Below are 72,089 nucleotides of genomic sequence, written 5' to 3'. Positions count from 1 at the left end.
TTTTTCACAGTTGTCAAGTTACTTTATCTAGCACTGAATCTTAAAGCAGTATTAATTGATTTTTGGCCATCTGGAGGAATGACATATTATGGTCTTATAATTGTATAATTAGTGAACATGTTAGCAAACAATTGACTGTTTACACATAGCACAGACACAGAGCAACATTAGCATTAATTTGGAGTTGACTGAATTTCTGTCTACTTTGAGCTGTAGTCTCCACCAACTCCTGAGGAAAATATCTGGCACTTTACCTGCTCACCGCTAATCTTTGTCCACCAGCAAGTCGCTATCTTTGTCTGTCAGCTGTTTGCTACTGGGCAGGTAGAGTGCAGAGAGTTTAGCAGAGTTTTTTTGCTGAAAACAGCTGCCTGCGGTGACTAGAAACAGAGCTGATGAGAGCGGCGAGAGTGAACCAAACTAGTCAAGTAGCAGGCCGTAAAACCATGAAAGATGCTAAAATTCTGTGTAGAGCGGAGAAGAACTGCAGAGTCGGGTGTGCTCGTCACTATTAGCAACCTCTTTCACATTACAAATTTGATCCAGTGTTAATATAAAAATATTTATAAAGGGCAGCTTTAAAATCTCAGCCTTCAACATACAAGTCAGAGTTAAGTTTGAGTTAATTTGCTTCAAGTGACACTATGGTGATTGATTTTCAGTTCCGATACCAAACAATAGTAGTAGTAATAGTAGTAGTACTACATCTACGGACACATTTTGTTCAATACCAAAAAAGCATTGAGCTTTGTCACTCAACCTTGGACCGGATTCTAGCGTAATTATAAGCTTTATTTCAAGAGAGTGTTATTTGAAAAATCCTCTTAACAGGTGAATTTGCATTTGAAAGTGGTAAAATAAAACAACAGCAAACACTCAGGTGCCTCCATTGTTTTCCAATATATCAAATCAATAGTGTCTGAGCTATTACTGTGATGGACAGACAAACAAAGGCATGAATGGCGCCCAATCGATGGCTCCCACCCGACACACACTCATACACACAATTTCATTATGGAGAAGGCATTTATCACACCACATTAGTAGATTTTCTATACCTGTTTCAAGGAATACAGCAGTTGAAGAGCCAATGCTTAAATAAACAAATGAATCAGATGCTATCTTGCTGTTTCATGTATTGTACCTTTTGCTTTTTGTTTTTTTGCAGCGGAGTCACCTAGAGCAGCATAAAGCTCATGAGCATTGGGAAACAAAAGCTCCTGTCAGTGAGGATCTGGTTGTGTGTCCTGAACGGGCTGTACCCTCTTATCTGAGCTCAGCAAAAGTTCCCATCGATTGGTCCGCTGATTGTGCGTCTGTCAGCCTACCTGTCCAGCCCTGCCTCTCTCCCTCCCTGCCTCCCCTCCCTTCTCTCCCTCCATCCATCCTCCCTCCGCCCTCCCCTCTGCCCAAGGCCTCATTGATCAGCCGTGCCCTGGCTCCTGCCCGCTGATCAGTCAGCTTGATGTCTTTTGTGTCTGGGTGAAGTGAATAAACTATTGGGCCAATCGAACGGGAAGCGTGGGGCCAGGAGAGCCGGTGCTTGGCCCTTGAATGCAAGACAGAGAAGGACAGAGGGATGGGAGAGAAAAAGATGAAGGGATGGAGGTGTGAGAGAAGAGAGGAGAGATGAAACAGAGAGTTAGGGAGGCAAAGAGAAGGAGGATAAGGGCGGCCCGACTGGCTCTGTTCTCAGCAAGATCAGAGAAACGGCACACAAAAGGGTGGAAAATGAGGAAATGGTAGGATAAGAGATGATGGGATGGAAGGTGGCACCTCCCACAGGGCCCAAGTTCACAAAGCTCAGCAGGCCTCTCCCGCCAAGGCGAGAGCAAAACATCCATCTCCGATCCACACACTGATGACAAGCTCCTCAGATAAACACTAGAAGCGCCATCCAATCCGTCTTGAGACTGTCAGCATCCCAGCGCTTCTTCACAACCGTGGACATAGGGAATAATTGCGTCCATGAGGCTGCATAAATTAGCTGGCAGTTGTGGCAAATCCATAGGCAAGTGGATGAGGCCTGGGCACGAGGATCAGCGCCTCTTAAATTTCTGAGCAGAGCTTCCAAGTCTCAGATGGGCCAGATTGATGGGAAGAGGCCAGGATAAACCATCATTTCCATTTTATCCCTGTCAATACGCATTTGATAACAGGGGATAGCATGGGAGGAGGGAATTTGTTATTATAATAAGTGAGGTTTTTATGATCATATTTTGTAGCAAGGTGACAGAAAATTGCACTGATGGATGATGCGCTTGTGGAATAATATGGACATTTGAAGGAGGAAAATATGGGAGGATATCAAAATAGATGCAAACCCCAAGTATCACTGCATGAATGCATTTATTCACATCCAGACAGTTCCGAGAACATATGATGGCAAAAAGATGTAACGCAACAATTGTTTTTGTTTTGATATTCCCCAAAGAAAAAGTATTCTGGAGAAAATATTCAGGGCTCACAAATAACTGGCCTGCAACGACAGCGGATGCATTTCTATATACGCTTATAAAAACTGAAGACATAAACAAACATTTACCCTGTTTGGAAGCCCCTGGTTTGCTTAGGGATTGGTGCAATTTCTTTCTGTCCTCCATGTTTTCAGTCAATCGGTCCTTAGATAAAAAGAGCTTAGAAAGATTATCCCCCTGGCTTGCATGCCATTATCATTAATCAGTGTGTTATTGACTGCTCTGTCCTTTCCTGTTTCAAGTTCAGGCCTCCCTTAATCCACAGATTTTGCCCAGAAGACACACACTCGACTCCGGGAGGCTCAGTGCAGCTTGAACCATGCCCACCCTTGCAGGCACCAATCGATTTGCAGCGAGCCCTCTCCCGCCTACCAATCAAAATACCCAAACATTTTGACTGTTGATGTAAATTCCCCCTTACAGTACCTAGAGACTCATTTTAGAAATCTATTACTAAGGCCAAAAGACTTTAAGCTCATGATCTTTCATTTTTTAAATGTAATATTGAATATGACGTGAAAAAAAAGTGGATCTTAACCTATATATTACACATTATATTACATTATTGTTATTTGGGAATTTATCTGTGTTTATTTCACACATTAAAATCTGGTAATAATCGGATAAAAAAAAAACGATAATGCAAAAAAACATACATTTTAAAAATATAATTTGGAGCAACACTTTTCTTACTGACTTGGAGGGACTCTGGTGGATAATTAGCAGCTCATTTGCATTCCCTTCACATTTCCCTCTTTACTTCAACCAGAAGATTTTCTGAGCTGTGTTCATTGCAAGAGGGCCTTATAAACCAGTGGTTCCCAACCAGGGATACGTGTACCCCAGGGGCTACTTCTGCAGTTGACAAGTTGTACGTGGAAAGATTGTGGAGTAGCTCAGGTAATTTGAAAAAATAGAAATTGGGATTTGATTGAAAAATATGTCCATATAATCTTATATTTTTGTATACTTACTGCCACAATAACCAGAACGCTATCAGCTATGAGAGTTGGACTGCAAAGGACATGCCTCCCACGAGTCAGTTGTAACACCTGAACATGATGTGATTGAGATTTTGCAAGGAGTAGTTAGCAAGGGACTTATTCAATGGATAAATGGTTGAAATTATGAGCTTAAAGTTAATGGGTAACAAGTGTTGTCAAATAAGGGGTATTTGAGTTCATCCGATAGGGTTGTGAGAGTACGTCAGACAAAAAAGGTCAGGAAACACTGCTGTAAACTACTGTGGTCGGTGTCTTCTTGTAGTAGGTTATTTTTCAGTAACAACTGGTAAGAATCTAAAACAATACTTAAACATTATGACGATGCACACTTCTCAAAATTCTCTCAAAACTGATCATCTGCATACAAAAATGGTACTCAAGTACCAGGGGCCTATCTCATTCAAGAGCACTTTGTGTAGTGTTGTGTGTGTATAAAATGACAATCATCATCAGCACGAAACAAAGTGCTCTTGAGTGAGACGTTGAACTCGTCACCCGCCGCGCGCCGCTCCGCAGTTCGACTTAAAAGTGCAAAACACACAGTCACAGGCATTCCCAGGCGTTTCCCCAGCCATACCATGGGAATTGATGTTGCCAGGCATGTTTGTGCTGGAGTACAAATCATGCTGTCAGTTTCAGTGCTCCTGTCAAAGAAGCAAGACATCAACACAGCCAGACGGGGACGACAGGAAGCACAATGACATAGCATGAGTTGATGGAGAGGGAAGTAGCCTTGAGCGGTGATTGGAGAAGCATGTGCGTGTGTGTATGTATGCATTTGTGTGGCTTCAACTGTGCGTACATGTGCGCCTGACTGATTGTGGTGTGTGTGTGTGTGTATCTCTGTGTGAGTGTTCACATCACAGGATCGCGCATCCGTCGGTAAATATGAGTTGAGCTTGATCAATAATCTCAAGCGAAGAGAAGCTTAAGGGTTTTCCACATTAACTCTACACTGTCAAAATCTGTTGTCCCCACACCTCACCCACGTTCCAGCATGTGTGCTCGCATGCTTTATGTGCACAAGCATGTCTGTGTGAGCATGCATGCAGGTATGTTTGTTTACAGGCAAGGCATGTTAGCTTAACTGTGTTTGGGGGGGGGGGTGCTGTTTACGTTGTTTAACATACATTGGGTGAAGTCGTGTACGGTCCAAACCTCCGCTCACTTCTCGCTGTTGACTGCTGCTATTTACTGACTCTGCTTTACTGACACATACAGCCTGGTCAAACAGATAGAGATAATCTATGCAAATGTAACACAGTGTTTTCTCAATCAAAAGCTATTTAGCTGCCTGTGTATCTTCCTGCATGTGTTCATTGAGACAGTTCCCAGAGGGCTCCAGTGGTGCTGGTTTGTTGATATGAGACTGATTAAAAACATTACAGGGTAGTTTGTTTAGCTGCGAGAGCGCCAGACAAATTTGTGTTCTTTTAATGTGAATGCAATATCACAAGGATGTCAGACGCTTGTTTCTTCGTTTTATGTGTTGTTACACACAGAACACACACCTGCAAAATAAAGGCTTTCAGGAAGAGAAGACGTTAGCTCAGATGACTACATGTAATATGAAAAGTGTCACTTGTAGAGATGAACCCACAGAGAATTACCACCCGACTTCACCTCAGCTTTATGGAGCTGCATATCTATTTTGTCTAACCTTTAAGGTGGCTGAGCATACCTGCTCTTTTACAGCAACGCCCGGTTAGCAGTTTAGTAGAAAAATATCAGCAAAATAACAGGAACAGACAGAGTCAATAAATAAAACAGAAAAACTGACAGTGAACAAGGTACAGGCTCAGTGAAAGAAATCGCATGCAGGCACAGGATGGTCTTAAAGTTACAGAAAGACATAAGTGTTTTGAAGAGGCAGCTGTTTTCAGTAAAAAAAATATAAAAAAAGCTCTGATAAACCCACCGCACTTCACTACCTGCCCACCACAAAAAGGCAGCCAGACAAAGTTAGCGACTAGCTGATGAGCACAGTGGAGCATTTAGCAGCTAAAGAGCCAGGCATTGCCCTTTAAGGGTTAGTGGAGACCAAAATGGACTTCAGTTTGTTAGACCACCTGAAACACGACTACAAATGTCTGCTTGGCGTGTTAGTGGGCAACTGTTTGCTTACACATTCGCCATATCAGCTTTAAAAAGGTTGTAGCAGCAGCTTTATAGCTTGTTGCACTGCCCCCAAGTGGCCAAAAAATCAATTCATGCAGATTTAAAGGACAGCTTTGGATTTTTTTTTTCAATCTATCTTAATGCCATATAATATGCATGTTGAAAGAGTTACTGGTTGTTGTAATCGTTCCTCTTGTCCATACTGGCCATGAATCGACCCCTGCCTAGTACGTCTGTAAAAGGTGGGGGAAATCGTTGTAATTAGAGATCACTTCATAGTCAGTGACAATCAGGAATAATTACAGTGACCAATAGCTCTTTCAATGCACGTGTGGTGAGTATTGTATTAAGGTAGTCAAACCTATCCTTTAAAGCTCTCTCACTACATATTTATGATTTTTTTACTACAGCATGTGGTGTAATCAGCTCAATGAGCAGACAAGTTAAGCTGCTTTTATGCTGATTAATGTGTTGCTCAATGTCACTGTGGATTTTGGTGCTTTTTACTCAATAGAACTTCCACCATGAACGACACTCTTTACTAAAAAGTAGTCCTCTTGTAGAGCTGCTTTCAAAAACAGCGTCTAAATGACTGGTGTAATTCAGTTCAGCTTGCATTGCCATTTTAGCCATCATTTACACTTATGGCATTTAGCTGTCTAGTCATCCTGAGGGACCATCGGTGATTTTATAGGAGGTTCAGCGTCTTGCTCAGGAGCACTTCGACAACATTTGTGGACACATGCTGTCTGCGAGGGCTTCATAGCGTTCTCAAACGTGTCTTAAACTGCTAGGACACCCTGCTACATGTCCATGTCTCCTCACACCTCTTCATAGTCTCCTCTCTGCCTGAAACCCATCAACACCATTCCTGTGTGCACGCCAAAAATCATTTGTGCCCATCCCACTTTCTATGCACGTCCCCTCTGCTCAGCACAAGGCTGAGCTCAGAGCCAAAAACCTGCCTCTCCCAACCACTCACACCTCCCCTCCTCCCTCTCTTCTCTCTCCTGTCCCTCACCTCTTCTATCTCTCCGTGTCCTAGCCCTCCTCTCCTCTCTCCCTCTCTCCCTCTCCTCCTCTCCTGCTACCAACTCCAAAGTCTCCTAATTCCTGTCATGCTAATTGGAGCTGACAGACACAGCTAATTATGCGCAGATAATCTGCTGCATCTGACTAATTATAATTCCCATTAGCTGCCGATAATGCTCATTAGATTAACTTTCTCCAGGAGAAATTGGAAATAATAGGCCGGGCTCGACGCTGCATCTTTTTGGTAATCATGGATAGGGGGTGCGTTTGGCAGGGAGGACCAGTGTTTGTTTGGTGTCAGGGAGGCAGGCTGGTTGCTTTCGATGGCTGCGATGGAAATAGATACACTGTGTGATCCAAATGATATCTGATACAGAGAGACAAGGAAGCCGCCGAGAGGGGGAATTACGACATGTGGGTATATGTCAGGGCAGAAATGAAAACATGCTGAAAAACAAAATAAATGCACTTGCAAAACACAGTTTTGGACGTAGACCTGGTGAAAGACCTTTCTTGGTGCTTAAATTAAGCAGCTTCGAGTGAAGGAAGACACTGTTGGAGCTGGAATACACACACACGTAAACCTCTTGTAATGGCGCTGCTCATGGTTATCACACATAATAGCACATATCTATAATGAGCCACAAAGGTTCAGGCAGGAAACCGTGGCTGGCTGCAGTCCATTAGCCCACTCTGCCGTCACTATAAACCACCAATCACACACACTCTCACCAAACAGAGCAAAGTATTTATTTGTTGCCCACTCAGTCCACCGCTCTGCGATCTGCTCTCGCTTTTGCTGCATGATACGACAATTCTGCTGCTTTGGCTCACCCACCACCGCCAATTGCCACCTGCTTAGATGTGCTTTTATGTGCTGCGGAGAGGGATATTATTTACCGTCCGATAGGTGTGCATCGGCGTCTGCAGGGAGAACATAAAAGCAGGTCTATCCGCCGCCGTAACTTCAAAGTTGTACCGCCATGTCATCTTATTTGGTAATTTCTTTGAACTGAACACGTAAGCTGCCCTGAGTGCAGCAGAAGTGTGCTGACTGCATAAAATCTGATGCTGAAGATGATGGCTTTTGTCATGCATATGTGGTCAAATAAATGTATGTGTTTACGCATTATACAAACCCTTTTCTTCACCTTTTTTTAAAGGCTAAAATCCTCCCTTCAAGGCTAACATGAGTGCACTAAGTGAATTGGTGCATCACTAAATCGATTAAATACAATTAATCTTAAAACTGATGAAAGAAAGTGTGTTTGCATTAAATTTCAACGAGAGGAAGTCATCGAGTAAGCATCAATGCCATGTGAGTACAAGAAACAGAGAAATCTTCTGTTATGGTTGCCAAAGCTGGAGAGCAATTGGACACAGAAAGCAAATGTAATTTATTGATGCAGTGCAGGACTGAGGAGCCCAAAGCCTGGGGAACACACAGGCCCTAAAACCCACAAATGGGATATTGATCGCTTTGAGGGGGGAGAGGGGGAAAAAAAGTTATATTTAACCATGAAGTGCCTCACTTACTTTATTGAGTGGTTAACAATCTCTCTCTCTCTCTAACACAGCCACTAACACACACACACACTACATTCAACAGCGCTGTGACATTCAACAGTGTATGTTCCTATGACAACCCGTCAAATCGCCCATTGGGAGCAGGGCTGACAGTACCTCAAGGTGTTTAAATGACTTTAAAAGACTTATCTGAACTATAAAAGGACTATATAGGAGACGTGCTCTGTAGTACTGTGGTACTGTACTGTACTCTGTGATAGGACAAAAAGAAGTGCTCAGTATTCTTTGCTCCAGTTGTGTGTATTCATCTTTTTATTCAGCCCCTGGGGCCAGCCGTAATCCACTGTGTGCCTGTGTGTGCTGCACACGTGCCTGCTTGCCTCCGCACATGTATACTCCCATTTGCAATGTCCTGAATTTGATCATCTTAACCAGCACATCTTGTAAACAATAAGTACCAGACAGTGGGAAAAAAAAGAACATCCACTCCGTGCGAAATGGATCCAGCTACGAACAGGATGTGTTGGCTAATCGCGAGCAAAAGAGCTTTGCTGCAAAATTCACTGGCATGTATTTTAAAACACAAGTCAGGGCTGAAACCATAGCAACAATGCTTCAGCAAAAGAGGGAAACAAAAGCACAGTTATTGTGTGCATGAAAATGTTCAAACCCACCTAAACTCTCCCTGCACACGTCCAGAAGAATGCCTTTAAAGTGGTGTTGTCCAAAAAAATAAAATAAAATAGGGAAAACAATAGAAGTATGATTACAGGACCCCTCACTCACTGCTAAAAAATACAAAGGGAGTTTGATTTGATTCTTCATTTCATATTTGAGTAGCTTCAGGCATTCCAATTTTCTCTGGTACAAAACAAAAACAGATCGTGTGTGTCTGCAGCGAACTGGAAAAGGTTTGAGTCCCTCAACATGAGTTAGACTCTGAGCCAAAGACAAAAAAACTAAGTAAACTTAAACAATTACTCACTTTAACGTGTCATGTAGTCATGACATGACTGGTATCGATCTTCTTGTCTAACTCTCTGCAAAAAGACACATTTCCCAAAGTGTCAAACTGTTCTTTAAAGATGGGGGGGGGGGGGGGTTGCAGTACTGTTGTTTGATTTCAATATATATAAGCACCTTTATGTAATCATTTTCAATAATATTCTATATAATAACATAACAAACCAGCAGGTTGAGTGATGAATCTTAAAATAGTAATCCTTAAAAGTAAGTGCAATTTCAGTGTATCCAGCAGTAAGAGTAATTTCTGTCTGTTTAGCCATCTTTCTGTTTCAGAGTGCTAGGTAAACTTTAGATTAATCAGAGGTGAAAGAAGTCAGAATTCTCCTCTCTCATCAGAGGAGAATTCTAAACCCATGTTTAACAGAGCAAGCAGCTCATTTTCTGATGTAAGTAGCCACTAAATTAAACACACCGTCAATATCAAGTGTCTTAATACAAGCCCTCAGAAGTTTATTCTGTTGACTTGTCATTTAATCCTCTCCTTTGTAAGAAAGAAAAGTACACAAGTGGTTGGAGAGACTGTTTGATAGAAAGACTTCTAACATTCACAAATAATAACAGACCAATTTAAGTTTTGATGAACAAATACACTACTGTGATAAGAGTTTAGGATGTCTAAAATGAGTATTTGGATGTCTAAAATGGGGATTTGGACCATATCTGCTCACTTTTTGTGAGTCCCTCTTGATAAAGAGGGCGGCTAAATGCCTAAAATGTAAATCAATAGGAGAGACTAACCCTAATCCTTAATAGTGTTGGATCACTAAAGCAGCTTCAGTGTAGCTCAGTACAGATACGAAAGTCTACCTGTATTTGAGAGGCTGAGATACTGTACCACTCCTAAAAACATCTATTATTTTGTGTTTTATTTTCAGTCTCATCCACACTGATAAGAGCGCAGGAGGAGATGAGGCTTCGGTGTCTTAGTCAAGGGCAATTTGATGGGACATGTGACACATTTGGCTGCACATTTTCCAGGGAAAACTGCTAAACTCTCCCGTGAGTGTGTGTGTGAGAGACAGAAAGGATGAGATTAGGAAGAAATTCCTTTTTCTTTTTTTTTTTTTTGCTGTTGATGGAACAAAAACCACTCAAATAGAGCAACTTGTGTTCAAATGGGCGGAGGTCTGGTGAGTGAGATAACCACTGCACTGAGTTTGTTGTGGTTTCATCTTCATCAAACCAGCCGGTAATGTCCTGGGGATGGAGGTACTGAGCTCCTGCAACAGGCAAAAATAAATACGTGTGCTTCCTTCTTAAGGTCTTATTTTTCTTAGGTCTTTCCAAAGCACTTCTGATCATTCTTGGAACAAGGGCACTATGAAGCTTTCACGACATACTATTGGCTGCTTTTAATGAAGTTGATGGAGGAGGTTTATTCTATTTTCATTTCAAAAATAAAATGGACATGCATTTCTTTTATTAAATCTGCTGTCCATATTTAGATTTTCGGATGCATTTTTTCTATTGGTTGGGGCTGCCGTTGGTTTCCATTTATTTCTGTACAGTATGAAAAGTCAAGCTTGCTTATATTTTGTAATCCATCATATAGTCCATCAAGTCTGCACTTTTTTGTCACTGTTACATTATCGCTGTGTGGTAATACAGATCAACTTAACAGACATGAATTACAGAACTCAAGCAAGATTTTTTTGTACTGGATGGAGAAAAAAACAATGGATGATGTCCTTTAGACAGACAGACAGACAGACAGATAGACAGACAGATAGATGGATAGATGGATAGATGGATTAGATAGATTAGATAGATTAGATAGATTAGATAGATAGGCAATGACATTTGGTCAGAGGATCAGCAGGCACATTTACGCACTACTCATGCAGCATTTCTATTCCCATAACTGCCAAATTAGAGGCCTTTAACAACTGTGTATCTCATCGTGTCTGCCGTTACTAGCTACACAGTAACACTTTAAAGTGCAGCTGTCATTTTTATGTGCCCTTATAGAGCAGAGCATGAATACGGCTTTTATGGGCAACACCACAAGCCCTCATCATTGGTCATGGCAGGGTTGTGGTTTTGAGCTGGTGGCGGTGGCTGGTGGTGGTGGGGGGGGGGGGGGTGTTAGAGGGGTCCTTTAGTCACGAGCTGTCCGTTTATCAGACGGGAGGGCCCTGTGTAAAGATGTCAGTTCACGCTTGATACACATCTGATGATTATTGCCGTCCCTACCCGGCTTTCGTATCTGCCGTCGCTGTGCTGATGAGAGGTACAATAACCACCTTGAGAGGTGCTTAGCGGCTGTAACGATGAGGCAGAGAGAGCGGCGCAATAAGAGGATGGGGAAATAGCCGTCAGAATGAAGGTCTCTAGCCATAAAAAGTAAGTACACCCCTGACCCCTTTGTGTTGTGCAGTAGTACATTTTCAGTCAAACATGCACACACACACGGACGCAAATGCAAACAGAGCAACACTCGAACTTGTGCTTCATCATGAAGCCCATTCTGCGTCTACATCTGCTCCCTCTTGATGGCTCAGTTCTCTCCTGTCTCCACATTTCTCCCTTCTTTTCTATTTTTTCCTTATTCTCAAGTGAAATGTGACAATAACTGACCTGCACTGTCTTTTCTCCCATTCCTCTCCTATTTGCCTTTTCTCGTGCTCTGGATGCCAGCCGAATGGCGCAGAATTTCTATAAGAGGAAACAAGACATGGACATTTTCAAAGGGGAGCTCAACTGTCTAAAATGAGCTTCCAGCGGGAGAGAAAGGACTATAGCGTCCTATTTGCATGAGCAGACAGAAGGTTAATAACACAAGCCCTGCTGTGACAAAGGAGGAAAAAGAACATAAGAGTAGGTAGGAGGGATGGAAAGTGCTGATCCTCCACTTCTGACTCCTGAGAATCCATCTAAGACACAAGGGAGGAGCGCGGTAGTAATTAGAGCCCTGGATATATGATGGGTTTCATGCACAGCACCACCTCCCCCTTTTCTCTGCAGCACCTCATCTCCCAGAATGCATGTTGAGATGGGACGGCAGCAGCAACAGCCACAATCTGAAAATGTGTGTGTTTTACATCAGTGATTACCAACTACGGGTATTTGTACCCGTGGGAGTACTTCTATAATTGCCAGGGTGGGTACATGGAAAGAATGTGGAATAGCTCAAATAATTGAAAAAAATGAAATTTTGAAAAAAATGAATCCACATATTTGTGCTGAGGAGTAAATGTAACACACAAATAGGATTACAGTTTGGTGTGATGCTGATCTTTGGTATATTTACAATAACCAGTAAGCTCTCAGTTATGATAGGCTGACTGTACAGTAGATACCTCCCACCAGACTGAGTCAGCAGTACTACCTAACATGTTTTTTTGTTGCCATTGAGTTAGCATGAAAGCTAGTCAGCAAGTCAGCACAAAAGTTGAAATAGTCAACCAAAGGTAATGGATAAAGGGTTGAAATAGTTAGCTAAAACGAATGCATACATGTAAATGGTTGAAATAGTTAGCTAAAAGTGATGGCTAAACAGTTGATATAGTTAAAACTAAATAGATACATGGTTGAAGTAATGTATATGTAATGTATTGACACGTCCAGCGTTTGCCACTCCAACTGGTAGCAGTATAAATGCAAACTTGACCTAAGCAACCTAAACACTGACAGTTCAGCTGGAAGATAAAGGGTGGTGTTGATGAAGGAGTGTTGGAGCTCATCTGATGGGGCTGCTCGGCACATCAGACAAAAGACTGGGAGCCACTGTTTTACATGATGCAGGGGAAAAAATAAGGATGAAAGCTGTTTGTGGTGGCTGGAAAGGAGGTTGAGTGTGACAGGGAGACAGTTCTGTGTGGGAGGCGGCATCAAATCAAATGTCTTCCCTTTCCCTTTCGCTATTTGTTTTAGTGAGGATACCAAATTACTTCCTGACGATGAAGCATCTCGGAGTCGAACAAACACACAGGCAGTCAAGTACAGTTTAAAGAGAGGAAAACAAACTAAAACGTGTTATCAATCTGACATCTGTTTGTGCAAAGCAAACTGTGAACGTGGCTCGCATGCAGAAGTTTAGAGAGCTTCTTTTAGCTATCCTCTCTTTTCCTGCATCATGGCTGAAGAGCGCAGTTCAGAAGTCACCAGAGGGAATTGATTATCAACAGGCGGGGGCTGGATCCTTCCCTGCTCTGGCATAATGAAGCTCTCTATTTCGGGACCATCAGGTGTTTTTCAGGCTTCTTGTCGCTATTCCTGCTTCTTCTCTGCATCCTCGGATCATACCAGCCCAGATATGAGAGCACTGGGAATACGGCATGAATACATTTTTTAAGTCTAATTCAAAGTTACAAAGCTCTCTACTTTTTTTTTTTTTTTTTGGTCTGGCAACAATGGGTTGCAACTAAATCCGCATTGCGATAGTTTGGCTCTGACAGTATTTCAACTGCATGACGGAAACAAACAAGGGGAAAAAAGCTTCGACAATTAAACACATACACACACGCAGGTGCACAGGCAACACACAAAGACACAAAAACAGCCTATAAATAGCAGAGATCCATGGCAACCTGAGATTTGTTGTTTTGTCGTCACATGCTGCTGAGAGCGAGAGAAGAGCGGAGACTTAAATAACACTGGGAGATTGGTTTGTGTGAGAGGCAAAGTCAAAACAAATTACGCCTTTTCTATCACTTTGGGCCCACCGGTAAAGCATCTGAAATAGCTTTGTGCCTGGGGACATTTTACCACTGAAAGAATAGGGCAGCAATATCCTCCGAGGACCTTAAAAAACAAAGGGATGAGGGGAAGAGGAGAGGACGGGGAATGAGAGGGTTTAGTTTTACTGCGGATCACAGGTGGCGCCTTGACCACCTAACTAACTCTTTTCACTTTATTCTTTCCCGTCCCTCCTCCCTCTGCCTGTCTCTTCCTATCACACCACAGTGCACTGCTTTCACACTGAAGGGCTCCTCTATTGAAAAATGTGAAATACCATTACACTGATGCATCCTGTTCTCTTCTTTATAAATTTCTTAAACGGGGGTGGGTCTGTGGCATTCAAACATAATGAATATGGAATTCATACTCTTGAGAGGCAGCCCTGAAGGTTTCATCCAATTCCTATCAATTCCAGTGTGTTGATTTAACTTGTTTTTCTGGCAAACTAGTCAGAGAGAAATTTCTGCCTTTCTCCATTTAAACTGACCTTCAGCAGATCTTTTTACTTCCCTCTCTCCTTCTAATGCAAATAACCTCTTTGCACTTTCCCTGCGTTCTGTTTTCCTTTGCAACATGAGCGCTGCAGCACCGTGAGATATATATCAGGCTTTAATTGATTTTTGTTTTGCAAGATAAAGTAATTCGGTGCAATTGTTTCAGTTTGGCTGCGTATTTGCACTCGCTCCCATATGCTGTTCATTAATTTGCAGCTAGTTGGTGATTTATCAACGTATTACACTTGGGCTTGTGCCCTCCACACACACACACACACACACACACAAACAGAGATACCCGCCCGCAGTTTGTTCCCCCTGGTATCTTGAGGAGGCATACATGTGGCACCGCTTTGGTGGCTGGTGCTGTAATGGCTGTGCTAAAGGGCTGGGAGTGAGCCAGGCCCCGTCTGACTGCAGATGGATGGACACACACACACACACACACACACACACACACACACACACACACACACACACACACACACACACACACACACACACACACACACACACACAGGCTGCTTGCCCTGGCCCCACCCGGACTAGACTGGCCCAGACTGGCCCGGCCTACTTGGGAAAGCTAAGTGGGGCAACCAGGCCAGGACTAAATCAAAATGCTAATACAACAACATTAAATTCACTAGTAATTACTTGATTCTACCGCACAAAAATAAGTACACCTATGTTTGTGTTGCATTAATTAATAAGCCGCGAATGGGCATTAATGAATGCATGAATAAGCGTTTTAGGATGCAATGTAGAAAACTTAAAGCGCCTAAAATCTTTGGCTTCTTGAGGAATGCAAAACAAAATCAATATGGTATAAACAGAGTCGAGAATATTAAGGCCTCCTGATCTTTTCCATGAAATAAACAGACTAATAAGATCCACGTGAAAGCTGTTTTTTTTTTTCATGAAGCAGAGGAGAGGCACGTTATTTTTTAGCTCAGAAACAACTGAGACATCATTTGTTGAAATTGGATGATGCAGCTCAATAACAGGAATGTAGTCTTAACATCACAAAGCCCTCATAGTATTTCATCGCCGTTGACATGTGTGGTGTTAGCGCTGATAAGAGAGGGGAAAAAAAAAAACATTTGTTATGATTGTTTTGGAGAGCCAGCTAAATGGATTGTGTGGGGTTTTGTTTTTACAAGAGGCAGCTACAAAATTACAAACGAAATGAACAATAAAACTGTCTCTAGCTGTGGGCTTTACAGGTTTTTCACATTTCACATTGTGACGTACAGTGGATTTTAAAACGTACGACATGTTTAGATGACGACCGTCAACTGTTTGCAACAATTTTGGTCAAAATCAAAACACCAAAAATGAACATCATATGACAGAAATGACAGACAGTCCCTGTATTATTGAGATTTTAGTCTGAAGGGCCTTAAGTCTCGCTTTTTGAGTCGGCTGATCTTTCCCCAGCTGCTCCGCTCCTTTACCTCACGGCGTAAAACCACGTCAGAACAGCCACCAGAAGCCACTTTCTGTCAAAGAGAGCATTTCTGGAGGAGTCTTTCACAGCACAGAAAGTGAGCCACTGAAATGTTTTGTGGGTGGGTGTGAACTACTTGGATTATTTACATGTTTCTTAAGCAAAGAAATACACAGCAGAGACACCTAGACTTTTTTCCTTTTTTTTTTGTTTTTTCATTTAATGGAAATAATTTCCCAACTTCTAACACCTTTTTTAAGTCTGCCTGTCCCTCTTTCTAATTGACTATAAGTATTATTATTTCACTTTGCCTATTCTTAAGTAAACATTATAGCTTCTTTATAAAAGCACATCATTTCTTTCCTCTCTTCCATACTCTTTAATGATCAAATAACCGCTGGAGATGCCTGTACATTTATGAAAGCTATTTCTGATATCTCTGAAGAAATAACATATGAGGTTTTTCACAGTTTTTCATGGTTTTGGGGCTGGGCCCTTTAGTTCTTATTAATGCTACAGTATACAATATTTTAGACCAGTGATTGTCAACGACACCCACCCCCCTAGAAACTAAGGTTTCATTTAGTTACCACTATAGTTGACTTATCACCACTAGAGAATCCATCATCCATTATATTTAGTGAACTATTTCAACCATTTAGCCATTACTTTTAGTTGACTATTTCGACTCACGCACAACTCACAATATAAAGTAGAGCAAGACCCCCCTCTGTGCCACCTTAAAACCCAGCCAATCCAATTCAAACAGCCATGCAAAACGCCATAAATCCATAAGCAAAGAGACCTCCAAGCCAAGAGTGCTTTAATTCCTTTTTGTGCCAAGTAGTAGTTTAATCAACCTTAATTAATTTTATGCAAGTATTTCTACTTAATGAGCTATAACGTGCAAAACCACTACCTTTTTCCCCTCTTAAGGAATCAATATTTCCACTAAAGACTTTTCATTAGCCAACTCTCACAATAGCCTAGCCCTACTTTTTTAAAAGGATGTAATGATGGATATTGTCAGTGAAGCCTTCTTATGCCCAAATACAGATTCCCTGGCTGGATAATACTTTCTGTTTCCTGTGGGCTTAAGTGACAAGAGCCTCACTTTCAGCTACTACTGCATTATACAGAGCAGGGTTAAGCCTCCAGGCAAGCCTGCACACACACAGCCACAACACACACACACAAACACACACAAACACACACAAACACACACAAACACACACAAACACACACAAACACACAGACTCAGGACCAGTATGCAGATGAAATCATAGTCGACATTAATAGGTAAACACACCAAAGTAAATAAACTCCATTAAAAAACTGACATGTTTAATTTAGCTGAGCTTTTTTTGCCTTATTGGCTCGGCTGTGTTTTTCTTTAGAGAGAGAGAGAGTTGGTGAAGGGATGCGTGGAGAGAGCGCTGCAGGTAATTATACTCCATACACTTGTAATCTGGGGGTCAGCCCGTTTCCCTCCCCTTTGTTCTACAATCAATAGCCTTGGCGGGGGTGGTGAGAGCGAGGAAGAGAGACAGGGAGGAAGCGACGGGTAGAGACAAAGTGAGAAAGTTGGTGGGTCCTTATATTCAGCATTAATCATTTAACAGCATGAGTGTAGGCAGGTGGGAGAGCAAAAACACAGTAGAACACAAACACTTAAGTAGTCAAGTGCAACAGGGAAATATCTGGTGGCATTAAAAGGCCCCTACAGGAAAAAACAGGGACTATGCCCTGCAATTGGTTGGACGAGGAGGCACAATAAAAGAGCTGAAGAGGGCTGGAGAGAGAGAAATAATCACTTTTACTTAATCCAGCGATCTGTGGGGAAAGAAAGACCAGTGACTTTACTGTCGCCACCTAGCAAGATAACTTAGTGAGTTTATTTGACAGGAGAATGGCGCCAGACCCAGTAATAAAAAAAAGAAGCAGAGCAGGGAAAGAAAGTACAACACTATTCCTCCTCTAACCTGTTAGACAGACCATTCTTTATTTTTTAACAATCTCCAACTTGAGCGCTGCATTCCCCTGCATCTGCAGCTGCACCCAGAGCAGCAACCACCGAGGGAAGTTACATGGACTTATCCCCTTCCCAAAATAAGGGCCTCACTGTATAACCCTCTATAAAAACAATACATATCGTGTAAAGCAGTCCCTCCAGAATCTTGTATTTTTGTGATTATCGTGGCCAAAAATGACTGAATTTGCAGTGTCTTTTCTTTAAAAAAGGGCCACATTTTAGTTATTTTATGACAACTTGTGGCAATGTTTAAGGATGTTTTAGGGTCTATTTAGTTCTCATTAATGCCCTGTTTTTGGGCAGATCTGTTGGTAGCTATTAACCTGTGCTGTTGGCTATCCAAAAGTGCTTCTGTAGCTGAACTGAGTCTTTAAGGTAACCCTGGGGCTTCTTACAATGCTGTATAGCACTGTCAACAAGCTCCATAAACCACATGGTGCGTTTTAGGGCTGCTGCTAATTTTCATTATTGCCAATTATTTTCTTGATTGAGTGATTATTCCTTTCGTCTATAAAATGGTAGAAAATACTGAAAAATAATTTCCATCAGTCCAAGGTGACGTCTTGAAATTGTTTTCAACACAAATATATTCTTATAATTTACCATCATAGAAGACAAAGAAAACCTGCCAATATTCACATTTGTGAAGCTGGTTACCAGTGAATTTGTGGGACCTTAAAACAATCAAAATGTTTTTGTCAATCAATTAATCAACTAATTGTTTCAGCTCTAAGTCATTTTAATAAATTAGAAATGGTTCACTTTTGTTAAAAAATTGAGAAGCGTTGTTGGAGCTTTACACTGTCTTTGGGAAAGCACTGCCTGAGAAGACTGGTTCTGGGGAAGTCCTTCCCACTGTAGTTGAAGAAGGTTTTGTTTGTAGAGTATGAATGCTCAATAATGGATTAAATAAAGCAAAAATAAAGTTCAGAGTTGGGTTTGAGCCTTTGTAATTGTAGGTATTTAAAAAAATGGATCTTGCAAATCTTCCAGATCGGTTGAATTTGCGTTAAATCATGCAACCTGCACAACAGCAACAACAGCATTCTGGAGGGACTAATATATGGTCAAGCAATGTTACAATGTTGTATGTTATAATATACAAGTTGATAACAAAGAGCCTGCAGGACGCAAACAGATTAAATTCACGTGTGTGAATGGATAAAGGCCGCCACTTCAGCAGTGTCTCCACGTGGAACCAAGATAGAAACCCATTGTTTCCCTCTCAGCTGAAATAGGAATCTGTCTTGGTCTGCATTCTCTTCCCCAGCCTCAGAAACAGACAGAGATAAGGAGGAACGCTGTTGCAGTAATGTCAGTCTTCAGCCAAATGGATAAACCTGGATGGCAGGCTTTTCTGCGGCGATAAGGATGTTACTGCCACAGATCTGTGGGAGACAAGAGTCGGCTATCTGAAAGCCGGGGGAGAACGGGGCCCGGCTCGTATGCCCACAGCTTCACAACATGGAGCATGGTGAACTGATGCTACAGTTTTCAAAAGATCTGAATGGTATCGCAGTGACGACAAGCTTGAGGTATCTTTTCTGGCTGTCTTTGCGATTGATGGTAGCTTGGTATAAAACACAGTCTCTTTATGGAGACACTGACAGCTAATGTCACTGTGGAGACTGTTAAAATGCATCAGACTGAAGCCCGGTTTTATTTCAGGCACCATGCTGCCATTTATGGACATGATTAGGCCTTGATGCATACGAGGCGGGAAAAGTTTTGCCTGTTATGCAACCAGGAGTTGCCACGCCACCTCGCCCCAGACAGAGCCGGGTGTGGCGTGCCTGACAAGCCCGCCACAAATCATTGTTTTGTTTCATCTCATCAGTGCTTTGAAGCGTAAGGTGCCAGCGGGGGAAGTGCGATTATTCAGCTAAATTCTGCAAGGGAAATTACAGCTCTGTGGCAGCAGGTGCATCTACACCCCCTACACCCCCTACACCCCCCACCCCCCCCACTCATCCTCAGGCATAAGCAGGCCTGCTAACGTGGACACATATGCCGCAATACACACCTGTACACAAAATACATACGCACGCGTGACAACAAGCTCGTACGGTTGCACCTGCTCTTTTTCCGTTTGTGTTTGACATGCACGAATCCTCCCTCTACGTCCCCGTCATCGGCTGGAAAAACACAGGCTGCACAATCACCCAGCGACACAGATCCGCACATGATCTCGCCACAATGCAGCAAGCGGGCGGGCAGGAGCTGCTCCAGAAGAGGTAATTCTGTTTCTGTTTGTTCGACAGAGAAAAGGGAGGGGAAGACAGGAGTAAAGGGGGAGGGGGTGTAAATCTAACATAGGGGCCCCCGTGGCAGAGCCCACAGGATCAAATCCAATTCTGGCAAGATACACATTAAGCCCCGTCAATCACAACAGTGTCCTTGGAATGCGGCAGAATGGTGATGAGAACGGCGGGGGAGTCTCTTTTCCACGAGAGCCGGGATGAAGCCACTTAAACACACATCTGTGCAGGCACAAACTCACATCACCCTGAGGAGTCCCCATATTTAAACCCACCCAGACACACACACACATATGCAAGTGTAGGACATGATCCACGCGTCTACATCTCAACTCAACTTTTTACACTCAGTATGTTCGTTTTACTACCTTCAGGCCAACAAAAGAAGGGGCAAGTAAAGGATGTAGTTTTATTCCTGGCAGTGTGGAGGAGGCTTTGTAACACTTAGACTTTCATGTAGGCAAATACAAGTTACAGAAAATAGAATTGAACAGTTAAGATAATAAAATATGAATACATCAAAATAATAAGACGATTTTACAGACTTTCCTTTTGGTGTCTGGTCAAACGTTTCTAACGGGGGTGGGTGGCATTGGGGGGGACCTGGTTTTATTATCATTAGTATTTACAGTCAGAGATTCGGGTGTGTTATGCTAACACTAGTAGCAGCTAACATAGCCTTGACCCGTTAGCCTCAAGCAGAGATGAGGAGCGGGCTACAGAGGTCTGGTGAGCCCACTTCTTTCTAACGCCTTCACTTGACTGCGCACAGCTCCCTCTGAAGATACAACAGGTTTTATACTACTTGTATATATATACATTTTTTTTGTTTGTTTTTGTTTTCCACATATGCAGTTGTACTCCCCAAGACCTGTACACAGACTTTGATGTGTAAAATCAGTAGAGTTCCCCTTTGACTGTTCCAAAAAGCAAACACATTAATTCATATACCAAACCTGTGCCAAAATGCACATCCTACATCTAATTTAACTCTCAGCAGAGAGGAAAATCACACACTGTTTGGCTCGCAGCTTGAGTTCATCCAGGCTACAGTGGACGCGACAGTTAGCCTATTTACTTTTATTCTGGACTTTTGCTAATTATCTTAACTACACAAGTAATTATCTTTCACATCAAAGGGCCTCGCTCTGAGCCCTGCTGCCCCCCCCCCCAACCAACCAACCAACCAACCAACCATCCCCGACACACACACACACACACACACACACACACACACACACACACACACACACACACACACACACACACACACACACACACACACACACACACACACACACACACACACACACCATCATCCCCACGTTTCCGGAGCCAGCTGGATCATGACATTAACAGATAATTAGACGATCGCCTGGCTGCGTTTGACGGGGGGGCACGTGTGACGAGCAGCCGTCTCTGAGTCGAGTTACTGAATCCGGAGAGATATTATGCACCGATTTATCAGTAGCTATTAGATCTCAGGTGTAAAGCTGCAGACTGGGTGGAAGCCTGTATAGCTTGTTACGGATTAGCAGTAAATAAATGACACCCCAAGGGACCATTGATGAGTTATTATTTTTTCGGCTTCACCCGTGCTGGGGAGCTCTTTCATCTCATCTATTAGCTGTGCTCTTTCTGATCACAGTCCGCTCTGATCGATGAGCGATGAAGCTGCTTGGTTTGATTGCCGCCCAAAAGCCACAACCTAATGGCATGACCTCACAACTGTGTGAACATATAGCACATTTTTGTGTGCATATGCTTTAATTCAACAGTGCTTCTGGGCTCCCTCAGCAAACAGACAATAATCAGGTCATCTGGCATCAGGCGCGAATCCTTCATTACCAATCTAACAATAATCTCTGCAGAAACACACGACTGTAGCAGGAAATTTACATGAACTGCATTTAAATTCCTTTGAAGTTGTTTGTTTTGCTCACCTTGGAAACACACTATTTCTACTTCTCCTCTGTGGTAGGAAGTAAACGCACCCCATAAATATGTATCTACCTAGGGCCCGTGCTATTCTGGCCCAGTGTTTTGAACATAGCCACTGGAGATTGGGCCTATCAGGGACCCGCCGAGACAGAGACAGAGAGGGATGGGGGGAAGGAGAGAGGGGGGGGCTGGAAGCGAGCAGTGGATAATATTTTGGTGCGTGTTCAAAAATGAAAAGTGGACGTTTTGCATGATGTTTAATGCAGGAGGATCAGGGCAGGGTTCAGAGTGTGTTTCCTTTACGAGTCACCTCACACACCTCCAAACTTTCAGTCACAAATAAGACGAACCTCCGCTGCATTTTTGCAGAGTTTTTGGGCTCGGAGGGGAACTAGTTCTTAAATTCAAGGTGAGAACATGTTTAACCTCTTCAATCCCAATGATTCACAGGCAGGTTCCTAAAAACAAACTTCAAATCTTTGTTTAAAACCCACAGAACTTTATTTTCTATTCTAGTGGAGATCCCAAAGTCTCTGAAGACACCAAATCTGTCAGGCTGAATTTGGAGGCAAAGCGTTTAAAGTAATGCACAAGACATACAGCCAGAGAAAACATGGACCCTTGGGTTGGAATATATTAGATAGACAGATAGATAGAATTTTTCCAACCTTAAAGCTACTAAAATATGAGGGGAAAACTGGATTTTAACGGACAATGCAACTACTTTCAATATCGATTAATCTTTCGTTTAATCGACTGATGGTGATGCTGAAAAAATATCCACTGCAACTTCCCAAATTTCAAGGTGGCGTCTTAACAGCTCTCATTTTGTCCAAAAGCCCAAACCCCCAAGATATTCCATTTCCAATGATATATAACAAAGAAAAACAGCAAATTCTCCCATTAGAGAAGCTGAAACTAGAGATTGTGTAGGATTTTTTTTTTACTATTTTTCCATCTCTGCTTTGGGTTTGTTGTCAGAAAACCAACAACAACTCAGGTGCACAATAAAAGCAGCCTCAAAGTCAAAACGCCGAGAAAATCTAAGAAAAGGACCCATTTCTTTCCCCCTTCCTTCTTATCGCCAAAATCTTGGGAGGCGGAGGAAACGTTATCAGGAATTAGTTGCCAGGTCTGACACTAGTGTGCAACCCAGCCAATTCTTGCTGTCACCTCCTGACGTGGGAGCCAAAGAACCGCTGCTGGCACAATTTCATAATAATCAGATGCATGAATATGGAATATGCGCATTTACAGCTATGAACTTGTGCCTGCCTGCTCCTGAATGCATGCAGAGGAGCGTGTCTGTGTGGGAACGTGACATTTCCTCCCTGAACCCTGGTGACACCACTGTGCAGAGGGTTGGATAACACATCCCCTGTCACACACACACATTCACACACATGCTCACCTGTTAACTGGTGAGCTCTGCAGGCTTCCATAACTTCAGAGGCCTCCACCTGGATGTTATTGCCGCCCGCGGCCCCCTGCTCCAACACTCTAATGAGCCCGCCTCAACTCAGTCAAAGTCATCTGATGACACTGATGTGGGGAGATTGATATTCACGCTTGACTCGCCGTCCTCTCCACTTGACTGCTGTGTTTACCTCCCCACACAATTAGTATCTGGAGAAGACAGACAGACAAAGAGAGGAGAGGGGGATGGAGTCAGACTCGGCTGTGTGTGTTTGCGTGCGACTACATTAGCTCCAATTGTTTATAAAGATGGGAGATGTCTTTCAACTAGGGCTTGAAGGTGGCTCTCTATATCACAGGGGCCATTACCAGCTCATTTAATCCCCATAACTGCTACTTTACCTCTCTGAGTGTGAGTGACTTGAAATAACAGAGGCTGGATTGGCTTAAGTATAATGCATATTTCAACAGTTTCCATCCATATTTGCATGTGAGCCTCGCTTTGGCCTTTTAAGATGCACTTGTGAATGAACCCACAGAGCTAACTCCACAAGTGTGACGCAGGTTCAACTGCCAGCCCACACTGCGCTGTTTACATTTCTGCCCCTCCATCTCTGTTAGCTAACTTTCATCTCAATATTAGCATAGAAACAAATGAAACACTTAAGAGGAGAATTGTCTGCCCACTCTCTGTGGAAAAAAAGAAAATGGAGGGGGGGGGGGGGCGGTCAGTGAATGGCATTAGCAGACTTTTAGCTGAGCTGGAGGAGAAAGAAAGAGAGAGAGGCACCAAACCAGCAGCCATGTCTTCAAACTGATTTAGCATTAATTGACATTCTCTCTAATCGGTGCATTCACCATTTGAACACAGTGATGAAAACGGTTTATATGTGGAATACTGATGCCTACCTGAAGCGGGGGGGTGAGTTAGAGCTGAGCTGAGCAGGTGGACGCTCAGGTACACCGGGTTTGAAGACGACGTCGTCGGCAAAATGGAGGGAGGTTTTGAGTGGAGCCACAGCGCCTCTCTGTGGCCAGAGCGGGAATGACCGCCTCCTTCTGTTAAACTGGAACTGGTATCTCTCAGTTTGAGCAGGAGGGATTCTAGCTGTATTTCGTTACTATACACCTCTTTTCTACATTTCAGAGGGAAATATTGAAATATTCTTTACTATACACCTATTTTCTACTACATTTCAGAGGGAAATATTGCACTTTTTACTTACAAATTTATTATTGCTTTTCATTTACTTTTAAGATTTTACTTGTTTCTGGTGCCCCTTGTCATGTTTCAGATGTCTGAGTCGAATACAGAACTTTTACTTGTAATAGAGAATTTTAATGGAGTAATGTTGTCCTGGTAGTTTTACAGGTTTGTACAGTCTGTACTAAAATATCTCCTGGAAAGCACTAAAAATCTAGAGGAGAGGGGGAATTGTAATTATTTCAGCTCCGGAGGCTGTATAAACGTCCTTATATGTTTACTAGTAACCTTGGATTTTTCAGTTTGAGCCTAAGTTGGAAATTCTGATTCTGGAAATTAGAAATTATACCTAGAAGAAGCATTAAAAATGGAATGCAGAAGAAAATGCATGTGGGAGCTGGCAAGATACACGTTTTACCAAGTAAAAAAAAAAAAACAGACAAACAGATTAAAACTTTGAAAGTTAAAAGTCTTTTTAGCATTTTAAAGTTCGAGCGGATTCTGTAGCTGCACGTATGTCAGAGCAGTTTACTTTCAAAGTTGAGTAGGTCTGAATCGAGTCGAATCATTCCTCTCATAGACATTATTATAAAATGATGATCTTCAAAACTTACTATAAAATCGCTGGATATACCAAAATTAATAGCCTACATCTGCTCAGTGAGCTGCACAAAAATAACATAATAACAAAACTAAAATGGCGGGAAAGAATAACGGCCTTTCTGCCAGCTCTCCCACAATAATTTGGAAATGGTATTCAAGACTTCTGAAGTACTGCCCTGACCATTAATCAGCAAATGCAAAGTGCACGACAGCCTGACCCTTCTCTGCAGCCCACATTACACAGCTGGCAACCTATAGGACACAATTTGCAGTTTAAGTGGACAATAATCAGCTGAGGAGATGAGCAGGGTTCAGTGCCATGTGGCAAGCAGGAGGCTGAATTAGTGTCTGCTCTCTGCCAACCATGAAGGAGGTACAGTCCTTTTGAGTGACATTCAGGTAAGGCTCAAAAAAGGTAAGTTTAATAACAAATTCAGTCCGAATTTTGGCATTTTTTTCTTAACAGTTACTTTTGCAGTGAGTTTGTGAATGCTTGAAACAATTACTCAGATTTTTAACTCTGCACTATGCCACTGAAAGACACTACATAAAAAACAAAACGTCTCTGAAAGAAGCAAAGGAGAGGCATGTGTGTTCATATTTGTATATTTTATTTTTTGCTTTGCTACAAAAAAACACTCCCAGCAATATTTCGTATGACCTGATTAAAAAAACTACTTCAGTTAAGTACAAAATGAAATATACCAAAACTACCCAATGCTACCCAGAAAAAAAGGCAATAGTATAAAATGAAATGTCTTGAAGTCTACATCTACAAAAGAAGTTAGAAAAGGTTACTTAAAAAGAAGGCAAGTATCCACCACAAAATGTGCCACTTTACCACAATCAGTTTGCACGTCTTTCCTCGGATATAAAGTAATGCAAATACTTTACAATAAGTTAACGCAGGCACATCTCCCTACGACTACAGCGAAACCAAGTAACAGTCAAATGTATCACATAAAATACACTTTACTTTTTTTGTCTTTTTGTCTTTTGGCAACAATTTCCCCACACGTCACACAGAAAAGGAATCAGCGAAAAAAAACTTCTGGGTAGCAACATTTTTGGTTTCTTGAGAACAATATATACGTTCTGTGTCCACAACTATCAGACTGTCTGTATGAGCTTCAGAGACTTAACATACTGTATTACCGTGTATTCAAATCATATAAATATATGAACAAAAATATACGAAAACTTTTTTTTTTTATACAAAAGGGGATTAATGCCAAATGGAAGCTTACGATTACAAACTTCAATAACTTAAAAAAAAAATGAAAAAGGGAATACTTTCATACTCAGAAACATGACATTTTAGCCCTAATCTCCTTAATACTAAGGCTTTTGCACTTGTTTTTAATTCTTCTTGATCATACAGCACTGGCAGAATAGCACTCACTCCTTTAGTGCCAAGAATGCATCAAGTATAAATACTAAGAAAACTCCTGTACAGTACCCATTATGTCAAAACTACAAAATAAGTTAGTGTCAGGCAACTGTACAGATTATTTACAGTTTAAATACAAAGGAAGGTATTTGTAAATGGAGATGACCAGGATGTAAATGTGACCTTGACATGAATAAAAAGGCTTTGGCTACAAGGGATTCAACGCAAAGCCCTCATGTAGGCAGGAAATGTCCACTCTAGCTAATTTACCAGCTACTCGATGCTTCTTGTTTTAACATATTGTAACAGAAATGATGATTGGCTACATGCCGAGTTGAAAAGCTCATCCGCCGCAGCCAAAATGTAATGGTCATGACTGGTGGAGTGAGGGAGAGGGGGTGGACAAAAAGAGCAGTCTCTAAGCACAGTTACAAGCCTGGAGGTGGAGAGGAGAGATTCAGACACATTCATTTCAGCAGCAGCCGTATCCCATCGGCACATGGTTAGGAGTGTGTGCGAGTAGGAATGGGTGAGGAAGAGACACCACCTGTTACAGCAGGTGCCCAGTAAACATTTGAGTCTCCTGCAGAGACAGAGAGAGAGAGAGGAGAGAGGGGAGAGGAGAGGAGAGAGAGGAGGGGGGGGGGTATTTGGTACAGGAGAGGTACAAGTTTGTGTGTGTGTGTGTGTGTGTGTGTGAGGGGAGAGAGTCAGCGAGTGTCATCAGTCCACGTCACTGAGGTCGCTGACTGGCTCGTCCTGCACTATGCTCAGGTGGTTCATGGCGCGGCTGAAGGCGATCTGGACAGCCTTGCGAATGCTGGATGTGCGTCCTTCCATCATTTTGATTTTGTCTATGGTCTTGTCCATTCCCAGAGGAACCATCTTGGATCTAGGAAGCCACTGCCTGAAGGGGGGGAAGACAGCATCTACATTACAACACCTGAACAGTGGCTGGATGGATGACAGGTTTTTTTTTCATGATTCTAAAAGTAATACTTCCCAGGAGCATATCAGTCTTTTCACACAAACTACAGATAATTTGTCATAACATGGTGTTTGTTGTTATTGTTTCATTAGAGGTGAAAACGCACAACCATCCTTCATGTTTCAGCATATCTATCCTGCTGACAGATTTTTCACTCTTTGTTTTAGCCACACAACAACCATTTTTGCATGAAACTAATACCGTAACAACGGTTTTGTAAGGTCTGACTTATTTGAGTATTTTGTTGCAACAGTTGTGTGGAAGCGAGGTTTAAAAGTTCAGCCAACAGTCCAAAACCCCAATAAATTCAATTTACAACAACATAAAACGGAGAAAAGCAGTGAATCCTCATGTTTGAAATGCTGGAGTCAGCAAACGTTTGGAATTTTATCTTGATAAATGATTCTGAATCATTTTCCATCAATTACTCCATTAATTGTTCCAACAATTAGAATTGTGGCAAAATTTCCCAGTAAATGCTGCAACCCCAGCCCTAATGGAAGCAAGAATAGCAAAAGTAACATTAGACTATACTATAATATCACTATTGCTACTGTGACTGTTACACTATTATTTATTTCTGTATTCAGTTTCTATTAGTGCATTTTGTTAGTTTCAGCTGCACAGTGGTCATATTCTTTCCTTGTACTAGATAAAACGACAGTTACCAGTGTCACCATCATCACTGCTTAAGACTGTCCAGGTGAAATTTTCAAACGCCTCTTGAGGCGAGAGCCATTATTTGTCTCCTCACAATTGATGTCACGCAGCCACAAGAGAATAATGACCAGCTGACGGACAGGTTGACAGGTTTACCCTTGTAGGAACCAGCGTCAGCTTAACTCATTCCTGCACACGGCGGCACTCACCAGCTGCGTTTGTTGTCGAAGAAGAGGACGAGGTAGAGTTTCTCTTCGGCTTTGTACTGCATCTGCTCCCCAATGCGGAGCACGTCCATGGGGGGCATGGGGATGGACACCCCGTTGTGCTGGCAACCCACGCGCGGCATGTGGGGGTCGATGATCTATACACACAAGCGAGACGGGAGGGAGTTACACACACACATGCTCATGAATGCAAACATGCACCCATGGAATCACTCAAGCATATAGTAAAGATGTCTATAGACACACACACACACACACACACACACACACACACACACACACACACACACACACACACACACACACACACACACACACACACACACAGAGAGAGAGCTTGTGGCAATAAGATTCTTTTCCTCATTTGTCCTTTCATGCTAAGGTCAAATTAAAGTGGTTATTGGTGAAAGGCTGCCACCTAGAGGAAAACAGAGGACATTTTGAAAAGTCCCCCCCAACTGTCCACTGGACACCTAAAAGAACATCTGCAGTAAAACTATTGCTTCATCCTGTGGGACACGAGTCATAATTAGGTTCCAATGTGTCCCAATGTGAAGAGAGGACAAAGACACTTCAGAGTAAAAAGACTTGTCAGTGATTGTCATGCTTTCTCTCCCACAAACACTCACCAAGGCAGGGTAGGAAGGGTATCCACTACATTTGGCCCAAACTAGCTTTAGGGGTTCCAGTGCAACTGTTGCAGCACTAGCGGGCATCCAAATATTGCTGTTGCCAACCTCTATGGAAGCGGGAACAACACCAAACAGGTTACGTGTGGGTTTAAACACAGACAGAAACACATTTACAAAGCCATGCCTGTAAGTGCAGGAGCACACAGCAAGCCAGGGTGGGAAATTAACTTGTCCCTCCATGAGCCACATGTGAGCGACGGATATTCAAATGCACCAGCCACTTTTAGCATTTTATTAGCCAAATATGGATTTTAGATGAGGGAAGAGTCTCCAGGTGCTGACTGGTTACATGCCATGATGGCAGGTCACTGCCAGAAGTCACGGGAAGTTGGCTGGTAGCTGCTGTTAATTCCCCACCATGCTTTTTATGTGTGTGTGAATACCAGGTGTCTGCAAGTTCTATCAAGTTAAACTTTTAAGACCAAATTGATGCCAAAGCCAGAATGGGATGTGAGGCCAATTCTCCGGTTCAACACGAAAAGTAAAAGATCTTCAGGAATATACACAACTACTTACTGGCCACGCTGATTTATGTACAAGACTGTATGCAACAGGCTCAAAAACATGTTGTGTTTTGCTTTAAATTCATTAATAGTCGAGCCTGACATATGTATCAGCAAGCCATTATCACCTACTGACACTGGCTTAACACACGCGCATCAGTATCGGTGTATATTTTGGCTGATATGCTAGAATAAGTTGCAGCACATAACTGTTTTTAAGGTTGCATTTTAATGTATATTTTACCCTATTTGTATATTAACTGCCAGTCCAGTGATGTTTTACTGTTTTCTTTGACAAAACAGACAGATCTCCTGCCTATGTTTACTGTATGAGTTAGCATAATAATTCTGTATATTTCTTTGAAATGGTTCTCAAACTTGCCGGCAGCGATTCGTGCAGCTTTTGCAAAATTCCCGGTTTCGATGCAGGCGATTAATTCGCTCTTATCGTCCACAGTGTTTCTCCGGACCAAGGCGGGTTTCCCCTTCCCACATTTTGGAAGACTGAGGATAGTGCTAGAAACAAAAAATAGACACACCAAAGTCAACTTAAGAAACCACACTTCTGGGGCTGGTAGTGGCTTGGATGACCAGGTAATTGAACAACAGAAGAACAGACAGACCAGCTGACACTGCTTTAGGCTTCTTAGTCACATCAAAATCAAATCACAAGATTAGACATGTCTTATATCTGGTGGATTACCCGGTGCTTCCTGGCAGACTGCTACATGAGGAGATGGAGGACTCAGAGGCACAGCGTCTTCGTGGCTCCACAGGTCTACTGGCTCTACTGGAGTCTTCAAGCTGCTTCTCCTCTTCCACCTCCAGAAAACCTCTCGACAGGCCTGAGAGGAGACACAGATTTACAACCAATCACAAAAATATACATTACGAATATTGTGATCCAAAAGGCCAGAATCTGAATCTGCGCTGGCTCCAGGTTGTTCAGTTAACCTCTGGTCTAATTTAAGCAAAGTGATGTAAAAGAGTAAACAGGTGTCTGTTGTTACTTACTGCTGTGCCGTTTGGAATGCGACTGCGATTACTTGTAAGCAGTGTAAACAGCTCATTGCAATGTTTGTGCTGACAGTTTTCAGGGTTGGCAGCTGAGCTAAATACTGCTGTGCTAATTCAATCAGAGCCTTGAAGAAATGCCATTCAAATTCTAACATATGGTAACTCAAAGAAGTGTTTAGCCGTGCAGAAAACTGTGCACGCCACTGTAAGACTGTGAAAATATTGATGCCAATAAATGACAGACATAAAAAAATATATATACAGCATACATTTAAAAGCCCCTTTTTTTATTCTTCTCTGTGCACTTCTTACCAGTGTCGAGTCGTTTCACGGGGGACTCTCCCTCCTCTTCATGCTCTCCTTCTCCTCCCTCCTCCTCGCTGCCTCTGCTGCCGCTGTGCTTCCTCTTCTTGCTGTGAAGTAGCGTCTCCAGTCTGGGTATGACCACTGACAGGAAGGATTTGGAGCCCAGCTGTGCGCCGTCTTCATCTTCCTCCCCCTCCTCCTCTTCCTCGACCTCTTTAACTCCGTCGCCCCCCTCGTCCTCGCCTCTCGGCGGCTTGTGCGGACTGGCGGCCTTCGATTTGCGGAAGAGCACGGCGGTCCGGCGGTTTACCGTGCCCGTGGGCTCGGCGAGGGTCGACGTGGCCACCACGCTCACGTCTCCGTCCAGCAAAGAGTCCTGGAGGCTGTCGTGGGAGAAGCCGTTGAGGCGCGGCGTTGAGGAGAGCAGATCCGGTAATTCCCCATCGTACTTGACGCACTTGGTGTGAGTCTTGTCTTCGCAGTCTGGGGCGGCGTCGATTGGTTTGAGGGTGGGGGGCTCGGGGTCTGTGTCTGAGTGGACGAGGGGAGGGATGGAGTCTGAATGCTCCAGTTTAGGAGGAAGAGACTTATCTCCTGTTGGGGAGAAGAAGAGAAAGAGGACACACATCTGTTTATAGCTGTAATTCTGACTATACGTCCAACATTAATCACTCAAACTGCGATCACTAAGTACAACACACATTACTCATGTTATGGCACAGTTAGTGCCAAGTTGTTTTGTAGGTTTTATCACTTATATGAATGTATTTCGCCTTTCTCTTTCATCATCATTACCATTTCCACGGTGCTATACAAATTAAGCACAATACATTTTACTGTGATAAAGGATTAGAAGAACGGAATGAAATATTTGGCATGCTCTTGTGGAAGAAGCTATTCATAAAAAGTACGAACATTAACAATATAACAGTCCAGTCACGACAAAGACAAAAAATATGACCTACAGTGTAACACTATTACCGACAGTAATGCGCTGCAACACCCACACTTTGTCTTTGTGTTTGTAGAAATGCTGACACTGTATATTATCATGGCTTTCGGGTTTATCATAAAAGTAAAACAAGGCCCTGTTTAGCATAACACTGAGGCACTTTTATAAATAAAAAATGAGCAAAATTACTTTTTCCTTTCTTCCCCCCTCATTATAACACTATCTATTCAGGGATCACTTCCAGAGAGAGACATAAGAATGTTGTTAGGATTTCTCCGCTGCTACAGCACAACCATCACGGCCGTGTAATCCTGAAGTTGTTACTGTCTGCTTCTGTGATTCAGGAGTTCACAAAAAGGTTTTGTGTGTCAGTAAGACTTTTTAACAATTTTCATTTCAACAACAACCCGTTGTGTAGAGACTAGACTGTGAGAAGGATCGAGTGGGAGTTCTAAGTTTTGTTGTTGATATTATATATTTTTAACAACTCTCTCTCACAGTTAGAACCCAGTGAATCCGACTTAAATCTATGAACACAAAACCTGCAGGTGCTCCAGCAATGAACTTTTTGAACTTTTATGACCCATTCTCCGTCTGTTCATTGGTACCATAAATATTCTTAATTATGTGCCACTGAAAAATCGTATTAAACATTAACAAACAATATTAGCAACAATAATCTTATAGACATTCAATGGTTTTATCAGTTAATGACATAATTCAGATGGTTTTAGCTTTCTTGATTCTAGTTTTGGGAAATAAAAGTTAATGTTCACAGTCATAGGCTCTGCTTAAATATCAAAAACATGTGTAGTGTTTTTAGCAAATTTCAACTAAACAGCAGACAGACGCTCACCTCAACACAAACAGGGCAGGGGTTTATGATGTTATAGTAGCCTGATAATGAGACTTTTTTGCTCTCTCTGGATCGGAACATGTGAAAGGCAATTCAGAGGTCTGGAACCAGGCTGGCGTTGAATACTGAAAGCAGCAAAGACTCACTAGGTATGGGGAACAGCATGTGACTGTCTGTGAGGCTATATGTTTTGGGTTGGAGTTGGGGGCTAATCTCTGACCCCTGACCTGTGCTTCAGGATATTAAGGACATGTGATTCTCTTTAAAAATCACAGAGGCTGTTTGACGAGCACGGTGCCAACCAGAACATTCACTTTCTAAGCCAGAGCAGGTCCACACGTACCCTCATCATCTGCAAAAAGTCCATTAGGCTTCAATCTCTCTTCTTTAGGTTTACCCAGCTCTGAGTGGAAGGCAGCTGATGAAGAGGATGCTGATGTGGAGGGAGTTGTGGAGGAAGAACAGTGGTGGTGGTGGTGGTGGTGGTGGTGATGGTGGTGGTGGTGGTGTGAGGGTAGGACTCTCTTTAGGCTCATTTCATTGCGCACGTCGTTGATGGTCTTTTTGAGCAGCTTCAGACGCTTGCTGCGTGAGGGGCTGGACTTCATGGCACAGGTCAGGTCAAACTTCTCCAGAAGCTGCTGCAGCTGCTTGTCCTGAGACAGATGTTCCCGGTTGGCTGGCACTAGTAGGCGGTCCACTAAAGAAAGAATTCATTCATCAGTAAGAGATTGAAACGTGGTTTTGCTCAACACATTCACACACAGAGGCACATGTCTTTGCTACTGCCCTTACCGTCCTCCCAAGAAAAGGATGCTGGTGCTTTGATTTCAGGAGCTTCATCCAGATGCATGCCGCTTTCCGCGTCAAAGCCGATTTTCTCCACATCTCTCCGGGCCTTTCTGAGCAGGGCCCCGCCCTGGTCTCGGAGGCGAACGGCAGCCCGGTGGAAATAGGTGTCCTTTGAGTTGTATTTCATGCAGTTATCAATAATGAGGTTGAAGTCATTCTCAAACTGCTCCAAGTTGTTGTAGCCCTGTGCGTCGATGCGCTGCCGCATGGTGGAGAAGTCCATTGGATGCTTGATGTGGTCGAGGTAGTCAGGCACCTACAGGAAACAGCAGACCATTAAAAAAATGAAGCAAATATTGTATGTTGAACGTTAACCCAACATGATTATTTTAGATACAGCATCTAAAGTCATTCATGTCAGCACAGCAAAATGACTGTGAGGTAGACCATATAAAAGTCTTATAACCTTAGAAGTCTGAATGCCAACAAAAACCACTTTCCACAGCTGTTCAGCTAACCATGATCATGAATGATGATCTACAGAGTTAAAAGCCACGCCCAACGTGGGGCTCGAACCCACGACCCTGAGATTAAGAGTCTCATGCTCTACCGACTGAGCTAGCCGGGCTGGTATAAAATATGACCCTTCGCCTTTTACAGGCGTAAGTGGACCTTGATCTCAAGTTACACATTCCACTTACAAGTAAGTCGCATTGCTCAACACTGTCAGGGAGGGGTTGATCTATAACCTGTATCACTATGACCAGAACCTGTGACATGAACCAGTTGTCTTTGTGGTGTGTTCGAATGCAACTTCTAACAGAAGTGCGGTGATACAAAGGGAAAGCAAAGCCTGTGATTATTCTCCCTGTGGTTTTTGGGGTTGGGGCTCTTAAGGATTAGGGAAACTCAAATCAATGACTTGATATCTAAAAAGATCACACTCTGTGTTGTCTTCCCCAGGAGCACAAAAGGTTTACATTAAGTCAATGTTTCTATGACTTATATAGAAATACACATCACAATTCGTGCCATTATTTCAACATTTCTGAAGCAGTTATCTGGCAATCAGGCAGAAAAACAGGTAAAACAGATCCACTAAGCTGCTGTTAGTGGGCTTTCATCCTGACAATAGTGCGACAGCAAAACGCAAAGGGCTGTGTTGAAATACGAACCTGCAAGTCCAGTTTGAATCAAACAGGAAGTGTCAGGGTGGCTATGTAGGTCATTGTATTGGTTTAAAGCCAGATTGTACACCTCTTTAAAAGTTCATCATGGCTTCAGTTATTTTCTTCTCCAATGCATTGCAAGAGAGCCAAACAACAAATTGGCATAATGCTACACAATACATACAGTACTATGAGATATTTTACCCACTATGTGAACTTGCAGAATCAGCTGTTTTGCAGCACCATCTGGGTTTCCTTGGTGGGGCCCCTACAATGAGCCCCCTGCTACAACGCTACAATTTTCAACAGTACCACAGACTGAGTATTGATATTCTACCATAGGTAAATGGTCAAGGTGAATTTGTGGCATCCAAAAAGGCAAACAATAACATAGTCTGTGTGGACAATTTCACCAACAGAACTTAAAAGAGTGTTTAAGTATCTACTGAAGTTAACCTCATTGACATCAACCGGCTGGGTGAAGATCTTAGCCTGGTCTTTTGCCTGGAGCTGGTCCAGGAGGGCTCTGAGCAAAATACTGAAGGGAGTCAACTGCATCTCTAGGAGCGTTTCCTGCTGTTTAATCTGCAACACAGCACAGAAGGAGACCATTAGAAGATCAGACCGTTTAATTTATTTAGCAGAATTTCTCTAACCACAGGTGAAGTCAGAAGCCTGCCCATCTCCCTGTTGATTCCTCCGCTCCTACCTCTTCCCTCTTGAGCTTCTCCCTCTTGCGGATTAGCTCCAGCAGCAGCCGGGCTCTCTCCAGGTCGTGTCGGAGACGATGCCATTCCTTCAACTGGTCCTTCAGTGCTCTGCTCTCCTCCTCATTCTGCCTCTGGAGAACAAATTGAAATGAAAATACATACATTATTATGCTTACTTCAGATCCACATTTAGCAGTAAACTAGCATGTATACACAGTATTGTCAATCACCTTGTTAATAGAAGTAATAACATAAAAAACATTAAAATGTAAAAGGTTTTACTCAAATGTAGCTTGTATGAAAAACACATCTTTCAAGTTCTAAAAGCTACTGGTACTTTGGTAAAAGACAAAATGAAGACTGAAAGTCTTCTGTGGTTGACTGACAGATGAACAAACCGGCTGTGCATTCTTCTGCGACTGCAGGCTTGTCTGAAGGCGTCTGATGAGGGGAAGCCCATTCCTGGATTGCCTCTTTAGTGTCCAGTAATTTAGGACCAGCTCCACGAATGCTTTCTTCTTCTGGACTGACACCTGGTTCAGAATGGTTTGTAACCTAGAGGAGCCAGGAAGGAAGGTATTAGAAAGACACAGCCAGGGAGAGATACAACAACAACTAGCACGTCTCAAAAGTCACTAGCTGCTTGCAGGATTATACATGACTATGGGAACTAGTGGCTGGTTACCTGTGGTCGTCGTTTAATATTAACAGCCACTGACAAACTTTAACCAGCATTCGACTAGCGCTCGATACAGACTAAATGCACACAAGCAGATCACTGTAGCTTCTACTTGTGAAGGAAAAGTGTCACATGCTCAAATCCTGCAACAGCCAATGTTTGTACATCAACAATCATGTGTCCTATCAGTGTCCTTGAGAAAGACAGAAAAACCTTCACTACACCACCACTCACTCACCAAGCATTAATGCCGTAAAAGTAAATATAACTGAACGTGCCATCCCAACTAACCAAATACTACACCTCCCATCATTCAAACAACTTATAAGTATACCTGTGGGCAGGAAAACTAGGCACAGTAGCAGCGGTTGCAGCTTCACTTTCAGGTTCAGGCTCAGGCTTCTTACTCTTCTTCTTTCCTTTGGACTGTCCTTTACAGGCACTTCTCCCTTTGTCCACTTTCTTACAGAGTCCATTTTTGGGTTTGGCATCATCATAGATTGTAAGAGGCCTCCTTACACACCCATTAGGTGTGTGAGCTCCACAGTACGCTGTCTTTTTCACAGAGAATGTGGGTTCTCCTGTTTCCGTCACGTCTTTGATTGGCTCCATCTTCATGAAGAGGCCAGCCTTTTGGGCACAGCTGACATGGAAGGCTGTGTAACAGTTGGCTTTGTGGCACTGGATGCATGCCCCAACGCCTTTCTCCTTGCAGAGGTAGCAGGTGAGCTTCCAGCGGGCTGGAGGGATGTGACTGACACCATCGATGGGTTCGATGAAGGTGGTGTTGGAGAAGCCGACCTCAGGGATCCACAGGGCACACACCACATGGCCCCAGCGGTCATCATCTGTCTTTTTCACTGCTCCACCCTTGTTAGGACAAAGCATGCAGTCTGCAGGATGGGTGGGTAACTGGAGGCAGTGTCTGCAAAGCCACTGGCCCTCAGGAATGTAGGGCACACCGTAACATTCTTGGTGCACAGCCACATTGCACATATCACAAAACAGGATAGCGTTGCTGTTGTGACACTCTCCATCCATGCAGATGCAGCAGACGGCGTCCTCATCAATGGCGGTGTGCTTTTCACTGCCTTGATCCAGACTCTCCAGATACAACTCTTTCTCAAAGCGGTCCACAAGGAACTCAAAGACGTTGTGAGAGACCTGACTGACCCCTTCGCTTCTCCGTTTTTCATTGACCAAATCCAGCCAGGCATAATCTTCTTCATCCATGTCATACTCTGTTTCCTCATCCAGTTCTTCCTCTGTCTTCTCCGTGTATTTATAAAAGGCAGCTTGACGCTTAGGAACTGCTGGAAGATTATATTCCACTGTGCGAAATTTAGGCTCTGGAAGCTTTGGACCGGCATTAACGCCGGCATTAAGTCCGCCTCCCTCTCCGTGACCAGTGATGCCCAGTGCAGCATTTCTCTTCTCCTGATTGTTTTTTAGTCTGACTGACCTCAGGAGGACCTGCTGCTGTGGTTTCTCAGCATTCTCCTTGTTGCTAGTGCACTCCATCATCTCCTGCACCATAGGGTCATCATCCGAGATCACGTCCAGCGTGTCATATATGCTGATCCGGTGGACGCGGCCATCGATATCGAACTCCACCATGCGCTGCGCCTGGGCGTAAGTCAAGATCTGCTTGTTGGGGGAAGGCTTGATGGGAGACGGCGGCCTCTGCGGCACCGCAACCCGGTGCTGCCGAGCTTTCTTCTTCATCTTGACACTCCGTGTTGCTGTGGAGACACAGAGTGGGGACAAACAGTTAGAGATCTGCTTATATTTCATTAGGGTTAGTTAAGTTAAGTCAAATTAAACCAAGGTTAGAGAAGGCAGATGCATTTTATTGAGGTAGCTACCTTTCAGGGGTCGGGAAAAACAAAGATCAAGATAATACTGATTAAGTATTCTGAGGCGTAATGCACACATATTTATTATTGACATAGACCCCCACTTTTCACAGTACAAAAGATTTTAACAGCAATATAACTAACAAAGTCATGTTCAAAGGGTACATTTTCCTCAACAGCATGAGATATCAAAATAATGTGTAACATGCAAGTGGGATAACAAATAATATTTTCTCAAGCAATACCATCCATTATAACTGATTGCTATGTATCTGTTTTACACTGAGAAATAAGGTACTGTAAATTAATCCAATGTCCTTTGGACCAAAACAAAAAGGAGTTTAACATCGTGTGATGTGATTGCATAACACTTTAATAACGTTAAAGTTAGCCAGCTGATTAAGAGAGCAAAAGGAAGGTGTAACTCTCATTGATGTTAATGCTTCCAACTACAGTGGTTGTCTATGTTGTGAACTGTAATGTAGTAGCCAGCTGTACGTTACAGCTTTGTCAATGAGCTGAGGCATTTAAACGCGATGGGAGGCGGCCACACTGGGCACTTTCAAAATGACTGCGCAGGAGTTAGCGCTTGCCCATTTGGTGCAGAGATGCAACTGCCTTTTCGCCAACGACTCACATAGTCAAAGTGGCCAAGTTGCTAACAATAACATTAGCTATCCAGCTAACTAGCAAGAGAAGCTAGCCACCCCCCCTAAACGGAGCAAATGGCGTCAAACAAAACAAGAGCTCTATAAAACGTTTGTTAACGTTAATTCATACCCGATGTGTAACATTAAACACACATTTTGCAGATGCATCGTATGCCTTGTTGTTGTCGCCGCATAAAGCACAGAAAAGCAAAGAAAACCAAAGCACGTACCTCGGATTCACGAACAGTTTTGCTAGTTGAAGGAGACGGTAGCTAGCCAGCAGCCTTAAAAAGCAATGGCGATACGGCCTGCTAAGTGGCTCTAATTCCGTACACAATGTCCTCATCCAACGGGCGATACTGGGCTCTTTTGAGTTACTAATAAAAAGAGAAAGAGGCCTGCTTGGTGCCTGTGAAGTCTCGATATTAAATGCTACAGAGAACACACAATTATTTGCTTTGTGGACCATTCATAGGCTAGAGTCACTCGCTAGCCACAGTCGACCAGGAGCAAATAGCAGCAACAGCAGCAGCACTACGAACGGCTCATCCCCCAACACAACAATGCGTTTCACCAGACAACTCCCACCCGTACGCACTACTCTACGTGTGACGCTGGAGGTCATGTTGGTGGTGAGTAGATTTCACACAAAAGCCCATCTGTCACACAATCAATGCATTGCCTTTTGTCAATCCTTACTAGCCATACACAGACAAAGCTCCAAACAAAGCGAATCAGGACAGCAGCACTATCTGGGTAAAGCTGAGAGACCTGTCTCTGTTTTGGCTCTCCGGAACGGGATGTTAAGTCATAACCAACGGGTATGAGTTTCACATTGGTATGTTCGTCTGTCATGGCCTGCGCTATTGATTCAGCATTTCTCCTCTATTCACAGAGGACAGTCAAGACACAGGCATAACAACAACAAACAAACAAACCACTGCCCCACCCTGGTGACCAGTTCGCCCCAGACAATATCCTTGAGGTCAAGAAACCTAGTGGTGTAAAGCACTAATAACGTGTCATGGTGACGAAACCATATATATTGTATGTTCCTGTTTGAAATCCAAGCTGTTGCCCCAGACCGTGAAAGCAGCACGCAGCAGAAGTAATTTATTCATTGAGCAGTAATTATGTCGTAGTAACAAGCTAGCTAGTTGCCGATTTTTGTTCGTTTAAGTAAGCGAACAGTAGCTCTTCGGTCCTGTCCAAGTTACGTTCGAAGCCGAAGTTAATTTAGTTCGGCTAATATGCCAACCGAATCCACTACTAACTATACTTTAGCAACTGTTCAATAACTACATATATGGCTTGGAGAAGAATAACACTGTATTATTATTAAATTAAAGTACAAAGTTGCATATATAGTTAAATGGTTCCATAAGTTAACCGTTACTGTTGATATAATATGGTTTCGCTTGTTATATATAAAGCAACAAATCCCAATTGACCATTCAATCTGTCATTTTAATTAATTAGTCTCGTATAAGTGATTTAATGAGTGAAAAATTAACATACAGCAGGGTGTTATGTGACATATTGCTTAAATGTATTACCCCCTTCGCCATACTGAAGACCCTGTGCCCGGTGACATCATTAAAACATGTTCCTTCCGTCCGACGCTGTGTGGAGCTGCTTCGGCCGAACGTGAACTGCTAGCAAACCAGGAGACAAAAGCAACAAAGTGAACCCCCCTCCGGATCAATCAAATGTGTCATATTTAACTGTTTAGGAGCCGAAACCTAGTGATCACACCGCCACACTTCACAGTAAGTACCCTGAGCACATGTACAGGTCTGAGGAGGGTTTAATGTGGCCGGGACGTCGTGGTGAGTGTTGGTCTGATTCGGATCCCGTGTGGTTCGTGTGTTGCCACGGCTGGGTTCTGCCTCGCCAGGTTAGCTAGTATGTCCTGTGTGTGGCCTAGCTGGCAGCTAACCAGCTAGCAGTCGTGGTGTGGTCCGAAATTTACTAAACGCCGTACCCAGGCCACTACAACGATAATGGGGTAGTTGTAGAAGTTACATTGTCTTGAATATTTGTGCTACAAATCCACGTGACAGAAGTGTTGTACCTGTGTGTTGTTTTTGTGTCTTTATTAGCCTTGCGGCTAACCCAGTTAGCACCAGGATAGCCACCGTGGTGTTTACTGATGATGTAGCGTAACTGCCAACAGTGTTTTATTATAACGTTAAATATTTATTGGTATGAGGGTCGCACGTGTTCCAGCATTTGTGTTAGCTGTTGTTCAACGAGGGTAAGCCAAAAGCCGGAATGTAGACATCCATTTACAAGTTGAGGTGTTCTGTGAAGATGAAAGCTAGTCAGCGTTGGCAATTTTTTTGCTGCCCTCTCGCATCTTCCTGACTAGCACTTAAGCCAAACCCGGAAAACTGGCTGTCACTGCTCACTAATGAAATGGCTCAACGCTACTTGTTTTTTGGATGCGTACTTAAATGAAATCATGTATTAATCATTAAGAATACAATTGGGTATGTTGGCCACATTCATGAGGTTAGATTAAGATGAATGAACGATTATTTTTATGACTATTTATTAGAGATTGCGTCAAGTTAAACTGCATTTGGGTGATACTTGTGTACTTAAGCTACTGTTCTCAGAGCGTATGTGTCTTCTATGCACACGTCCTCTTCTAGATATTGTAAAGATAAAACTCTAAACTATAATTTTATTGTTAATTGTCTCAATATTTTCCCTGACTTATTTTATGCTGTATATACAACATGCTTGATCTTGATTGTATTGGTCCATAGTAAAACAATACTTACTGGCATAAGGAAAGTCATGGTACATAGACTTAACATTCAGTTGAAAGTGAGGCACTAGTCGTTCTTAACAGACCACATATGACCTGATCCCAGAGCTGAGGTTGCACCTGCGGTCTTATTTTGTACACCTAGTTAAAACGAATCTAATGCATGCAATAAATACTGCTTTCACAAAGATGTCACTTCTTTATGTTTTAAAGAGATGTTGATCCAACTCAGTGGTCATTTTCAAGGCTGTAGATTGTGGTGCTGATATACAGTTAGTATTGCATTATACTGGGAGGTGTCTCTAATATTTTGACCACCCCATTTATATCAGTGAGACTAGACTGAATATTAGAAACACCTCTAAAACAGTTTAGACGAAAAGTGGATATTATAACCTTCATTAAAGTAGTGCATATTGCACTGTGTTAGTTTTAGCTTGGGGGAACTAATAAACTGAATGTGTGTTTCACATTTCAGTATGTGTATTGATAAATGATACCCATACATATAGACCTGCCTGCATTGTGACAGGGTCGTCATTTTGAAAGTGTGGTGCTGATAATTCATGGTCTAGTAAGATCCTATTGTTATGGCAAAAATGTTAGACTGGGTGTTTCTAAAAGTGTGAGTCACTAGGTTGGCTCTTCTTCAACCAGACACTGTCTTCTAGCTGATTTCAGTCATCAGTTCCTCAAAATGTACTAATCAGTGCTATCAGCTGCTGAAGTGTTTTGGTGAAATGAAAACATCTAGGATAGACATTCAGTATATTAAAGAGTGAAGCAGCATGTATGTTTGTAGCACATTTCAATTATGCATAGACCACTGTACCACTGAATTGAGCAACAGTTCTGTGGAAGAAGCTTGGAGAGGTGTTTCTGCTCTTGATGAATGATTTCAGTGGTAGCTGCTTGCATATGTAAGCTGTGGGCCATGAGGGCGGGTCCTCCAGAGGGCCTGAAGGTCAGGCTGAAACTGCACGTGTAAATGAGACTGTGTAGCCTCACAGAGGCTAAAATTAATACAGTGTGCAGTGCTTCTCAACTTGCAAATTCAAACATGTCCTTGTTTATTACCCAATTGTTAAATTGTTATTGTATTGTAGTTTTATGAAATATGATTTTACAGCAGTAGTTGTGACTTAACTTCAACACACAATTTGCTGCTGCCAAACCATTTATAAAGAGCCCGATCAATCAGTTTTAGAAAATAAAATTGAAATCAAACTGTCATGTACAGGACTTGTTGTTATTGCAGAATACCTATATTTCCTGGTGTTTTGGAGGCTTGTTATTTCTTAAGAATACACATTTAATTAATTTTTTTCTCTCTCTCACTCTCTAGGTTGTGTGCAGAGAGGTGGAACCACTTCTGTCATAAATGGAGAGGGGCAAGCAGGCACCCTGTGTCCCGAACAGCCACACACTCATCACAACGCCTGCTTGAGAGCAGCAGTATCGATGACTACACCTGAAAAACGTGATTACATTTGACAACGCAGACCTGACTATTCTACAGAAACCCTTGGGCTGCTGATATGGATGGGGAGGAAGAGGTCTCTCACATGAGTGAGGATATGGTCACTGAACCTAATGGCTCCATAGAAAGTAAAAAAAGAGAGGTGAAAGGGAGCTGCTTGAAAATTGAGGGTCAGGATGGCTACGTGTTCAAATCCTACAGCATTAACCCTCATGAGACTGCGGATGCAAAGTCACCTGCTTGCTCCTCAATAACACTGGATAAAGACTCTCCCCCTTCTTTTGATTTATCTTCTCAGGGTGACAAACAGCTGGAGTCAGACCAAGCAAGTGAGACTGATCCAGCATCTCCCACTCTTTCAAACAAATGCCTAAACACTGATACTGAGGGGAATACGGAAAATGAACAGTATGAAAATGGTAACGAAGCAAGTCAACATATCAAAGAGGAGACTGGGGATGCAAATGGGATGGAGGAGGAAACCCAGGATGATGAAAGGCTAGCATTTGGTAGCTCAATTGGCCCTTTTGTAACTAGAGATGGTGATGAGTATAGTAATTTACTAAGTGGATACACAAGCACCCTTTATGATGTTGCCATGGATGCTGTCACTCAGAGCCTTTTGTCATCTATGAGGAGTAATACCAACCCGAGAAAAAAATCCCCTGCATGGAATCATTTCTGCATATCTCCACGAGACAGTACCAAAGCAATCTGTTTATACTGCATGAAAGAGTTCAGTCGGGGTAAGAATGAGAAAGACCTCAGTACAAGTTGTTTAATGAGGCATGTTCGAAGGGCTCACCCCACTGTGCTTTTACAAGACGGGGCAGACGCATCCTCAAATAATCTGACTAGCTCTCCTGCCTCATCTTTGATACCTCCCTCCCCAAACTCACCAAAAAACGGAGACTTGACAAATAGCGTTATTTCTTCTGCCTCAAAGAACACTTCACCGTCCACCTCCTCAGCTGAAAATTCAGATCTGTCATCCAAAGAAGTGTTACCCAAAGTTGAACCAAAACTAGAACCGTATGCCAACACTGACACTGTTTGCAGCACGCTCTCATCCTCACATTCCAATGACAACAACCTTGAAGACATGTCAGACGGAGGACCTGAGCGCCTTCCTGGGACCCCTAAAAGCTCGAGTTCCCGTCGGAGATCAGCTGTATGGAAACACTTCTACCTGTCGCCTGCTGACAATTCCAAAGCAGTATGTATCCATTGCATGAATGAATTCAGTAGGGGTAAAAATGGAAAGGATCTAGGGACAAGCTGTCTAATTCGTCATATGTGGAGGGCCCACAAAGAGGTTGTCATTGAGGAAAATGGACAGGGCAATCACATTCCCCCACCCTATACAAACCCGCCCTCACTATTGTCCCGCACACAACTACAGGATCCACTGGAATTAAAAAAAGAATCACCCCTTCTTCCATCCTCACCAGAAACCATATCAGATGAATTACCCCAAAGCATGGAGGAAAGTATGGATATAAAAGAGGAATCTGATGAGGTGATGCATCTCTCAGGGCCGGAGTCCTCTCTCAATCTCTCCTTCAAAACTCAGGGAGAGGATACACCCTTAACTTCCTCACCATGCGACCTCTCTGAGGGCCCCAGCCTCACGCAGGATCATTCCGTTTTCCAGCAAAACAAGAAGATCATGAAACGGGTGAAATCTGAAGTGTGGCACCATTTCATAGTGTCACCAGTTGACCAGTTAAAAGCACTGTGCCGTTACTGTCCATGTGTCATCAGTCGGGGGAAACGGGGTGACTTTGGTACAAGCTGTCTGATGAGGCATCTTATGAGACGCCACCCAGACGTCCTCAAAAACCAAAAAAGCACAGATGAGAAGGAATCTTCCCCTCATCCCTACACCAATCTCACCACAACAGACGCAGTTTCAACCAAAGAAACTGAGAGCCCTGCCAGTGAGAAAAAGCCACAAACCCTGCCTGTTTTCAGTAAAAAGACATCAAAACTGTGGAACCATTTCTCCATTTCACCTGCTGACCCCACAAAGGTGATTTGTTTGCACTGTAGCCGCACAATTAGCAGGGGCAAAAAGACTACAAACCTCGGCACAAGTTGCCTCTTCAGGCACATGCAGAGGTTTCATGGACATGTTCTTGAAAGTAACAAAACTATCTCAGGTGATGTGCCGTCTGCTGAAATTCATGTTAAACAAGAGCTCATGGACACTTCTGTTTATGAAACGGAACAGAACCGTGAGAGGTTTGATGAACACCACCCGGTTGCCAAAAAAATCACCAAACTTATTGCAGAAATGCTCGCACTGGATCTTCAGCCATCAGCTATGGTAGAGAATGCTGGGCTGAACAGACTACTAGAGTACCTCCAGCCTCAGTATTCTCTACCACCTTCTTCTTACTTTACCAGCACTGCCATACCAGATATGTACGAAAGGGTGAAGGACATTGTGCTGACCCACCTGAAAGAGGCTGAAGGCGGTGTTGTCCACTTCACAACTAGTATTTGGGTCAGTAGCCAGACAAGGGAATACCTGACCCTTACTGCCCACTGGGCGACGTACGAGTCAAGTGTCAGACCCCAGGGTCAGGACTTTCACTGCTCTGCCCTCCTAAGTGTCTCACAAATAGACTGTGATCACGATATGCATGACATCCCAAAGCAGCTTGAGTATCTGTGGGATTCTTGGATCACCTCATCAGGGCTGAAAAAGGGGTTCACTGTAACGGATAACAACACCATCAGAAACACCTTGGAGGACCATGGCCATGTCACCATGCAGTGTTTTGGACACACTATAGACCTCATTGTTAGCGAAGCCATAAAGAGCCAGAGAATGGTTCAGAACCTTCTGAGTATTGCACGAAAGATCTGTGAACGTGTGCACCGCTCAGCAAAGGCCAAGGAGAAGCTGGCTGAGCTCCAGAGGGCCCACCAGCTGCCAGAGAACCAACTGATTCAGGATGTTCCTTCCAAATGGAGGACCTCCTTTTTCATGCTGGAGCGGCTGGTGGAACAGAAGAAAGCCATCGACGAGATGTCGATTGAGTGCAATTTCAGGGAAATGATCAGCTGCGATCAGTGGGAGGTGATGCTGTCGGTCTGTAATGCACTGAAACCCTTCGAAGTCGCCTACAGGGAGATGAGCAACCGCACTGCCACTCTGGGACAAGTGATACCACTCATTCACATCCTCAATAGAAAGATAGACCTGCTGTTTGATGAAACTGTGGGCATTGATACCATGCTCAAGTCTCTAAAGGAAGCCATGGTGAGCAGAATGTCCACTACTCTGCACGACCCACGATACACCTGGGCGACCATGCTGGACCCACGATACAAGACTTCGTTGTTCACAGAGGAAGAAGCTGAGCAATGTAAACAAGATCTAATCCAGGAGCTGGACTTGTCCTCCTCTACCTCAGTGGCAGTAAAGCCTCCGCTGCCCAATGGCTGCAACGAGGTGCCCGTTTCATCCAACACCTCCCACTCAAACAAGGACAACCTCTGGTCCCTAATGGCTGATATCCGACAAAAAATAAAACATGAGGAGAAGCCAAAGTCCTCAGAGCTGGCAGTGCTGGAGTACCTTGAGGAAGACATACTTGATCAAAGCTGTGACCCCCTCGACTATTGGAACCTGAAAAAGTTCCTGTGGCCCGATCTTGCCAAAGTAGCTGCCCGTTACGTGGGCTGCCCTCCCAGCATCGTCCCAGCAGAGACACTGTTCAGCACAGCTAGTGTCAACTGTGCCCTAAATCAGCCCAGGCCTTTACTGGAAAACATGGAGGGTCTGTTGTTCCTCAAGGTCAACCTCCCTTTGATTTATTTTCAGTACTGATCATTGTTGAGCATTAACTTGAAAACCCTTTATCAAGGACCAAGTTGCATAGCTGTGAAATAGGGTTTTTCTGTTGGGCAAAATGTAAAATATCAATTTATACACTGATGATTCTCAATGCAAAGGCCAGATTTGGAGGTTTTATTGTATTCTGTGTACTACTGTTAAACACTTTGGAGCTGTTGTGATGAAAAGTCTCAGTCAAAAGTGTATCAGGGAGGGAGGGTTTTTATAGCTGTAGGGGTTGGTGATAATGTGTTTGCTTGTAAATCGATGTTTTCGTTTTCTGTGTCTACTCTCTCCTTGTGCCTTATCCAAAACTACTTCAGGTCAAAATGCTGTAAATATTTTGTTAAATTGCGCAGATCACGTCAGGATGCTTTTTGATTATGTATTAAAGATAGATGCAGAGTTGTTTTCTGAATGAAAACATGGCCCAAAAATAAATGCTGTGACTGAAAGATGTTTTTAAGTTAATGTTATTTAATTTTCATTGTGAATTTGTGGCTCATGGTACTGTCATTTAGAAATAGACCTTTTTTTTTTTTTTTTACTTGCTGAAATGTTTTTAACAAGATCATGTATAATATTGCTGTATTTTCAAAATAAGCAGTTTGTTTGGAATATACAATTTGTCTCTTAAGCACAATTTAAGTTTATGTCCAGGGGATTAAATTATGGGTTTATTGAGTAAAACAATGTACTGTACATTTTTATATTAAATGACTTCTGAACCTAATTTGATAAATGTTTTAGCATTGAGACTGGAACCATGCAAATTTTGTGGTCATTTGTAAATAAAGGTTTTCCTTATGCAAAATTGCAGAGATTTTTGATGTTTGATTTTTTTGATGTTCAGATCATGGAGTTTACAGGGTTATCAGTCGTGTGCAGGCTTGAAACATAAAAATCCACTTTAGGAAACAGGTTTCTTCCACTCAGTTTCAGCTTTATTCGTCTATAAAATCCATCTATAAAATATACAAATCACAGCCTGGGGTAAACAATACAAAACTGTCTGTAGAAGATAAAATGGTTTCCTTGTCTGCTAGAAGACATTTCACTTTTTCCTTGCTATTCATGTGAAACGCAATGCATTACACTTCAGTATGATAGTTTAATGCAACATATTTATCTGCATGGGTGGCACATGTCAGAAGTTGATCTGTGAGGGAATGTAACAAGATGATTGACGTGGTATTCTTTTCATATCCAGGAAAACAGCCTCATCATTCCAATCTGTCACATGAGAACCTTTGAGAACAATGTTTTTGTTTACCTTTGGTCACCAAGAAAATGTGACTCCTCAATCCAACACATCATTCCTGTTAAAGTCGCTCTGTTTGTTGCCCGGTTGCAGTCTTTCTTTCCATCAGCACAGCTTTCCTCTCTAGTCGCACACTGACAGGAGGGAAGTGAAATGTGTTGAAGGCGATGTTGCTGTAACCTTCTATGAAGGCCAGAGGCTGATGGGTGTCCTGGAGTAGCTGTATCTTAGTGACATTAGCCTCCATTAGAAGGTGTGAGTACATTTGGATCTCGGGATTCGTGAGGCTCAGGTCCTCACGTTTGTCATACCTGTTAAAAATATGTTACATTACCAAAGTGATAATATTGGGTACATTGTTTTTGGCAAATTTGAGTTAAAAACAATATAAAATGCACTTACCTCCATTTTCTGTTCTGCTCCAAGAAGCGAGATACTCCAGTTTCAGCAGCATAGGTGTCGATATGAACAAAGACATCTGAGGGGACAAAGGCATTTTGTAACTGTGTAAACAAATCTTTATGCATTAATTATATATATATTTAAGCCAAGACTCTTTTGTCTTATACACAATGAATATAGTTAATCATACTAATATGGTGCAAATAAATAAATTCTGTTAAGATTAGTTTACTTTCTAAAACTAAAAGGCAATCTAAGAAGTACCCCCAAAGTTGCATACTACATGCACATCTGATCAAGTTTTTCCACATTTTCAATGATTAAATCTTAAATGTGTCTTACTAGCTCTTGTTAAAAGGTGGCAAGAATTAATAGTGTTTCTGATTTCTTGTAAAAGAAACTCCCTGCAAGTGAAAGTGTGCTGAAAGTGATTCCAACCTGCTGTAACTGGCAGCAGCCGGTGTAGTTCCTGCAGTCCTCGGCCGCCCGGGTAGTTGTGGTGGGAAACATACAGACAAATACTAGAATACGCTGCATTGGTCAACAGCTGGCCAACCACAATCGCAGAACCCAGTTTATACATCCAGGACTTCTGGTAGTTGCATAAACTAAAGCATAAAAGGAAGAAGAAAGTGAGCAATAGCTCTTTTTCTGGAGAATAGCTGCCCCGCTCTACTTAAAGAGCGAGAAAAAATCAACATCCACCACCTTCGAAGTGATTTCTGTACTCTACAGGTCATATTTGGCTTATAAAGCAATGAGCGTCTGGTTTGTGTCAAAGTCCATCAGACACTGTTGTTGGTTGATACAATGTAAAAAGATCCTACCCTGTATTTTTTAACGTAAGCATTGGGAGTGATGTGTTTTGACTTACATGAAAGAACAGCCTCGGGCAGCCACCAAGCTGAGCACAGGGAAAGTGTATATAATGAAGCGCATCTCCTTGTGGGGCAGCAGCGAGTAGATGAGGACGAAGCCCACGGTGGGTAGCAGCAGCAGCCTCATCCGCCTGTCAAGGAGGCCGAGGGGGACGAAGAGCAGCGTGCAGCCCAGGGCACGGGGCACAGCAGAGTAAAAGTACCACAGAAAGGGAGAGGTTTACTGGGGAGAAGAAAGTCAAGGAGAACTACAGGGGGGTGGATGATTTTCAGTGATAGTAAATAAACAAAAAGTTCAAGAAATTGCCCAATGATAAACATAAGTGGTAGTGTTCTCCAGTAAATGAAAGGATATTCCCCAGTTGGAACTTTTGTTGAGAACAGTGTTGTACCACAAAACCTGACCTTCAGGCCACAAAAACTTCCCCCAAAAGAAGGTGTCAATGGCCACCGTCAGAGCTGTAAAAGACAAAGGGAATCAAAACCTGTTAAGACAGAAGGGGGCAAGTTATTGTTTATTGAGTACCATCCAAATTCTGTACATTGACTACTCACCCAGTGACAAGATCCCAGCAGGAACAGCATAGTAAAGCAGCTGCAGCAGTCCCAGCTTCCTGCTCAACAGTGATATCAGTAACATGAGACCCAAGAAGATACAAAGCTCCGACCGGAACACAATGATAACCAAAGCAGAGAGGCTGACGAACCGGCAGTATCTCTGAGCCATCCAAGATGTGAATGCTACCAGGACTGGGAAGGAAAATGTACTGTCATCATGTCGCTTGTATATTCACTCACTAAATTAGGCAAACAGAAAAATAAAAGCTTAACCCTGAGTCTCTGGATTATGATGATTGTTACCTATTGGCAGTGCAAAAACATTAGGGAGCGTCCTGGTGCTGTAGAACATTAGGTGAAACTGAGAAGCGCATGTCAGACAGAAGAGCCCTGCGACTGTGGAGCCAAACTGCCTCCTCACCTCCCTCTGCATGTGCCACAGCGCACTGATAACACACACTCCCAAGCAAGCCCGGACTGTATAGAATAGATCAAAAGAACACATATGTTTAAACCCAAGAGGCAACATATCTATAGTTTAACATGTCAGTGGATTGGAAAGTACCAGTTAGTGAGATATTGGGGATTTAACCTGTCAGCTGTGTGTAGAATTTCGGTGCATCCAGCAGAGAGGACAGTAACACAACGGGGGAGCAGAGCACGGAGAGAAACAGGGGGCCAAGGAAAGTCCGTGGCACCACACCAGGGAACTCATGATGGTCATACTGAAACACAGGACAGGCTGTGGTCTCAACAACACAAATGCAGCCAGACCTTAATACAGGAAATGTTTTTGTTTCAAAGTACATTGTTGACTTTGTTTGTTGTCTTCTCAATGATTTTGGTATTGCGTAGATAATTATCACAAATACAAAACATACTATATATGATGTTACAGAGCATACTGCTACGTTGTATGATTATATCAATTAATATTGGTGGTTCTGTAACACCACTAAAGTGTATGATTTAGGACTATACAAATAAAATTGACACAAATTTTTTTGCAAATATAACATTAACCTTCTTTAGCTAATATGGTAAAAATAAAGCATACATTTTTAATTCAGCAGGAATAATTCAGCATTAATTTCTCTGAAAACACAATGCTACAGTACAAGTTTTCTCATATCTATTTTTAATCTTACTTATGGTTTTGGTATGGTTAATTGCATTAAACATGGATTTACCAAAAATCCATTCAATGTATCCTCTTTGGGATTGTTATGACATTATAAATTCAAACACATGTCCCCCTTCTACAAATGATAAAGCTATAAAACTGTGAACCTCTAAAATACATATTTAATGTAAGTGCTGTCTGTATGGTTTGTGTAACGTATTCACAAATGTTTGATTTAAAAATGATTTCATTCACTGGTGCTGAGTTAGTTAGCATAGCTTGTTAGCACATCTAGTGAGTACATGTATCTATAACACCTGCTTACCTTGTCAAAGTTAAGTCTGTGATACAGAATGTCGTGCGCCGCTTGTAAATTAAAGCTCTCCTCTACTTTAGTGAACGGACAAATTAATAAATGCAAGAGAGCCACAGCTACTAATAAAATAAGCAGTGGCAGCCCCAAAACATTCCTTTTTTCAGCCATGACAGCTGAAAGATGTTTTATCACTTCCGGTCTAGACCGGAAGCGAACGACACAACATGTTTTCATATCGCTACAAATATTAATATTGTTTTTCTATTTATGGGCTTAAGAAATGTTGATCCAAAATGGAAAAAATGAATTATTTTAAATACTACTGCTAGAGTTCTTGAATTTTCCACGTGGGGAAGGATCTTTTTGTCCCGCGCGTGGCGGCTTGTAATTGGTTGTACTTGTGATTGACAGGAAATCCGAGCAAATCAGCGCAAGCCACAATTCTACCAAGAGGCTGACGCGGAAATCTAAAATCACATCGTTTTTTTCTACACCCGGCATGTAAATACTACTTTGTTGCGCTTTGCATAGATAACGCTAACTTAGATTTAATGTTAAGAACAGCTCGTGTACGTGTGTCCGAACCGTGCAGCACTTATATATTAATTAATTTTAGTTGAAAGCTTGCTTGCTAGTGGCTGAAGCTTGTGTCCTGATATGAAACTGTCTGAATTGGTCGGCTGAGATGCTGTCCACCGGTCCAGAGCTGCGGCTAACGTTAATGCGGCTATTGTCTTGTGTAACTCTTGTTTTACTTCTTCAAGTCACCGACGCCAAAAGGGATTTAAAGAGCGCCTGTTCGACCTGTCGGCAAATTACTGATAACTTCAACAAGGTAGGGGGACATTCTAAACCCCTCCTTTGTGTTGTTTTTCATTTTGTTGATATCTTACTACTATTGTGAATGCGTCCTGCTAATATAAATGGTACCAAATTGCTGAAATATCTTTAAGTTCCTCCAGACCTTTCTCTGTTTCTTTCTGTACAAACAATGTCACTATTTTTGCATTTTAGGGCTTTGACAGAACAGCCAAGCAGAACTTTGGCGGAGGCAACACAGCCTGGGAGGAGAGAAAACTGTCTAAATATGAGACGAGGTGAGACAGTGCATCCTGTGCTGTCCAGACTACAGGTCGCCCTGCCACAGGCACCGGCCGTCAGAGCTGTGTTTGCTTTCCACCAGAGCCGCAGGCTGTTGTACTTGGCACATGAAGCTTTCAGATAAGCAATATGCATTTGAATCTATAGCTGACCATGTGCCCAAGTGGCTGGTAGCATAGGCAAACATTCACATTTCACCTGTCACATTTGGCTGGTGTAGTGTGTTAATTTCCCACTCTGGCAAGGCCTACCTGAAGTAACAGTTTGTTTTCCTGCATTTACACAAACATGTGCAATCTTGAACTAACTTCCATGCCACAACACTTCCTTTTTCATTGCACAGATATGTGGTGGCATGTATACTAATTTCTACCCCTTTTTAAACTTCTATCCATTCATCTTGTTTGATGTTTTGTGTCCGACCTATGCTTCCTTTTACAGCGAGATCCGTCTGATGGAGATCGTGGAGGGGCTGTGTGACAGCAGCAGCTTTGAGTGCAACCGCATGCTGGAGGAGCACGAAGACCATTTTGAAACTTGGTGGTTCAAGAGGTGGGTGTTGGTTTCATAAAGTATTGTGAAAGTTTAATGCCAGCAAGTTTGTTTGGATTTCAACTGTAAAATAGACAGACAGATTGATGCCCTGCCAGCGTGATTAGGCACACTGATTATTATTTGTGTTTTTAAAAGATTGTTTCACTTAGTAAAATGTGTTAAACTTCATCTCTTCCTGTTTTGTTTCCTGTTGCAATGCAGGAAAACAAAACATCCTGATCTGCATAAATGGTTCTGCATTGAAGCCATCAAAGTGTGCTGTCCAAAGGGAACATTTGGACCAGACTGCAACTGTGAGGAAAATCCTTAGCGTGTACATAGGTTCTGTTTCTGGCAGGCTACACATACTGTATTAAAAAATACTGTATTTTAAACAAATAACTCCAAAAACCTATGTGTTGTGTGTGTGTGTGTGCTGTCGTTCTGATTTTATTTTGTGAAGCCTGCGTTGGGGGCTCCAACAGACCTTGTCATGGAAACGGAATGTGTGATGGCGACGGGACTCGCGGAGGCAATGGAAATTGCAGCTGTGACCACGGTTATAAGGGGGAGTTCTGCCTGGACTGCATCGACGGCCACTTCAACGAAGTGAGGAACGACACTTTCTCTCTGTGCACAGGTACACCTCAACACACACAAACAGTTGCAGCACCAGCTTTTTCTGTGACACCTCACTTACCTTCGTAGACACACGAAAGAAAAAAGGAGTGTTTAAGTGTTGTGATTCTGAATTTGGGCTTCTCTTTCTCCTACAGAGTGCCACTCCTCCTGCAAAACCTGCACCGGAGCAACCAATCAGGACTGTGATGAGTGCAAGGAAGGCTGGGAGGAGGATGACCAGGAAGCTTGTGTTGGTAAGAGGACCAGTAAAAAGTCTCCATGTGGTAGTTAATGTGTGTTAAGGTAAAACGGCTAAAACTTGCTTTAAATATCAAAATATGTCATTTTAAATCAATGCAATTCATTGTATTCTTCAAGCTAAACATAACTAATTGAACTCAGTAATAATGCCGGCACAGCAAGAATTTTTCATTCAGATGTAGTAAAAGGCATGACGAATGTAAAGGACGCAATGCTCTGTGCACACTTCACCTCACTGCAGTCCATCTGATGTGTTACAGATGTAAACGAGTGCTCCAAAGACTCCTCTCCATGTGAAGAAGATGAATACTGCCTTAACACAGAAGGCTCCTACTCCTGCAAGGGTAAGAGGACATACAGTATGTTATAGGTGTCACTTGGTAAGCTTTGGACACAGTAGGTATAGTGACATCAGATACAGTATAAAATACTGCTTTTAACGATGTGTACTATGTTCGGGGGCAGCAGGATTTATTGTTGATATGCTGAAGACGTCTCACGAGTATAGGGGCCATGAACTCTGTAAAAATGCATTATGATGTTTCACAAATGTGCAACTGTCAACAGGGGAATCCTTTAATTCCTTTTTATTGAACGAGTTCCTGTGATATTTTTTTTGTGTTTGTCCTTCACAGCCTGTGACAAAGTGTGCTCCGGCTGCACTGAAGCCGGTCCTGATAAGTGCCAGGCCTGTGCCAGCGGGTACCAAGACACAGGGGGCACCTGCACAGGTATGAGTAAGACTTCGAGTCCTCCGTCTTACTGTATCCTGTTGGTGATTTTACTCTGTGTGTAGTTACACTGACTTTGTCACAGTTGCGTGTTTCCACTTATTGGTGATGAAAGCTTTCTGTCACCAGAAGAGAGCTCTTTGTTTCAGGTTGGTTTATCAGTGTTACTCTGTGTTTTCCAGATATAGACGAGTGTTCCCAGCCGGAGTCAGTATGCACTGAGGAGCACCAGGAGTGTGTCAACAACAAAGGAAGCTATGTGTGCATCTGCTCAAGTGGCTATGAGGAGCAAGATGGCGAGTGTGTCCAAATGCTACAGCCAGGTGAGGATGAGCGTTGGTTTTCGGACTGGTTTCACATGGTTTGTGCTCAACAGAACATAGGCGATGACTGTTTGAGTTTGCTGTACTCCCTTACTGTTAAGCTTCACAACAATATTATCAATATTACAAGTGAGTATATAAGATTATTATATATTTATTCATGCTTCCATTCTCATCAGAAAAAGAGGAGGTGACGGAAGCATTCGAGACGACCACAAGTCCGCACAGGGAGCTTTGATGTAAAAACCGGGACCAATGGGAACAAGTCAGGAAGAAAAATGGTTGGAATTCCTGCACATCTGAAGCCGCTTGTTTTTAAATTGACTACATGCACTTAATGTACCAGCTGCACTTAGAACCAACAAAAGCTGTCAGGGCAGTGTTTTCCAGCAGTGGATCATGGATTTAAGGACACAACAAAGAGACATTTTATGCTCTCAGTATGCTGGTCATTGTTGCTTTTCTCTGGTGTGCTCAAACTACCACTTGTTGTCTTTATATGTTGTATGTTTTTAAAATCGAAGGTGTTTCAATAAAGGTAAATTGTATCGAATTTAAGACAAACCATGTCAACAGAATGTGTATTTTTTTGTACAATGTTTGTATTTTTTTTCCCTTCGGAGCAAATGTAGTACAGTGGACTCATTTAGCAGGTGGAAGTTACATCTCTGATTGCGTTTGGTTGCAGTGATCATAGTTGACCACACGGTGGCAGTCTAGCCATATGAAATATGGACGCTGTGTAAAGAGTGTGCCTCACTTAAACTGATCTACAAAGTGGATTTTTACTCATCTCTTATTATCATATCTCATAACCACTTTGATGCATGACCAGACTTGAGTGTTTCACCTCAAGGAATCATACTATATATTCTATATCTTTATACCTACATGTTCTATATCACCAACTGTATCACACAGCAGTAATCCAAATTTTGGGCTCCTGTATGGCCTGGACTTCACAACACATTTTATCACCGACATGGTCTTTTGAAAGTCGGCAGCACTGTCACCACTCAGGTGTCAGGATACTTTTTGGATAGACCTTCCTCTGGCCCCATTTTGATCAAAGCATATTTTTCTAACCCGAGTCTCACCTTGCAATAAGGCTTCCCAGCTTCCTGCAGGATGATGTCAGCTGTTTTGACTCGACAGGCTTGCCAAGGTGGGGGAGCGGCCAGTTGAGACCTGTCTGAGCTGGTAGTGAGGCAGCAGAGATGCTATCATACCACAGACCCCCAGCCTCCACCCCACCCCCCAGGGACCCCTCCTTATTTCATTCCTGTATGTTAACTCCAGTATATGGAAAGGTTTTCTCCCAAATGTACAGTGTTATCAGTTTGCTGGTGTAAAAAATGTAAAACTCAGGACTGAATAATAATCGTTGCATAATCTCGGCCCAATAACTCACCCCCTCACAACCTTCATTCGCTCTCTTGAAGGTTGATACTACTCTCATATCTGTGCAGTAGATGTGAAGCTATCGCCAGCAGCCGGTTAGCTCCATCTCTAAAGATCACAAATTAACAATGTACAACTAGCGGCTTCCCCCTGTTTCCAGTCTGTATGCTAAGTTAAGATAACCGTCTGCCGGCTGTACTTTCATGGACAGACATGAGAGTGGTATCAATCTTCTTATCTAACTCTCAGCAAGATGGCAAATAACATCAAATAACAAAGCATATTTCCCCAAATTACAAAAACTATTCCTCTCAAATGTCTGTATCACCACAATTAAAGCAACAATGTAATGCGGGCAAGACAGAACAACAGTGCCAAAGCAGCAAAATAAACAAAAAGCTCCTAGGTCACCCGTAAAATGCACATGCCATCAGTAGCTGAAGGGAGAAAGGGTTCATCTTTATGGGAGGGATTAGGTGAAATGAGAACTCATTAGCATGAGTCAGCATACTGACTAATACATGAATCAATTTACCTTCTATTGATGCTACAACGCCCATCTAGGTGAATTTAGCCTTTATTAGAGCAATGGAGAAATGTTTTTTTTTTTTATCATTAATTGATATGATGCCTCATCGCCATGAAACGAGACAGACGCTCCCCTTTCACCACCTCGGTGATAGAACGACTCAACCAGGAAAGTTTGTGATCATGTTGCAGCAAGCTGATGCTGAGAGACTGGGTACCATGAGTAATCACTACAGATTCACCTTTTTCTTTACCTCAGGGCTTTTCTCAGTTGCTACACACACACACACACACACACACACAGGCAGCACAGCAGCAGGTATTAGGTGATTCACGGTGGAATAAGAAACACTCATTTTATTCTCAGAATTGTGGCCCTTCTGATTATGGGTCATGTTAACTTTGCAGTCGCCATCTCTATTGGAGAGGCTCAGGAAGCACGGACTCCTCCAAGTTCCATCGGAAGTAGATCCCTCTGCAGTAAGCTACAACAAGCTAATCCAGCTACTTTCTGTGTTTACTTTCTGTTGGATTCATAGACAAGTGATTTAAATTAATTATGTTAAACTGACATTTATTCGGATAGCCTCAGGAGGCTTTGTGCTACTTGCCCCGACTTACTTGTTTTGCCGAAGTTGTGTTATGAAAATAAGAACCAGATTGAAGAGAGAGGTGAAGTCACCATGGTTAAATCTTTTGTGTCTCATCAGTATATAATAGTGTGTGTGCATATATATATATATATATAGTGGAATATAGTGTCAATGACTGACCCTCATAGGTAATTATGAATGGGCTGTGTACAGTTTAGTGATTATATGTCACATGATAGATAGGTAGTTGATAAATTCCCCAGAATATTTTACATTTTTACTTTTGACCCTCAGCGACCCAAATGCTCTCAGCACTTTTAGAATGAAAGCAGAAACTTAACTTTAGTTGCTTACAATTTTCAGTATGTTGAACTTGTGACCTTTCTGGGACAGCTCTTCTAACCACTGGGCTTGCCTGCTGTTGAAATTAGAGTATTGTTTATTCCACATGCTGGCCTCCCCTTTCGTGCGGCGTAGTGAATCCCTGGTCGGATTCCATGAAGAAGTGGATGGTGCTTGTGTGTGTGCGCCTGCACAGCAGACACCCCTGCATGTGTTTACACACACTGGAGAAGAACGTGCACGAATATTCTGCGGTTGGAGGGGCACCCTGCTCTTTTCTCTTGACTTTGTGGTGGTTTTCTTCTGCCAGTTAACCTCAGCTGTGGAGCACATGGTCCAGCTGTAGCAGGGTGACTCTGAGGACTCTGACGGGGTTGCAGAGGAAACCCAGGAGCATGCAGAGCAAGAAAATGCACTGACACTGAGCTGATAGAACTGTAATCTCCTCCCATTCAGAAATGCTTTCTGTTTTAGCAGGTCAGGACACCCTGCCCTCTTCTGACTGTGACTCTCCTCCTCATTCTCATTCATCGGTGGTTAAATCTCACGGCTGATGTTTCCCAAAGCTATCCTTAGACAACAATCCTCTTTGTTCCATTGTAAGGCAGTGGGAGAGAGATAATCATAGTGCTGAGGTACACTGAGGGAAACTGCATGCTAAACTAGAAGCCAGATGTGGCACCATGTGCTTTTGTTCAGCTGTCAGCGGCCTGCACCGCCTCTGATGTCAGGCACTCCTTAAACTTGCTGCCCTCTCTGATGCGGTTGTGTCTGCCTTCCTTGCACCCAGCTGGACGTTCAACCACGAGTGATTAAGCCAGACAAATTGGAAACTCTGCAGAGCAGTCCCAAGTGGAACTCAAATATAGATCCTCAAGGTGCTGTTTGGGAATTGTTCCTTCCAGGGCACTGCGAAGGAGGTGCAGGGAGCTTCAGTGAATGAACTGACACCAGCACTCCAGCTCCAAGATGCTTTATAAAACGCAGACTTTGGCGGGAAGTAAAAGCATGAGATGGAGGACAGAGGAGCAGCTGGGGTAGCATGTGTAGTTATAGCTGCCTGCCTGAGGTTAAGGAGGGGAAATTGGAAATTTGTGTTGTGTGCGAAAGAGATATAACGCACTGACTTGAAGTCTGTGTGACCCCTAAAACACAGATGAACCCAAATGCTAGATTTCACCACAGAGGCGGTTTCTTTTCTGATCTAGTTTGTATGTGAAGGTACAAACAAGAACACATACGCACTTTTATATCTGACCAAAGGCTCCAGATAAAACTGAAGTCTTGGTCTGTGTCCACACAAGTGTGGAATCATGAATCTTTATCTCAGCACAATCCATTTTATAGTTTTCACCTGGTTATATCGTTCAGATAAACAACACAGTGGTTTACTTCTTTAAAAGGCTAGATCAGATCCAGTCCAGTATTGGAGCAATGGACTGACACTTAACTTTACTGTAACTGCATTGTGAGTGACTCTTAAGAGCATCTACAAAATGCCAACAAATGCAGTATTCATTGATTCATTTATTTTTTTTTGCCACTTAGGATCAGTGGAACAACCTGTAAACACACCACGGACACTTTATTTCACAGTTTCAAGGCAATTTGGCAAACGTGTTAGCAAAGACTACCCATCCAACAGACATGTAGCAACATTATCATTCACTTTGAATTGTGTTTCCAGCCACCCAACAAACTTAAGTCCAATATTCACTCTCCTTTTTGCCCTGTTTTGGTCTCCACCAACTTTTGAGGGCTCCTTAGATGCCAAATGCTCTGGTATGCTCACCAGCTAGCTTTAGCTTTGTAAGCTAACTTTGTCTAGCTGCTATTTGGTGCTGGGAAGGTAGCATACAGAGCTAAAAAAAGGGGGGGGGGGGGGGGGGTTGATGAGAGCAGTAACAGTGAACCAAAACTGCAAAATTGCGGGCCATAAAACCAAAACAATGAGCTGAAAGACCCTAAAACACTTTGAGTGGGATGATAATTATGTGTGGATTTGTCACGATGAGCGACACCTTTCACATTACACATAGTCATTAGATCCATTCTTACTATAAAAGTATTGATTAGTGCAGCTTTATGTTGGTTTTTCATGAATTATGAATTGTGTTTAATGCATTTGAAAGGTATTTTAGATCATCTTCTGCATAAAATAATCACCATGGTTATTACAGAGGAGACATGAGAACTCCTACAAGATGAAACCTGGAAGTAGGTTCACCTGCTCACTGCAGAGTCTGCATTTACTGAGCATGTTTTTGGATTGATGAACATAAGATTTTTAAATTGACTCCTGATAGGAGCAAACAGGGAAACATAACATGAAACTGAATTATTTACGTCATGATACTGTTTTTTCATAACACGGTGGGCAAGGTATCCCTGGGCCTGAAGCAGCGGAGAAATAATATATCAGCAAAACATTCAATGTGTTTTCCTCTCAGGTGTAGAAATGATATTCTACCTGGGACTATTCTGTTCAATAGGAGTGTGAAACCAATCCAAACATTCTCAATTATTCAGCATGTTATGTGGCCCTGTTGGTTCACTGTGCTGGAAATGAAAAGTTGGAGAGAAAATAGTCCGTCCTTTGCCTCAGTTTTCACTGTAACACCGTGTTCTGTTTTCTCAATGTTGCCATGAAAGACCCTGATTGTGTGTACTTTCACTGGAAACTGAATACACATAGAATTGCTGTATATATGGGAGTGAATGCGACTCTATTGTTACAGAATAACTCTCTTAATAGAGACTTTAGACTTTCACATTTCTTTTCTGTTTTCTTGTATTAGAAATAAGCTGCTAGTTGTTGTTCAGTCTTTGTTTTCATTTCTTAGAGTTGTATTTCTCAGGGGAGCAGGAGGAAGGGGGGTGGGGGTGGGGGGGGTAGGAGACAGGGAGTGGCGTGGTGCTAGCTGGCACGCACTCTGCTGCACAGAGATTTCACAGACAGGTAGGATGGATTGATGTTACCCACCTTTGTTTGATCTTAAAGCCAGCGCCCATGTCTGCAGTGTGTGTGTGTGTGTGTCTACATGTGAAGGCATCTGTGTGTGTGTGTGTGTGTGCCTTCATGACAGTGTGATGAGATTTGGCTTGTGTGTGTGCAGCTCTGCAGTGTGACTGCACCGTCTGGCCTCTGGTCTCTTACACCCATGAGGAATGAGAGGAGACAGAGAGGGCGACTTTGATCTCCCTCTAAAGAGATGCAGCAGTCTTCCTTTCAGAAATCTTTGGTATTTTAGACGTTAAGATGGGGAAGTCGAAGGAGAAATAGCACTTGAATAAATGTCTTCCCTGCTGTGCATTGTTATTCTTGTTTAATGTAAGTGTGTCAATTAAATAATCTTAATATGAGGCTCTAATCTAGGGCTGTACCTGACTCAGAATCTTGTCAGTCGACTCGGATTTGGTTGTTCAATACGATTATTCGTTCCTTTTTTTTCATATAGACTATAGAGTCAAGCAACGCCTTATTGAACTGCCAGATTATTGAATGGGGTTCAGCTGGACGTTCAGGGTGACAGCGACATTCAGTAATATAGTGAACAAGCCAAGTACAAAAAAAAGGTTTGAAGCAAGCACCACAAAACAAAAATGATCAACAGCACAAAAGGCAGCGACCTGGTGAAATGTCCGTTTTATGTCTTCTTGTCCTCTTTGAAGGACTTGGCACCCACAGGTAGGTAACTGGTGACCTTACATTTTTCTGTTCAGCCTTTCAAACAATACTATTTTTGTGAGTTGTTGTCGGGGGTTGATCATGACATGATTTGGCTGGATTTTCATGTTACTTTGGCATTTTGTTCAGAAAAAGATAATGAAGCCGACGATGATGATCTGCTTGCCCATCAACAGTTGTTGTTTGGGAGACAAATGGACTCACCACAGTCTCCACGGTCAGTTTTTGTTGAAAACTTTTTTTGCCTTTCTAGAGGCATGGCTCTAGTCTCCCGTATTTTGAAATGTTGGCAGGTATGGAAACTAGGTGCAAATACCGCAAAACAAGTACTTATAAACAGAGTTATACAAAAATTGGCACTTTTCTATGAAATAAAAAAACAAATACGCAGCGTGCAACCAGCCACATGCCCCTGATGAACAGTTGCAGTTGTGGCCGGCCAGCTGCGACTCTTTTTGGTTGCCATAAATTCATCATATTTCCTGTGTGAACATGCCAAATTCGAATTAGTTTGGAGTATACTTCCAGCTGTAGGGACACATTGCTCTGTGGATCAAGCGTGTGGTCTTTCAGTTGCAGGACCATCTCCACCCCGTCACATCGTAACTAACCAACCAGATGTTGATGCTCAACAGAATAAAATTTAAAATGTGGATGCCAGGACCCAAAGGATTTGTCTTTGAATATCTCTAGAGCCTCACGACAAGCTTGCGTAAGTAAACTCATAGAATGAACCTGATCTGAGGTCCAGGCAGATGTTCAACACCTGGGTAGATGGTGTCAGGACCCATACCATGTTCATACCATGTCAACAACTTTTCATGGTCCTATTTCTATTCTTAAGGTCTAAATGAGGAGTTAAAGCCTAAAGAAAAGGTGTATCAGTCATTGTGAAGGTGATAGTATGACCTACTTCACACTGGGGTTGTAAAACTGGATTTTGTGGTATGAATAGGCAGTATTTTGTATTGTTAACCTGTTTTAACACCTGTGGTAACATAAAACGCTAGCTGGCTCCACACATCAAAGGCATATTTCTCTCCCACTGTTGGAGTCAACTTCAAAATATTTCCCGAACCTTTTCTCTAAAACCAGTTGTAAAACCCTGGTGGAAGCAGAGGCCCCTGTTTGCTTCTCCTTGTAGCTGTGTGGGTTGCCATGGCGCTCAGGCGGTGTTGACACTGGAGGGTGTAAACAGACGTGGAGGAGAGGGAACAAGGTGGTGGTGTGTAGGGGAGAGAGGAGGTCACACACAGGCTCAGACAGACAACACAGTCTGGGCGGCAGGGGGGATTAGTGTAGTGAGACTGGAAGGTCACAGGTTTGATTCTGTGTGTACCTTTAAGTTTTGCAGTAAATCAGCTGAATCCGCTCTCAAACACTGTTGTCTTATTCGACTGATTAACGGCTTGAACACTGTGATTATTTCTACCACAGCTGGAACTGGAGCTCAGGTTTTCAGAGACTTTGCATTGCAACAATCAAACAGCGAGAACTCCACAGTGGAGGAAGAGGAAGAGTTGCCAGCGTCTCCATTGACCGTGAGACCGAGAGCTGAGCAATCTCAACATTTCCTCATTGTCATCTTGAACCAACAAACAAACAAACAAACAAAAAAAGTTAATAATAATATAATAATAATAACAATAATTTGATTAAGGCTTTTGAGTAGCCCTAACCAGCTAATTGCTAGCAACAGGTAGTGTACAGTGGGCTTATCTGAGCTCTTTTGCTGAAAACAATAGCTGGAAACAAGGCTGATGAGGGCGTTGAGACTGAGCCAAAACATTTAAGTTGCATGCCGTAAAAACCAAACCAATGAAAAGGCTCAGGGAGACTGCAGTGGAGTGATAATAAGTAATAACATTGTTATTGTATAAATATATTGATTAGTGCAGCTTTAATATTACGATTACATGGATCATAAGAAAACTGTTGTTAAATTTCAGTGGATTTTACAAATTCTGGTTTTAAATGTATTTTTAATATTTAAGGGGAAATATTCTCAGAATGTGGAGTGGTTGCAACTCAGTGCCTGACCCTAACTCTTACCTAAATCTCTGTTAGTTCACATTTGAAATTACAAATTGACACAAAATAGTCTCTGTCCTGCAGATAGGAGTTTTCCAGTCTGCCCAGTAATATTTGTGGTGTCAAACGCAGAGAGTAGCTGCAGTACTAAGACAGAGACTTTACCATTGTCTGTATTTAAATAGATGTTGTTTAAGACTTTAAGCAGTCTCAGTGCTGTGGTGTGGTTGAAATCCAGATTGGACGACATGGAAACAATAATTTAACCGATGAAAAACAGCTTTTTCAATGGTTTTACCCTGAAACTGGAGGTTTGACATGGGTCTATAATTCTGCATTATAGAGGTGTCTGAATAGTTCTTTTTTAAAAGAGTTAAAGCATCAAAAGAGGCCGGATGTACGCGAGACTGCGTCTCCTTGTTGGAGACTGTGACAGACTCACACGCTGTTCTGGGGGCTGAAGTGGAAGACTGTCTCTTGGCTGATGAGTGGGTTGCACTCTACAAGTCTAATTTGTGGTATTTGTTTTTGTTGTTTCAAATGTGCTCAATTTGCAACACAGTCTAGTCTTAAATGGCAGTCATGCTATTTTTTTTTCAATCTCAATTTCTATTCAGCTGCACGGTCAAAATACAGCCCACTACTGCTGGGTCATCAAAACATTCTCACATCTTGGTTCAGCCTCCTAAACGTGACTCGGTCTGATCCGCATTTTATTGGTTAAGTTTAGTGGATGTGTTTCATTGCAGCGTAATAAGAGAGGACATGAGTCTGTTATGAACCTTCAAAGCCACACAGCCACATGAAAGCAAAGAGCGGCCTATCCCAACAACAACAACAGGCATCAATTCCATTTTCCCCTTATTATAATCGACTGGATATGAAACAGGCCTCGGCTTCTGTGTCATTCTCCATGGAGCTCATTTCCTGGCTGTTATCAGTTCATATGGCTTTGTTTTTTCTGGACCGCGAACCCCTAGAAAAGAGAGAGCCGCGATCACAGGAGGGCTCAGCAGCTTAGCCGTGCTGACCACCCCACCGATGGCAGTTATGCAACCGAAGAGGCTACTTTCGGTCAGAGCAAGGGGTGATTCACGTTCAGTTCAACACCCTCTGGGTAAAAACAAAATCCTTGCTTCGTGACGGCAGCTCTCGTGAAGGCAGCTTTTGAAATGGCACACTGACACTCCTTTTTTTGATTTTTATTGCAAAGTGTGGATTGGACGGTCAGGTTTCCGGGAAAGAGAGTGCATTTTGTATTGAGGGCCATGCTGATGTGTCTGCAGTCAGACAGAGTGAGGGGGAGAGAGAGCAGCACTGCTGGGTCAGCTAAGCCTTGCCTGTCACCTCTCTGTAAGCTCAGCACTTTTAGACATATATCTGCCATGTAGAGCTGCTGGGCCGGTGACATGCCACTCATTCGCCAAACTGAAGCCCGCTCTGCTAACGCTTCTCGCTTCCTACATCCCTACTATGACTTTCCACAGTCACAAAGTACAACATACTCAAAAAATGCGTCCAATTAAACAAACTCTGTGTTTTATTATTTAACTGCAGAACTAAATGAATAAAACAACACTGAACTGGTTGAAAACCACTCAACCTTCTCTTCAAAATGTCACCTTAACAATAAACACAATTTTGGAAATGGAGAGACAAACTTACATCTAACTATCTGAGACAATGGAGTAAATTATACGATTTTGAGGCCCATAATAATATAATATAGAAGGGTGTGCCATTAGACTTGGGAAAGAAATAATGGGCTTTGAGAAGGAGATATGATTCATCAAATCAATAAGTTGGTCATTCCATCTGTGGTATTTACTTTCATACAACTGAAGTATTAACTTTAATTAATTAATATATCATTATAAAGAATATTTCAACTTTTTTGGTCCCTGACCTTTGCATTGTAGGTCCTTTTTATCTGTTTATGAACCAACTTTATCGAGGCCATGTATCTGTGTTTGCCATTATTTTTGTTCCCCTCAACATTGTGTATAATTCAGTTTTTAGAAGGCAATTGCAGTCAGGGTAGCTTTTAAACTCTCATATAAAATGTGTGTTGGCTGATTCATGTGATGTTATATGTAGTATTATATAATACTTATATAATTATTATTATTATTGATGCATTAATGTGTTATCAGCCAAGTAACTACACATGTCAAATACATAGTGGTTAAGTAAAAAGTAGAATATTTCCCTCTAAAATGTAGTGGAGATGAAATAGAAATACTTCAAATGTGAACTTAAGTACAGTACTTGAGTAAATGTACCCAGTCATTGTCCACTACTGACACGATCACTAGCAGAGGTTATTTGACTGACATCTCTCCTCCTGTCTTTACACCTCTGGCCACTAGATGGTGACCTTGGTGTGAGAGGCAATCCGTCAGTCGTCCCCCTGCGGCCCACACATGTACTGAGTTAATAGCCAGAAACATCTGGACACACGGGCAATTCAAAGGCTGGACACAGCTGTAGACAGAAATCTTCCAGCAGAGCGTTTTCCTCCAGGCGGCCCGTCTTTGTTTTACTGTTTCTGAGTTGGTGCCTGCATGAGCCTTCTTCGCCTCAGGACCTGAATCTTTTAGTTTACGACCGGTAAAAGACACTGCTCCTCGCTGTAGTTACGTAAACAACATCATGCCTCCCCATTATGTTCTCCTCTGGTGGAACATAACCTCAGGTGATGATCTTGAGTCAGTCAAATAGCACACACACTGTAGGAGACTGATCTGCAATCATTTTTTAAGGTTGCTGGTGTTCTTACTGCAGCGGGCCTTGCCATGTAGGTGCCTGGTACACATGAATGCGTGCTTGCATGCTAATTTCTGCATGTCTGCATTGTTCAGCTATATGCAACCACAGCCACATGTTTATACTCATACTCCTTCGAACCAGTGCTCTCTGGTCTCTGCCTCTTTCCTGTCCCCCTGTCCTGGATGGTAGGAGGGCATTGTGGCAGGTTATTTTGGCCAGAAAGCTGATCAGTAAGAGAAGACATAACACACACTCTGTCTTTGATCTGCAGGCCTTCTCCCCTTTCTCCAACCTGCCGTCATTACTTAAGTTGAAGAGAAGAGAGAAGAGAAGAAGGGCTTCCGGTGTTTCATTCTATCGCTGAAAATGTAAATTAACCGTTTGACCAAATGACTACACAGCTTGATCTGGCAGGCTTACATAATGCTGGAACCGAGTCGGTTTCCCATGGCCAAGCAATAACAGCTCCGGCTTGGCCTACATCCTGTTTCTGGGACTCTTTAGTGATGGCTGTGAATGGCTCTGGTAGCAAGCGGCCTGGAATTGTCTCTGATTGCAGAGAGAATGGAAGGCAGTGAGCAACCCACTCACCAGCCTGCTGCTGCCCCCACACACAGACGCGCACACACACACACACACACACACACACACACACACACACACATGCACACAAATACTCTTGCATACACAGCAACGCTTGCTTATTGGCAACGAGGGTGGCTTTGGTTGCTCTGTCATTCTATTCAAATCACCAGGTGGAAAAAAATAGAAATGACTAAATTAAATTCTGCCGTGAATTTGATTCAATCGATTGCATTAAAAGCGAATGAGGCGATACACACACGCCCACGACGCTCGCTCACACACATATACACACTCACTCACTTGACTCTTTCCATCTTGCTCTCGCCCACACACTGACACACTCTCACATGGTTGCATGTGCCAATAGTACTCCCAGATGGACTACTACCAGAGCAGGAATTACGTAACAAAGGCCTGTTTCAAACTCCAAACTTTAAACTTAAACAGCGAGGCACAGTGAGTTTTTGTTCTGTATGAATGCCATCTTTTGATAGTACTCACACGGCTAAAAAATTACCACCAATGTAATGATGTTATTGGATAATTACAGTCTATTACAACTTGGGCTTTAAAGTAGTAGTTTTGGCCACCATATGATGAGCACGGATAGGATAATGTATGAACCAAAGTACTACTTACATTGTTAAAAACAACAGCTAACAGTTTTGCTAGATTGTCTAAACCAGTGGTTCCCAACCTGGGGGTCGGGAAGCTCACAAGGGATTACAAGACAAATCTGAGGGGTCACAAGATATTTAAGAGGATAGGAAAGCAGAAAAAACACATTTCTGCTACACCAAATTATGTTTGAGTTTCAGACGTTCCTTTAATCTTTGCTTTTTCTTGGAATAACCAGATAATTTTACCTCTAAAAATGCAGATAAAACAATGGAAAAAGCTCACTTGGTCACAACCAGTAAACAAATGGTTTCTGTGAAGACGGGTCGCAAGCAGACATTGTTTCATTTGAAGGGGGGTCACAAGCCAAAAGGTTGGGAACCACTGATCTAAACCACTTTAGCAGGGGTGAAACAAAAAGTGAGCACGGCCAAAATGTTGCCATTGATCAGGAAAACAGTGTGCACACACAGTAGAGCAAAGGAAGGTTAAAGCTGAACTACGACGTTGGTTTGTGAGCCATGATAGGAGACTCTCACTAGCTCTAATGCTAGCACGCAAATCTGTTATTATTATTATTAGATAATCTTATGGATTATTTTATGTGGATTTGATGTTGTTGTGAGTTTTTATTTAAAAAATTGTTACAATAGATACATTTCAGAAGGAATTGATTATTAAAGTTTTGCCTTCTGCAGTGACCACCATGTTTCCTGCTAGTTTGTTTTTAGTGATGCTACTGTGCTCCCAGATCCCAGAATTAACTTGGTGAGTACAGCGATCTTACAGGTAAAAACAAGGACCCACGTTGTATCATTTAACCAATCATGTAAGCACTAAAACTGATCATGACAGCCACAATCATAGTGCTCATACAACCGTAACCACTCCTTTTCATACTACCAACAAACTACCATCATGGGTTTTTTTTTTAGCACTCTTCTCAACAAGGATACAAAGAGCATCCATAATACAGAGAAGTCGCTCTATGCTGAAACCCATAACTCATTAAGAACCTCCTTAGCAAATGTTCAAATCCGTACTGGTCTGAACTTTGATTGCAGTGAGCTGGATTTGTAATGATTTCGAACTTTCACCCTGTCAGGGAGGTGGTTACACAACTAGAGGTTGCGAGAGAGAACAAGATTTGACTGTTAATCGAGTGCATCTCGCCTCGTCTCCCGCCAAGCAGCGAAACCCCTGCCCCTCACAGCCCCACATGGCTGGCAGAATGCTACCATTTACATGCTGGGGAGGAGAAGGGAGGGGGTAACTGGGAACAGATGTAACTTATGCCACGTACACACTCACACACACACACACACACACACACACACGCCTCTTAATCCTGCTCTCCCTATCTTTCCCTCGCTCATGTCCTCCCCTCAGACCATGTTTTCAATATTGCCTCCCTCCTTTTCTTCCTTCTTTATTTTCCAGCTCCCTCACATTTTCCGCCCCTCATCTTACCCCCTGCCCCCCCCCCCCCCACCACTCTTAACGTGCAGGTTTTAACAACAGGCTCAGTGTGGCCCACTGGCGTCACCTTGCTCCTCCACCGGACACAGGCCACTCTGTCTGGGCGCAGGAGGGCCTACGGGGGGTGGGTGGGTGGGTGAGTGGGGGACGTGACTCTCCCCTCACCCAGCTCCACCAGGACCTGGGAGACACAGGCAGAGAGAGCAAGTATGTGGAGAAGGAGAGAGTCTTGAATGCTATTTCTGTCTCCTCTCAGTCTGTCTTGCCTTTCTGTCTATCTACTCTCTGTCTTCAGTGTAACACACCCTCTCACACCTGTCTGCAGGCTGAACAACGTGTGTGTTGTCAGAAGTAAAACACTGTTAGGTGTTGTTTTAAGTGGATTTTCCCCCCCTGTCTCTGTTTCCTCCTCCGAATTTCCCCACCTGGCCACATCACACGAAGAGCAACACAATAGCCTTGTTGTGTTTCCTTATTGCACCCCCCCCCCCCCAAATGTTTTACGATCAACTCTGATGCAAACTGCAATCTGAACAATCGCTCCTTTATAAAACCTATAATTCCCTACAGCTCAGAGTTAGATGGGAAGAGTCAGATCCCTGAATGCTGATCATGGGGGTTACATTTGGCCCTTCTGGATTAAATTAAATGCATCCTGCTTGAGAGAAACCGAAGGGTTAGTTCAGGTCTCTTCGAAAAGGGGAGTATTGCCCCTTCCATATGTTGCATTTCAACTGAAAGCCATTGTTCAGAGACAGTGCTGGTATGATTTACTCTTAGTAAGTAATTCAATTAGTGATTGAGGTACTTGTACTTTACTTGGGTATTTCCATTTCATGCTACTTTCTACTTCTACTCCACCACAATTCAGAGGGAAACTTTTTACTCCACTCTACATTTATTTGATAACTTTAGTCACTAGTTACTTGCAAATTAAGATTTTTGCATACAAAACATATGAAGTGCTTTTAAAATATGATGCTTTTGATTTTCGATTGACAGAAAATGAATTCATTAATTCATTCATTAAAATGAATCGACTATTTTGGTCATTTTTCTTGCAAAAAGACCAAACATTTCATGGTTCCAGCTTTTGAAATGTTTCCTTTTAATTATTTCAACAGTATTAACTATATTTGCATAACTTTGAGGTTTGGACTGTTTGGTTGGACAAAACAAGCATCGTGAAGATATCACTTTGAGCTCTAGATAATTGTGATGGCATTTCTCACTATTTGCTGAATTTTTACAAACCAGTCAATCGATTAATCATAATATATCTGTCACAGGGGTCATTTGTCATTGAGTACTTTTACTTTTAGTACTTTAAGTACATTGTCTTGATTATTACTTACATACTGTTACTCCAGTAAGATCTTAAATGCAGGACTTTTTCTTGTAATAGAGTATTTTTACAGTATTAGTACTCTCTTTAGAGAGTTGCTCTGTTCCTGAGGGGCCCTGATGAGGTAAATTTAAAGTTATTACCCCTTCTACTGCTACAGAGATAAGTCACCAAGGACTTTCTGTTTGGTCTTGTGGACGTTTTGTCACTCGGATGACTCTGATGATTCTCACATGAGTGCCATCTGACCTTAACGAGTCACATCTGACCTCAATGACTCTCATGTGACATCAAAGTGTTGATGGTCCACAGACGGTAAAATGCCCGGGAATCCCCCACAGACAGCGTAGGAAGCCTCTCAGCTGAGTGGCAAAACATGTTAGAGACTAAACTGCAAGTCCAGTTGTCTTTGACCTGTCATTATCTCTTATTGATTCCCATTACACTGATGTTAATCCCAAATGAAGAAATGCAAATGAAGAGAGGCAGGTTAGTTACAGGAGGCTGTCACAGTCATGTTTAAGCCCCTTACCAAGAAAGTTCCAAAGCGCACCATTACTTTTTACATGCTGAAAATTAACTTGCAGTCTTGAAACTTGCATGAGATAGGCAAGCCATAAACACTGAGAAGCTTTTATTCTGGATCACTTTATGTTTTGTCAGAAACATCACATAGAAAGGCAGTACAGCCAGAGACACATGAAGCAATATCCGATATTTAGCAAATGGTTATACAGTTAGAGGGAGCTCTCAAAGAACCTGAGCAATAAACATCCTTAATAAACACACAGTATTAAATCAACTGAACTACAGTCAGTTGTCAAGTAGCAAACAAATAACTGTTAAAAAAAAGAATGTGGATTTGACTAAGTCCATGTTTGCGTATTGTGTGGCTGTTTCCCAACAATGTGTTCTACAAATGCAATGCTTTTAACAATACTGAAATCTTAAAATTTGGAGTTTACTTGAATGCACCAACGAAGAGTTTTCGTTTATTGCGTAACTTCATTACTGTGCAATGACAACCTAATTCTTTACAGAGATAAATTATTGAAGTGCAAATGAGGTTAGATTGTGATAGTGATGAAATAAAGAACATTATATTGAAGAGAAATGCCAGAAAACATTACTGGTGTATTTTGGCATTTGTTCATCAACCCACCAGTACTTTAACTGCGAATGCTGTTAACTTGGAAATGGGTTGTATGTTGTCGTTGTTGCCCATTATCTTTTCTCCTGTCCTTGGAAAACTGAATTTCCATTTTCACCATAAGAGGGAAATGTACTCGGATCTTATTTCCCTTTCAGATGGAACATGGAGCTCTGTGGAGGAGAGAAGCTGTGACAGTGACAGATGAGGGCTCTCTCCTCCTTCTCCTCGCTGTTCTCTCTGGTATTATACGAGATGACAATGCTGCCATGTTACAGGAATGCATCCTGTATTCCCCGCTGAAAGAAGCAGGATGTTGCTGATGCTCATAGGTTCTTTCAGCCAGCAGGCCCCGCCCTGCGGCCCAGCCAATAACAAAAGACCCCGCTGCCTGCTCAGACTGATTAACCAAACAAATGCCACCGGTGGCACAAAACATGTCTGTAAATGCACGTGGGCATTCCTAACATGCCTGCCTGTTTATATGGCAGGGGGTTCAGTGGGGTTCATGCATTTGTGTGTGTGTGACTGAGGGCACATGGACACTGCCAGCGAATGGCCCGAGTGAACTCCATGACTGAATTCTGCTTTTCACACAAGTTGCTGCGCTACCCGCTGCATGTGTGGCAGCTCCATATAGGG

The 72,089-nt window shown here is 42.6% G+C and overlaps 4 protein-coding genes and 1 non-coding gene across 5 annotated transcripts; 2 read left to right on the top strand and 3 right to left on the bottom strand.

Moving 5' to 3' along the window:
• Positions 1 to 27,372: 27,372 nt before the first annotated feature.
• brd1a (bromodomain containing 1a) lies at positions 27,373 to 37,925 on the bottom strand. Its single transcript, XM_070929378.1, has 12 exons — positions 36,535 to 37,925; positions 35,920 to 36,076; positions 35,521 to 35,652; positions 35,268 to 35,396; positions 33,646 to 33,958; positions 33,194 to 33,550; positions 31,049 to 31,636; positions 30,423 to 30,564; positions 30,102 to 30,223; positions 29,154 to 29,263; positions 28,507 to 28,661; positions 27,373 to 27,556 (listed from the first exon to the last, which is right to left on the bottom strand). The coding sequence occupies exons 1-12, from the start codon at positions 37,923 to 37,925 to the stop codon at positions 27,373 to 27,375; spliced, it is 3,780 nt and encodes a 1,259-aa protein (XP_070785479.1).
• On the bottom strand, positions 34,198 to 34,270 carry trnak-cuu (transfer RNA lysine (anticodon CUU)). Its single transcript has one exon. It is a non-coding gene; the product is annotated as a tRNA-Lys (tRNA).
• Positions 37,926 to 43,399: 5,474 nt separating the features above from the next.
• On the top strand, positions 43,400 to 47,623 carry zbed4 (zinc finger, BED-type containing 4). The gene has a single exon (XM_070929205.1). The coding sequence runs from the start codon at positions 43,432 to 43,434 to the stop codon at positions 46,801 to 46,803; it is 3,372 nt and encodes a 1,123-aa protein (XP_070785306.1). The 5' UTR covers positions 43,400 to 43,431; the 3' UTR covers positions 46,804 to 47,623.
• A 129-nt stretch (positions 47,624 to 47,752) lies between these two features.
• On the bottom strand, positions 47,753 to 51,573 carry alg12 (ALG12 alpha-1,6-mannosyltransferase). Its single transcript, XM_070929177.1, is given in 10 exon segments — positions 47,753 to 48,381; positions 48,473 to 48,548; positions 48,911 to 49,080; positions 49,347 to 49,568; positions 49,704 to 49,809; positions 49,906 to 50,100; positions 50,212 to 50,385; positions 50,501 to 50,633; positions 51,357 to 51,533; positions 51,535 to 51,573. Coding segments are annotated over 10 exon segments (1,542 nt in total). The 3' UTR covers positions 47,753 to 48,131.
• A 332-nt stretch (positions 51,574 to 51,905) lies between these two features.
• On the top strand, positions 51,906 to 55,450 carry creld2 (cysteine-rich with EGF-like domains 2). The gene is made up of 10 exons (XM_070929073.1): positions 51,906 to 52,182; positions 52,362 to 52,444; positions 52,890 to 53,000; positions 53,205 to 53,296; positions 53,446 to 53,622; positions 53,759 to 53,857; positions 54,125 to 54,208; positions 54,500 to 54,595; positions 54,778 to 54,918; positions 55,098 to 55,450. Exons 1-10 carry the CDS (start codon positions 52,033 to 52,035, stop codon positions 55,154 to 55,156), a joined length of 1,092 nt encoding a protein of 363 aa, XP_070785174.1. The 5' UTR covers positions 51,906 to 52,032; the 3' UTR covers positions 55,157 to 55,450.
• Positions 55,451 to 72,089: the final 16,639 nt, after the last annotated feature.

This window comes from Enoplosus armatus, chromosome 22, assembly GCF_043641665.1.
Source record: "Enoplosus armatus isolate fEnoArm2 chromosome 22, fEnoArm2.hap1, whole genome shotgun sequence".
Taxonomy (NCBI): domain Eukaryota; kingdom Metazoa; phylum Chordata; class Actinopteri; order Centrarchiformes; family Enoplosidae; genus Enoplosus; species Enoplosus armatus.
This window is presented reverse-complemented; position numbering and strand designations above follow the sequence as displayed.

Coding starts and splice junctions, on each gene's coding strand:
- zbed4 (XM_070929205.1), top strand. CDS start 43,432: ATGGAGGAGGAAACCCAGGATGATGAAAGGCTAGCATTTGGTAGCTCA.
- brd1a (XM_070929378.1), bottom strand. CDS start 37,925: ATGAAGAAGAAAGCTCGGCAGCACCGGGTTGCGGTGCCGCAGAGGCCG. Junction 33,551..33,645: donor ATCCTTTTCTTGGGAGGACG/GTAAGGGCAGTA, acceptor TTCTTTCTTTAG/TGGACCGCCTACTAGTGCCA. Junction 31,637..33,193: donor ACTTTTTGCAGATGATGAGG/GTACGTGTGGAC, acceptor TCTCCCCAACAG/GAGATAAGTCTCTTCCTCCT.
- creld2 (XM_070929073.1), top strand. CDS start 52,033: ATGCTGTCCACCGGTCCAGAGCTGCGGCTAACGTTAATGCGGCTATTG. Junction 52,445..52,889: donor CTGTCTAAATATGAGACGAG/GTGAGACAGTGC, acceptor TTCCTTTTACAG/CGAGATCCGTCTGATGGAGA. Junction 53,001..53,204: donor GAAACTTGGTGGTTCAAGAG/GTGGGTGTTGGT, acceptor GTTGCAATGCAG/GAAAACAAAACATCCTGATC.